At 39.9% G+C, this 60,948-nt stretch overlaps 2 protein-coding genes across 2 annotated transcripts in view; one reads left to right on the plus strand and one right to left on the minus strand.

The window, feature by feature from the left end:
- Positions 1–1,233, plus strand: part of NDUFB4 (NADH:ubiquinone oxidoreductase subunit B4) — a 6,624-nt gene extending 5,391 nt beyond the window's left edge. The window contains exon 3 of the mRNA XM_081302129.1: positions 1,114–1,233. Coding sequence (XP_081158255.1) covers positions 1,114–1,176 — 63 coding nt within the window. The 3' untranslated portion in view covers positions 1,177–1,233. The remainder of the gene's footprint in view (positions 1–1,113) is intronic.
- Positions 1,234–17,628: 16,395 nt separating this feature from the next.
- On the minus strand, positions 17,629–58,734 carry HGD (homogentisate 1,2-dioxygenase; the record flags this gene model as incomplete). The annotated part of the gene is made up of 14 exons (XM_081301811.1): positions 58,638–58,734; positions 56,214–56,285; positions 55,272–55,360; positions 51,201–51,306; positions 35,295–35,354; positions 33,288–33,379; positions 32,128–32,162; positions 30,949–31,028; positions 30,272–30,371; positions 28,370–28,494; positions 26,451–26,555; positions 24,132–24,258; positions 20,380–20,561; positions 17,629–17,778 (listed from the first exon to the last, which is right to left on the minus strand). Exons 1-14 carry the CDS (start codon positions 58,638–58,640, stop codon positions 17,629–17,631), a joined length of 1,326 nt encoding a protein of 441 aa, XP_081157937.1. The 5' UTR covers positions 58,641–58,734.
- Between the last annotated feature and the right edge of the window lie 2,214 nt (positions 58,735–60,948).

Genomic DNA, 60,948 nt, shown 5'->3' on the forward strand with positions numbered 1-60,948 from the left:
AATATAAGTGTACTTTGTTAAAAATCATGGTAGCCTCTAGGCATTTCAGATTTGATTTAATGACTACTCTATAATTTAAAGAAATAAAATGGCCAATTTAAATTTCTAAAACTTGACCTTAGCTCATGAAGTGGTTTTTAGATAACATAAGGACCTTACTGTGATTGTTAAGCAAAAGAATACTGAAATAACTTTTTTTAAATATTTTTTTTTAGTTGTAGATGGACACAATACCTTTATTTTATTTGTCAATTTTTATATGGTGCTGGGGATTGAACCCAGTGCCTCACACATGCTAGACAAGCACTCTACCACTGAGCCCCAACCCCAGCCCCCTGAAATAACTTTTTTAAAGTTAATTTTTTTTTCATTACAAGATATGTAGAAACTAAACTTTTGTGATTAACTTTAAGATACCTTTGCAAAATCTTCATTTAGTTTCTTTGTTCATTTGTCTTAAAAGAGAGATTTATTGGGTCAAGTATTAGCAGAATACATAAATCATGTAGCATGTTCCCCTTTGGCATGAATTCTCTTTATATTGGTCATATTTTGTGAATTAATGTTAAAACATGTTGATAATCCTAACAACAGAGAAGCATAGGCAGCCTGGGCTGGGAATCACTGCGCTGAGAGGCCTGTGTGTATGATTGCAGAGAAAGCTAAGCTTACCTCTGGCACTAGACTACTTACTCCTGGCTCTGGACCCTGAGCCACAGCCCCCAGGCCTTGTGATGCCATCTGGACTGGAGCCCATTCAATCTACCATTGTTTTAAGTTGGCCAGCCCATTCTCTATCAGAGTTCATGTCTTTTGATTGTGTGATAAATTGGTCACTCTTTCCCACGAGGTGTTTGGTTTTGTTTTCAATATATGCTTTTTAGTGGGGTAATTTATTTCTAATTCCTGAAATGTGGGTAAGGAAATTTTTGAGTAGGAGCAATTTCTTGTTGTCTCTTTAATTCGTCAGCTTACTACTTCCTCCCACTCCTTGAACTTTAGATGATGGGACTGCAATTAAGTTTGGAGTATTTTATTCTAATTTTCAGAATTGTACCATGAGTCATTCCAGAATGCATTGTTTTTAATGTACTTTTTTTTCTGTCTATACAGGATAGGAAGGAAAAACTTATCCAGGAAGGAAAATTGGACCGAAAATTTAATATCTCCTATTAAGTCTGGGAATGATGACTAATATATTCTTGCTTAATAAATCTTCTAATAATCATTAAATAGTTTCTCTTTCTTGGCATTATTTTGATTCAGTGTTAAAACTTGCTTATACCCTAACAACAAAGAAGCAAAAGTATCCTGTTCTGGGAATCACTGCCATATCACTGTTACATGCTGAGAATACAACATGGTAGGACAGACTTAATATCTGTGCTTAAGGAGTACATACTCACAACTGTTCATTGAGCAGTTATTACTTGAATTAGCTTATGTGTTTGGTACCACTTAATACCTAACTCCTTGTCTGGTCCCAGTTATACTGCAAGGGAAAAGTAACAACAGTTTAAAAGATATTCAGGGAAAATGATATAGGTAAACTGATAAGGAAATAGCTCTGTTTGAATTTAGGAAAACGACATTTGACCTGGATTTAAGTTCATAAAACAAGAGCACAAAAGGGCAAAATATGTAGGAATATGGCTGGACTGGAGGCCTCAGTGGGGTGAGAAGATGGAGGGTGGAGGTCATGGTGAGGAACAAAAATACATTGGTCATTGGGCTTTGGAGGTCAGATCTGGGTTAGAAGACACAATTTAAATTTAGCAGTTGGAATTCTGGGCTTCTGTTTCCTCATCTACAGCATGGTGATAGTAATAATCACTACCTCAAAAGATCAGGAACATGAAAATAAAATAACAGTGCTAATAAAATAACAGCTACTCCCTGCTTTATAGTTCAGTCCTGAAACAGTATGATGACAATTTCATCCGTAAAGACAGTAAAATCAAGTACTGTAGATGAACGGTATACTTTGTAGGGATGATTTACGTGAGTATATTGGTTTTTAACTTTCAAAGCATATATACTCTATTCTCATTTGATTCTGGTATTAGCCTTTATTATACTAAAAAACAAAGCCAGAGAGGCTTGTATTCACGTAGCTTAGGATCTGAAAGAACAGGAGTGGGAGACTGGGAAGAGTGAAACATGGAAGGAGGGAAAGCCCATCAAATGTGTGCTGTTGACCTCTTCCCTCTGAGAAGAACAGGTTCCCACAAGGGACCTCTGAGGAGACCTGTAGAATGTAGAGTCCTTTCCTTCCAACATTTTGCCACTGAACCACATCCCAGTCTCTAAAATGGTTCTTCCAGGCATATGTGGAAGAGGAAGGAAGCTTAGGGCAGAAAGCAAGGTGATGGGCTGTGCATCTGAGATAAAGTATTGTCAGGTCACACCTGCAGGCAACTAATAGTGGCAGCCATAACAGGAGTCAAAAGACAGATCAAGTGGTTGTGAGGCAGGCACACAGGTATATGATTCTTTACTCCATTGACTATTTAGATCTGTTTGTGCATAAAATCCAATCTATAATATGTCCTCGAAGGTGATGGCTAGAAAGAATCTACAGAACAATGTAGGAGAAACAAGCTACAGTCCACACTATTGCTACTGGCCCCTCTCCCCCAACCATGTCCCTTTCTTGGTCATCACTTTAGCAGATCTAGATTGCTTGCCTGAAGAAGTCACCAAGACCTTCATTTCCAAAGACCAGAACCTTAGTTACTCATCATCAGGCCTTTGTTGTAGCAATCTCCTGTTTATAGTTTGTCTGGATGCAAATTTTGATTGTCTGATAAATTGGTCATGCATCAAGATACTCCAGTGAATCCCTTGGTCTCCAGACAGGAAGGAATCTTCCTGTCCCCATTGTGTAGCAGTTACTCTGGCTCCTTGTAATTAGTGTCACTGATACCAATATGGAAACGTATGGTCTTCTTTCCCAGACATAAGAAGCCTCCAGATAACCAGTAGGTAGTCATAGCTTCAGATTTTTTGCTTCCCTGGCACAACTGTGTTCTCCCCATGTTCCACCATGCTGGGACTTCTTAAGTAGCAAAACAAAATTCATGGAGAAGTGAAGCACACATTCCACAAGTTAGTCATTGGGATGGCAAAAGGAGCCAATCCTACTTTTCTTGGTTCTCAGACTCAGGCGTCCTAGCTGTTAGGGCATAGCACTGTATCTATGACCATTGCATCCACATGGCCAACTCTGCAGGATGTGCCCAAGCAGACACCTTAGCTTAGTCTTCAGTAGGTTTACCTGTACTCACTTGTGCTATGTCCACCTGCCATCATGACTCAGTGCTTCTGAAATGCAGATCATGGTGGAGAGCTTTTGTTGAATGGTTACTTGGTATGGTGGATGCTCAGCTGCTTTTAGAATGGTGAAGTGTTCTCTTCTGCAGAAGGCATGATCTTTCTTCAGAATCTTAGAAGCCTGCACGGCCACTATACTATTTGCAAGAGACTCTAAGCAACATCCAGCTATACCACAAATTCCTGGAGTGTTAGGCTCCATTTAAAACTGGTAGCTTGGCTGGGGGTATAGCTCCATGGTAGAGTGCTTGTCTGACATGTGTGAGGCCCTGGTTTTGATTGCCAGCACCACACACAGACACACACACACAAAAAAAACTGGTACCTTTATGAATCACCCCATAAGTAGGTCAGAGCAGTGTTTCCAAACGGGGTATGCATTGCCTCTGGGATCCAGAGACTGACAAAGAGGTACTTTTTTCTTAGTAAGAGTGTATGTTTTGTGGAAAAACTTGTCCTTGACTTTGGAGGTGGCTATCCTGGCATGCTGAAAACCACTGGATCCTCAAACATCCTGATTTGGAAGCTTCTAAACCTGTATAGACATTATCTCCCACTTTCTGCTATCTCATCCTATGATACTGAAAAAATGAGAAGCCTAATCTGTGAGTGAACTGAAGCTTTGTGGCAGAAATAATGGACAGTGTGAGAAACAGCAATTCATGGGGACCAGAGTGATAGACACATGGAGAAGCTGTGTGTAATGGGGGAATGTTGGAGTAAAAATCCAGGAATTTCTGCAAAATGGACCTTCAAACCATCTTGGATCTATAGCCAAATCATGTGATTCTCATTTCAATATCCATGGGATTCCTGTTTTTAATTTGCTCCTGACTATATCATTACATGTCTGCCCCTGCCTCCCCCAGCCCTCTTAATGGCCATTATTCTTAAATTGTTCTCCAGACTTCAAAGAATTATAATACTTTATTCTCATTTTACTAGAGGGCAAAAGTGGTAGGAATCCTACTTTGACTTTCAGTTTTCTCTTTTAGGTAACTGTGATGAATTTTTCTCTCTTAATGCAAATGTGTAAGTCTATTGTAAGAAAACTAGAAAGTAGTTAAGTAAGAGAAAAAAGTAAAAATCACTCCCAATTCCATCACACAGAGATAATATTTTGGTATGTATCTTTCTAAAGTGTTCTTTTTGCCCTCTCTGCTTATATATCCCCACCCCCAACCAAAAGAGATCCACTGTGCATAATGATTTGTAAGCTTCTGGTTCAGTGATTTGTCTTTAATGTTTCTCCATGGAATGACATGATTTTCCTGTAATTAATCTCTTTTTCCCTTTCTTTTCTTTTTTTCTTTTTCTTTTTTCTTTTGTTTTTGGCTCCAGGGATTGAACCTGGGGCACTTACCCATGGAGACACATCCCCAGCCCTTTTTATATTATATTTATATCAGGGTCTAACTAAGTTGCTTAGGGATTTGCTAAATTGCTGAGCCTCGCTTTGAACTTGAGATCCTTCTGCCTCAACCTCCCGAGCCACTGGGATTATAGGCATGCACTACAATGCCTGGCTCTTTCTTTCTTTCTTCTTTCTTTCTTTCTTTCTTTCTTTCTTTCTTTCTTTCTTTCTTTCTTTCTTTCTTTCTTTCTTTCTTTCTTTCTTTCTTCTTTCTTTCTTTAATTTTTTTAAAAAGAGAGAATTTATATATATATATATATATATATATATATATATATATATATATATATATATATATTTTAGTTTTTCGGCAGACACAACATCTTTGTTTGTATGTGGTGCTGAAGATCAAACCTGGGCTGCACGCATGCCAGGCAAGTGCGCTACCACTTGAGCTACATCCCCAGCCCCATCTTTTCTTTATTTTTAATGCTGGGTATTGAACCCAGGGCCTGGTACCTGTGCTACCACTGAAATTATAATGTACCACTTAGCCCTACAGCATTTATTTAGTGGTTGCTATTATTTAAGTATTTAAAGTCTTTGAGCCTCAGTTTCCTTATCTTTATAATAGATATACTAATTACATAGTATTATTTCAAGAGCTATTACTTATAAAAGACTTTAAAAGTGAAATATAGTCTCAATGAGTATTTACTATTATTATTTTTAAACCTGAATGATGAAATATATTTAAAATTGACCTTTTATTTATTATTGAGGCTTAACATTTTTCACATATTTTTGTCCATTTATATTTATTTTGATGATTGCTTGTTCAAATCTATTACCTATCTTTTCTGATGTGATATGTCTTTTTTCTTAATTATTTTAAGACTTAAATAAGATAAATTAAAGATATTAATCCTTGATCATACCAATATTCTTTTATCAGGAATTATCTAGTGTCCCTTAGTAATGAGAAAAAATATTTACACACAAAGTATCCTTGATGCCAAAATGTTGAAAGAAAGCAATACTCAGCAATTTTTGCATAGCATGAATTTTAAATTTTTTTTATATAGTTGTAGATGGAGAACATGGCTTGTTTTATTTGTTTCACTTTTATCTGGTGCTAAGGATCGAACCCAGTACCTCACACATCCTTGGCAAGTGCTCTGCCACTGAGGTACAGCCCCAGCCCCGCATAGCAGGAATTTTTAACACTAAGAATTATTGAGCAGTGTGTTCTTATGAGTCTAATCAATTTAAAAATATTTTTTATCAGTAAGAAAAAATGTCTCAAATGAGTAGTCTGATGAGAACACCAATTGCCACCTTGTCTGAGTTCCAAATGCTGCCATCTGTCTCACTGTCGCTGCTAGTACAGGGCACTGGAGCCCACACTGGTACTGCCGAGCATCCAGAAAATGACAAGTGTGTAATGAGGAAGGTAATCAGGAACCAGATCATAAGGCCCTTGTCACACAAAGAGCTCAGACTTCTGCATGATGGAAGTGAGAGCCACTGAAGGTATTAAAGCAGGACTAACCTAATTGGATTTGCATTCCTGGAAGAGCACTCTGGTTCCTGGGTGGAGGATGATCATAGAGCAAGGGAGGCTGCAGGAATACCAGTAATGAGGCTGTGAATTTTCAGTCAGACATGATTTTCAATTTTTGAGGCAGCCCTCATTGCAGAATAAAGCAGCCCCTGCCAATCCCAAGATGACTCATCTGGATGTGAACTTGTCTTGTCAAAAGCTTTATGAACGTCTAAGTATATTATCTCTATTAGTTTCCCTTTATGCACATGCATGAGGAGTCAGTCTTCTTAATAATTCCTTATCCTTGTATGACACCCTTCCCTTTTTCTGAAATAGTCTTGCTTCCCTGAAAGACTAGTTTGTTTGAATACTATGTCTTTTTATCTTTTAGCATGGATCCTGCCTGTAGAAAAAAAAAAAAGATCATATCTGTGCTCTTAAATCACTTGGATCCTGTCCCTGATTTGTTTTCCTTATTGCGTTTTTTCATTTCTAGAGGCACTGATACAGTCTTCACATAACTTTGGGGGAGGTACAGTGTACTTGTTATCTCTGTCTATGTTGTTCAGGATATCAACGAGGCATCTAAAGATATTAGAAATCTGTAAAAGAAGCTGTTTCCATCAAATTTTCATGATTATAAAACATGGACAGGACTTTAAATTGCTAAAAATATAATTCAATGATGTATTAAACTATTCTGGGCCTGGGGATGTGGCTCAGTGGTACAGAACTTGCCTAGCATGGGTGAGGTCCCAGGTTCAATTCCAAGCACCACAGAAAAACAAAAGAAAAAAATATTCTGAATTTTCGAATTTTCCACTGCCACTTGCTATCTTTGCGTGAACAAAAACAATTTTATCATGTTTCTATTTCTCTTTTGGCAGACCTATTGGTGCCTGTATCTATTCTTCCCCTCTTACTGCCTTGATTACTGCCATTTTTTTGGCTGAGATAGAGACTTCTCAATCTGCTGAGACTCACCATGGCCCGGGGAAACACCAAGACATATCATCTACCTGGAGACTTTTCATTTTGAATTACTAAGAAAGTGCAAGGTGAATCAATATCTCATGGCCAAACTTCAGACTCAGAGGATTAAAGAAAGCTCAACACCTGACCTCTGAATTTCCCTGGAGATGGATGGCTGGTAGAATTCTGAGAATTCTGGAGCAAACTGGCACTAGAGTTCAAGTTAATTTCTTTCCCCTGATCACAAGGAGTAACACCTTAGTTTTGAGTCAATTCTTTGCTTCTGTCACCAGTTGCTTTAAAATCATACATCTCTTATAATTAAGCTTTGGAAGAATTTGGGGGGCTGGGCGATGGAGGAAATTGGCTGAGGCTACTACAACACATGAGGGACTTGAGGGCTGTAATCTAGTATGAAATTGTTAAGGGGAAGACACTGGGCAAAGGAGCCTGTGTCTTACTGAATTCTTATAGGACAAAAATTGGCCTGCAAGCCTTTTGTGCATTGATCAACCACTTACTGAGCCCCTGTCATTTTCTAGAATACACCATTATGAAGAATATATAAATCATTCTTAGAGGAACTCACAGTTGAAAAAGACAATTATAGCAGCCAACACTTAATTGTCTTTTTAATGTGTCTATTTTTTAAATGTCTTTGTTAGTGTGTTGAGCTTTACATTATAGTGGGGTTCATTTTGACGTATTCATTAATATATATAGCATAATTTTCTCCCTTTCAATTCCCAGTACTGTCCTTTTCTCTCCCTCTCATCTCCTTTCTCTATTCTACTGGTCTACCTCATATTTATTTAATGTTTTTTAATTGGTATAATATGATTATACATAAAAAGGTAACTCATTGTGATATATTCTATGCACCTAGCATAATTTTGTCAATTTTATTCTGCACTTCCTCCCCTCTCCTATTGTTCCTCTATCCTCCTGGATCGTCTTCCTCTACTCCACTGTTCTCCTTTCTAAGTTCATGAGATCACCCTCTTTTTAATTGCTTATATGAGAGAAAACATTTAAGCTTTGACTTTCTGAATCTGGCTTATTTCATTTAGTATGAAGTTCTCTAGTTCTGTTTGCCAGCAAATGACATAATTTTGTTCTTCTTTATGGCTGAGTAGAACCCCATTGTGCATACATACCATATTTTTTATCCATTCATTTGTTGATGGATACCTAAACTAGTTCCATTACTTGGTGATTATGAACTGAACTACTATAAGCATTAGAATGCATTTCTCACTATCATATGCTCATTTCTGCTCTTTTGGATAAATACCAAGGAGAGGAGTGGAATAGCTGGGTCATATTGTGGTTCCACTCGTAATCTCTTGAGGCATTCCATGCTGCTTTCCAAAGTGGCTGTACTAAGTTGCAGTAGGTAGGAAACGTCTCTGGAAGTTCTTTGCACATTTAAGTACTTAAAAAACTTAATATTGCGAGTTTTATACAATCAAAACCACAAAGTTTTATAAAGAGGTTTTATTCATATTTTATATAGGATGTAAAAAGCATCAGGGTCTTATTATTATTCTGTGTGAGGTGGCTGGGGGGATGATGGGGTTTGTCAATTATGCTGAAGCCATCTCTTATAAACTAAATAGGCAACTCTCCCTCCAAAATCATGCTTTGCAGAAGGGGTAACCCATAAATGATTTGGTTCTTTCAGGTATTTGAGAGAAGACCCCAATACAGGCCATAAGAAGGATAAGCTGCCATTGGTCTGCAGATCCTAGGGATAGGTGATTTTCTGGAGACACTAGGCAAAGAAGCCTGTGTCTTGTTGAATTGTTATAGGACAAAAATTGACCTGCAAGCCTCCTTTGCATTGATCAAACACTTACTGAGCCCCTGTCTTTTCTAGCATTGAGGACACCAACATGAAGAAGATATATATCCCTCTTAGAGGAACTCACTCAAAAGACAATTGCAGCATCCAGCACGTAAGAAGCTCTGACATTTGGGCTGGAGTTTGTGGCTCAGCAGTAAAGCACTCACCTAGCATGTTCGAGGGTTAGATCCTCAGCACCATATAAAAATAAATAAATAAAATAAAGGTATTGTGTCCACCTACAACTAAAAAATAAATATTAAAAAAAGAAGCTCTGACATGTATACTAAGTTAAACTAAGGGATTTAAATATCTCCTAAAATACTTCAAAACAACCTTTGCATGTAGGTCCTACTATCTTCATTACATAGGCAAGATTTAGAGGGGTTAATAATGCCCATGTCCACAGAGCTGGTAAGGACATACATCTGGTCATCCTCCCTCCAAAGTGTGTCTTTCACTGTTGAGGGCCACAGCCGAGTCGGGATGATGCATGGCATTTTTGCCAGAAGTAGTGGTTGAGAGGTGACACTAGCGAGCCATTAAGATGATGACTTTTGAGTTCTGGCGGAGTTCCCGTTGAGTTCTGCTTGAGCTCTCGAGGGGATTCCCGGACAGTTCCCATTGGTTGGGGAAGTGCCGGAGGAGGGATATTTCCGGTTGCTGGTTCCTGGAGGAGCTGCGTGGCATTCGGGAGAATTCCCGGGGAGCGTGTGTGGAGTGTGCTGGTGGAGTTCAGAAATAAAGTTTGTTCCTGCTTCAGTGGCTCGTGATTTGTGCCCAGCCAGACTGTGGCATTTCACCACTCTTTGAAAGGGATAAAGATAGACATGGTGGGGAGTTGGGTTCAGAGAAAGGACACCAAATCCATCCCGGAGAGTATGAAACATGTCACCATTCAGAGCAGGGACTTTCACTTGCACTTTTAGGCTTTCTAGGACATGCCAAATGTTAAAGCTGAAGAATCTTTAAAGATATGCTAGGCTCGCAGCTTTCTACAGGAAAGGTTTGGATAGGAGAAATGACTTTTCCAATTATTGAAGAAATCCTGCTAATTTGAAGATTAGGATTTTTTTTGTGTGGTGGACAGGGGGTACCAGGATTAAACCTAGGAGTGCTTAAACACCGAGCCACATCCCCAGCCCCTTTTCTTATATTTTATTTAGAGACAAGTTCTTGCTAAGTTGCTTAGGGCCTCACTAAGTTGCTGAGGCTGGCTTTGAACTCTGCGATTCTTTTGTCTCAGCCTCCTGAGTTGGTTGCTGGGATTATAGGTGTGTGCCACCACACCTACCAAGAGTAGGATTTTTGGTTTTGGTTAGGAACCACTGCTCTGATTGCCTTTGTCACCTACTCGTGATTAGTACCTGACAATTGCCAATTTTCTGAGCTCATATAAACAGAAGACTGACAGGCCATTTTAATTGGCAAGATTTGGGAATAAATCAGGCAGATGTTTAAAGCATTTTATGTGTAAAGCAAGTATTGGCAGACTTACCTTTTCTTGAGATTGTGAAGGCATTCAAACCCAATGGCTCCTGTACTAGTGGCTGAAGTGCCATTAGATGGTATTTAAGGCAGGCACTAAATGTTGCCCACAGCCCAGTTGCACTAGGGGGCAGTGGGATATCCTCACCCATGTCCCCCACGGGCGTGGAATTTGGGTTTCCTTTGCGTGGAGTGAGCTAGCTGGCTGTGACATAAAGCTAAGAAAAGAAGGAGGTGAAAAAAACTACACTACACAGAATGTAATTTCAGAAAGCTGGGGTGGGATGGCTCTTTGACTTTAGGGGTTGAGCTTTTACACTGGGAAGAAGAGAGAGAGAGAGAGAGAGAGAGAGAGAGAGAGAGAGAGAGAGAGAGAACTTTTGCTTTATTATATATGGGGAAACCTCAAAGGTTTTCCATAGAATGTTCTTCTGCCAAATAAGGTAGGAGGTGGGCTGTCCCTGCCCAGTGGGTTACTCCCAGTTCTGGAGCTGTCCCATTAGTAGAGTAAGAGCAGACATCTCAGGCCTTGGGCAGTCTACACACGGGAATGCTGGGATCATTCTCAAGGGGAGACCTAAGTCCTCCATGGCTCAGTACCAAGTAAAGACCACTCAAGTAGCTTAACGAGTGGCACACCACAGGATGTGTGACTGAGAGATCAAAGAAAATATCCAGAAATGGCATATGAGACATAAGGTTCATCAAAAAATGCTTTTATTGGGTTGGGGCTGGGGCTCAGCTGTAGAGCACTCACCTAGCATGTGCGAGGCACTGGGTTCAATCCTCAGCACCACATAAAAATAAACAAATAAAATAAAGACATTGTGTCCAACTATATATATATATATATATATATATATATATATATATATATATATATATATATTCTTTTATAAGGAAGGTCCTGTGGTGATGAGCTGGATAAATAGTGCCTCCACTTTCCATGGTCTAGCTGGTACTTTGCCAGTGAACATTTCTCCATCCCTCATGATGCTTTGACCAATGGTGGTCGGCTAGACAAGCATTTATCCTCTCCACTGTACTCTGCTCTGCCCCAGTTACCACAAATGGCGGTTTTAGGGGTTAGGTGACAGAAGCAGTGACATCATCAGCTTATCTCACTTTGTCCCATTGTGTGATCAGCATTTTAAGAAATTCGGTTGCATGCAAGAAAGCAGCTTTTTACCCCAAATCCCAGTATGCATGAGAGAAAGCCAGTGTTCTTCAAGATAATTATCTGGAATGTGTTCTTAGTGGATCTATATCCTCTCATTAAGAGAAATGACATCATAAAATATACCTGCCCTTCAGATTTTAATTTTATGCATGTAATCCAAAATGAAGGCAGTAAATGTTCATGAATTTGTGATACAGCTCTGTTTGTACAGTTTTTCTCCCAGGGACTGCATAGCTTTGCATATGCTTAACTTTTACAAGGCATCACCATTAATAGTGCCATAGAGGTTTGAGTTGAAGATTCCAATATAAGTTTAGATTTTAAAAACCTATATTAGGCTATTAAGAGTCCCAAAGATCCCCATCATTAACCAGGATTGTTCAGGAAAAGCTCTGTACATAGTCAGACAAAAATGCTTTTTTTTCAAAGCCAGTTTAGAGTCTGTCTTTAGCTTCTACTTCAATTGATCCATTAATATACATTGTTGAGATTTTAAATTAAACTTCAATTAAACTTGCTTAAATTAAATTTTCTTTCTCTTAGGCCTAAAATGACTAGAAGGATAAAACATTTCCTTTTTTTTCCATACTTTAGATATCTATTATTACTATATTAGAAGGGTACACACCTTTCTCTTCTGCTAGATGCTAATTTATTTAGGGACAAGGACTCTGGCTCACTTACTCTGGGATCTCCTACAGTAGATGGCACCATAGCCTCCCTGAGCCAGGAGCTGAGGATTCACTGAGCCACAATGGTAACAATAAACAATAACAATAATAATAGCCGGCATTTTCCTGTGCTCCCCCTGTACTGAAAACAAGTGGGTGCCTTCAGCACATTAGATCATTTAGTCCTCACAAAATCCCTGTGAAATAAATAATTTTCTTTTTCCAAATCAGGAATGTAAGGCTTAGAGAGGTTGTAAATTGCTCAAGCTCACTTGACTATAAAAAAGTACAGTCGGAATTTCAGATTTATGTTATTTCTTTCTTTCTCTTTTTGTGCTACTGGGGATTGAACCCAGGGGCACTCAACCACTGAGCTGCATCCCCAGCTTTTTACAATATTTTTGAGACAGATTCTCACTAAGTTGCCAAAGCTGGCCTCAAACTTGTGATCCTCCTGCCTCAGCCTCCCTAGTTCCTGAGATTACAGTGATGTGCTGTGGTGCTCAGCCAGAGCATATATTCTTAATTACTATTCTTTCCAAAAATTGAAATTCAGGCATAAAGGTTATTATGTTATTAACTATCTAACAGTTGTATTTAAAACTAGTATTATAGAGGGAAAGGTGAAATACTGGAAAATGGTATTGACCAAATTATTTTTGTTATATCATGTGCATGTATGTATGAAACAATGAATCCCACTATTATGTATAATTAAAATGCACCAATACAAATATGGGAAAAATCATGAAGAAAAATATTTAGAATTGCTTCCCAGTGTAAAGACTCTTTAAATTCCTCTACTTAATTACAATAACAATAAAAACAACAAAGAAAAAAACCTTAGTGTATCAATATCAAGATTTTTAAAACTCACTCTGAATAATAGTGACTTGCTGTACAGTGCTTATTATATGATAGGCATTATTCGAAGCAACTTACCTATCTTAACTCATTTATCTAATACTGTAAAGTAGGTACTATCATTATCATTTTACATCTGAGGAAAGAGAAACTCAGAGGTTAAATGCTTGCTCAGGGTCACATAGCTAACAAGTTGTAGAACCTGGATTTGAACCTGGGCAGTTTGGATTTAGCATTTGTGCTCTTAACCACACACTATACTGGCTGACAAGAACGTAAATTTTGAACATACCTCAGATTTTGTGATATAATTATATAAATTGATTATATCAAGAAGGCTAACTGATCACTAAGCATAACAAAGAAGTTTAAATGTCAGCTCTCAAGCTATTATTTTTATTTAGTAGAAGACTATCTCCAGAAGTACTTAAAACTCAGTAGTGATAACTCATCACTCTGGACAGTCATAAAACAGAAAGTGCATGCTAACTTCTCACTTAATAGTTTACATCTAGGTCTTAGCTTCCATTTACACCCCTTTCCCCAACTCTCACTTTCTGATGGGGATAGTCACCTCAAAACACTGCCCAGGAGCCTGCTTTTCCAATCCTTCATCTCACTCTGCCATCCCATCCCATTTCATGTTTACTGAAAACTGGAGGAGCTTCAGGGATTTTTCTTTTTCTTTTCCCCTTTTTTTCCCCCTCCTTTTTGTAGACTCTAGGAAACCCTGAGTTGGACCAAGATCTGAGGTTGGAAAAGGATGTTTTTACTACTGATTTTAAATTTCTGAAACAGTGGTCCTTGGCCTTGCCTGTGCATGGAACTCAGCTGAGGAGTTTCAAAAAAGTTCTCACAGCTGGGCTTCCTCTCTAATGCTTCTGATTTAGTCAGTCTGTGGTGTACCCTGGGCACTGAGAGTTCAAGAAGCTGCTGGAAGCTCCAAAGCAGAGCTGAAGTTGAGACCCACTTTGTCTACTGACATTTAGCACAGGACAGCTCTTTGTTGTAGGAGACTGTCGTGTGCATTGGAGGGTGTTTCTCAGCATCCCCAACCTTTACTGGCCAGGAGTCCTTTCTCTAGTTGTGACAACCATACCTGCCTGGAGATTTTGCTAGATGTCTTGCTAGGTGGAGGATGGGGGAACAAAACCACATGCTTTGAAAACCACTGGTGCAGAGTCATTGCTAGTAGCCTGGGCTGTGAGACAAATCTCTCAGACAGGAAGAGAGAAGGGTGGCTGCTATCACACCCTTCTCTAATAGCAAAATATGCCAAGATGCTGCCGGGTACTGTCAGAAAACCCTCCTGTCATGGCAAGAAGCCTAATCAGGCTTTTTGTTCTTTAGGTTTTTATATTTCGAATCAAAGAGATGGTTTATTTCTTGAGGAACACCATAAAGGAAGGCATCATGGAGAACAGGGAATTAAGGAAATGATACAAATCTTCATAGATGATCTGAGGCACAACAGAAGGAAACTAAATCTTTTTTAAATTAGAGTGAACAGTCTGGCCTGGGTAAAATACTGTCTGTAGCTGGAGTGTTGCCGCCAGGAGCAAGGAAATAATGCACAAGGGCTTGGGTGCAAAGTGTGTGGACACCTGCAATTCTGGGTCCAGCCCAGGAAGGCCCTGCCACCAAACCCATAAAAGAGTGAGGTGAGAGTCAGAGTGGAGGTAATCTGCGCAGAGGAGTTGGGGTAGAATGAGCTCATGCTGGGGTTGGTGGAAACACAGGTTAGTGGGTTTCAGGGAAGAGCCCAGAAAGCACCATGAGACAGAGAAAGTGAGAGAAAGAAAGGAAGCAAATAGTGATGCATTAACAATAATTTGCCCCTGTGGGTGCCTGGAACTTACTCCCTTGGAGAGTCTCAGGGAGCCCAGGGCAGAACATAAGCCTCAGAAGTGTCAGGTGAGAGAGCTGCTGTATTTATCCACCAATTTCCATTTATCATTTGTCAGGGCCATTTATTCCTCAGCAGTTAGGCTGAGCTCTGGTTTTGTCCTCAGGTAGAGTTGCAGGTGTGGACCATTGAGAGCAGCCAGTTGGCAGTGGATGGTGATTGCTGATGGAATATGGCAGGGGCTGGGGGACACTGGCAGCTTCTGTGACAGTGGTCAAATTTAATTTTTAATAAAGACTTTATTATATTAAAGAATATTGGGAAAGCATACTAATATTTGTCACTCTCAAAGGGAAAGCATACTAATATTTGTCACTCTCAAAGTTTCCTCTACCTTATTTTTGAGACCACGAAGTACCACTACCAGAAACTCAGCAGTCATCTCAGCCCTGACTGAAATGATTCAACTCCTTTTCCTCACTCTTTACACCCCATACAACAAGCCCTTTCAGGTCCACTCCAGAACATTCTGGAAGTTTTCAGACCCTGTCTCTGTTGCTACTCCATTAGTTCAGGATGATGTTATTTTTCCCTGAACTATTAATAGCCTCCTCCTATGCTTCTCACGTCTACCCTTCTTTCAGCTCCTTGAACCCACAAAGCGCTTTGTTGGAATATTACTCCTCTTCCTCTTTCCACCCCACTCCACCCCCACTCTTCCAATGACTTGCTTCTTCCTATCCTTCAGATCTGGATAAATGTCACTTCTTCATTGAGGACCTAAGATCTCCTACCTGTTGTTCTATCTCAATCCCTGTTTATTTTCTTCTCAGCATGCTTTAACTGTAATTATTTTGTTTGTTGATTTTGTCTGTCTCCCTTTCTAAAATGTAATCTGTGTGAAAGCAAGCATCACATCTATCTCCTTCAGCCCTACATCCCTCATAGGATTGCCAAATTCAGGAAATAGATGATTCCAAGTTAAATTTGAAGTTCAGATAAACCATGAGTAATTTTTTAATAGAAAAATGTCCAGGAATTGCATGACATTCTTACACTAAAAGTGATTGGTGGTTTGTCTGAAATTCAAATTTATCTGGGCATCTAGCAGAAAGGGCAAGTCTAGTCTTTAGGTCCTGACCCATAGCTAATTCTCATTACACATCTTTGAATGAGAACTTGGTAGCAGCATATCAAAACTGCTACTATGGCAACAAAGTGGGAGAAATGTAATAAAACTACAGAACTGAAGCAGTGACGAACATCTGTTCCTATGTTTCTGATTTGTATGTCTGCTTAACCCCGGAGCATCTAATCAACTCAGACCCAAAGTCTTGGGCAGCTCAATAGTCTGGGTGGGATGGTGGGATGCTGACCACAGTAAGGGAACTATCAGGTACAGCATTGTTATTTATTTACTTTTTTTTTTTTTTTGGTACTAGGGATTGAACTCAGGGACACTCAACCACTGAGCCACATCCCCAGTCCTATTTTGTATTTTATTTAGAGACAGGGTCTGACTGAGTTGCTTAGCTTCTCACTTTTGCTGAGGCTGGCTTTGAACTCATGATCCTCCTACCTTGGCTTCCCAAGTGGCTGGGATTACAAGTGTAGGCCACTGTGCCAGGCCCTGCCTCATTTTTATCCTGGCTCTATGCCTCAATCTTGATTTCCTCTGACCCTGATCTCCCAGACTGTCCGCAACCCAAGGAGAGATACTGCTTCTTCCTTTTCAACCACTCATCTCTAGCACCTTGCTTTGGAGCTGGGAGTAAGGACTCAACACACAGGTACCAAATGGTTTAATAAATGAGTGAATAGTAGGTTGAACAACTATTCTAGCTTGACTAGGACTGAAGGGTGTCCTGGGATGCAGGGCTTTAGTTGCAAAATTTGGAGTAGTCATGGGCAAATCAGAACAGCAGATCACCCAAGAGAATGAAATCTCTCTTCTTGGGGACAGGGATTTTTGCTCAATATCATCATATTGGCTGTTACATGACCACAAGATTAGATAGACTATAATCCTGACTGCCCATCTATTTTAGGCTCACCTATGTAAGTTTGAAACTCTGCTGACCCCTTGGAATTCCCCATGCATGGAATAAATCCTAAGAATTTGACCTTGTGCTTCATCCTTCCTGGTCTTGTGGACCCTGATGGAGGCTTACAATTGTTCTCATAAAATGAAGGCCCTCTGGACAAATACATGGGCAGGAGTGTTAGCCTTGGTCCAGCCTCTTGGATTTACTTGGCTCACCAGTCCTGGCCAGTACTGATAAGCCTCATCAAGATTTAATTATAAGCATTCATCATTTCAACAGAATAGCAGCAAATTTATTGAGTAAGTAAGCTGATAGCCATAGAACTTTACAAATAGATTTCCACAAATGTTCTGACTTATTTGACTGTGAAAAAAAATGAGTTCTCATTCTAACCAACCCTCTTCCCTATTACTTCTAGAAGGCACAAGGTTTTCAGGGAAATGGCACAAATCCATTCTCATGTATGGTAACAATGCTCCAGGCTCAGTTGAATTCTGCTGGTTTCCTGGAATTGGGGGTGAAGTGGCTCTTGAGAGGTTCCCAGCATTTGTAGTAGTTCTCATCTAAACAATTGGAGATCTTCAGTCCCCACTTGGTGACCGCCAAATTTAGGGAAGATTCAAACATAAATGCCTGTAGGAAATGAGGATGGAGATAAGAAGGGACAAGGTAGACAATAAAGAACATTTCATTAATTGTCAAGAGAAGATGTAGGTTAGCAAAATCCTCAACCCATCAATTGGTGAGGAGAGGATCTGGTCCCAGCTGGTCCCAGCACTCAGAAGCTGATGAGACCTTGTGCAAGACCTTTAGCTACTCAGGGCCTCGAGTTTCATTCTATAAAGTGGAATTGGGCACTTAGGCCACACATTATTCTCATAGCATTATGGAGCTCATTTTACTAGATCCAAGAGCAGAGATGGGAGAGTCCTGAGATATTCTTCTTCTCGGGGGTCATCACTTACCTTGGCCATGTCCTTGTGAGAGAGGACAATGTCTCTGTTTTGCAAAGGAGGAAGCTAAGGCTCAGAGCTAGGAAGTGAGTTAATAAGTTGTGGCAAGGCTGAGATTTGAGCTTGCTCTTTCAAGTCTCTGACCAAGAAATTGGATGGGAAAAAGAAAAGGAGGAAGAAGAGGAGTGGAAAGGAAAAGGCAGGAATGACTATAGCACTTTTAAAATCATATCCCAGTAGGGTCTGAATGGTGTATCTCACACTGTTCTGGATATTTTTGTCAACAACAGAAAGAATATTTAAATATTCTGTGCAACTTAGATATTTCAACTTCATCAGTAGCTGATTTTCCTACCACAGTGGCCTTAAAAAATAAGAGCAAAACCAAAAACAAACGAACCAACCTATGATTCTTATATACTCACATTAAAAAATTTAAAGAATATAGCTTTTGTGTGTGGGGGAAAGGGGCTTCACACATGCTAGGCAAGAGGTCTATCGACTGAATGACATTCCCAGTCAAGATATTTAAAGAATATAGCAGACAAAAGAGAAATGATACAGTTTTCTTGTGATACTATTTGGAGCACCCATATTAATGTTTGTTGTCTCATTACATTAACCTTCTGTTTGCCTACATCAATGGAGATAAGTGTTCTTGCCTGACTTCCTATGGCAGACTCCATGTGAGCTCTGGATGACATTTATGGAGTGTTATGTAAGGTATAAAGCTCTATTCAGGTATAGCTGTTATGGCAATTAATATTGCTGTCTTTTGCTGACTGCTTCCTAGGTGCCTCCTAGAATACTAAAAGCCCCGTCCCAGCTAAGCTACAAAGACCATATTATATCAAGTTAATCATTCCAAACTAGAATAAGAATAAGGCGTCTACAATGCCCTTAGGTCTAAAATTATATAATGGGAATGAGTGAGGGAAACTCAAAGTTGGGTAAAGTGTTGGGTACTTCTCATCGGGTATTGTGGGCTCCCAGATACTCTGGGTCTCTCAACCTAATACCTCTACATGAACAGCTCTTTCCTACTACTAGTCTAGATCCAGACATTACCTGAAGTCTCGCTCGTTGTAAAAACTGCTTCCTGGTAACAATGACTATCCAAAGCCAATTTATGGGACCAACCAATGGTTACTGTGTGACAACTCAGGAGTAGCCTGTTCACTTTCAGGAGCCTTCAGAAACAATAGCTTAAATAAGATTGTCAAACCATGTGACAGAGATATAGGGGTCTTTTAAGAACCCTGCAGATACCCTTGCAAGGGACCTCAGCATAAACCAAATCCAAGCAGATGGGAGGTACTCTATTCCTTCCTCCTCCAAGCAGCTCCACCAACTCTGGCTTTGCAGTTAAGACCCAAAGCAAATTGCACTGGACAGATGGACAGCTAGGGCTCACTGCTTAGGTAATTTATGAGCTGGGCATGGAGTCAAGCAGGTCTGTGTTATAGATTTTAAACCAGGTAGCATTGGAGACATTTGTTTAAAAATGTAAAACAAATTTGCATATGATCTAGCATAAAATTACTTCTTGTGGTCGATTAACTCTACCTCCAAGAATGCAAGAATAAAATAAAATCAAGTACCGCAGCCAGCTGCAATTGTGTTCAGCCTCAGTGTTTACAGCCGGACACCAGAAGAATACAAAACAGTTTCTAAATCCCATCAGTTTTCATTCTATGCCAAAGCAGAGCCAAGGAAAAATGAGAAAACAGCTGAGATCTTGCTCACAAGCTTTGACCAGAGTAAGGCAAAGGCTTGCTGACCCTCCTTGGCTTGAGAAACAGGCTGAAGGTGACATCCTGCCTCCCCTGCTGTTGTGGCCCTGGAGGGATATTGCCCAAAGCAGAAGACTCAGAAACAGAGCGCAGGCACAGGGCTGCATATGGATATTAATAATATTTCCTTGCATTTGAGCAGTTCATAAGATTAACTCACAACCATCTGCTGGGCTGGATAGCATGGCTTTTCTACAGATGGGAAAAATGGAGCACAGAGAAGTAAAGTGACTTGTTCAAGGTCACACAAGAATTAAGGATAAGATTTGAATGCAGGTCTGACTCCAAGTCCAAAGGTCTTCCTACACCCTATACCATAAGTCTAGTATGTATATGAGTGTGTATATTTATATACACGGAAACTTGCACAATCAGACACACAACTCTTTCTAGTCCACCTCTGTGACTTTGGAGAAAAAAAGGCACTTTCCTCTCAACACAGTTGGGGAGCTCAGAGGCCACCAGAGCCCGGCATTTAATTTGCTTACCATGGTGCCATCAGCAATCCTCTCAGGAGCCAGCCTGGCCTTGCTGGTCTTCTCAAAGCAATCTGCATCAGGGCCGTGGGGGGTCATGGCACTGTGCAGGCTGCCTCCCCCTGGCAGGAATCCATCTTGCTTTGCCTCGTAGTGACCTCGGATGAGTCCCATGAATTCACTCATGCAGTTCCCTGAGAAGGTTGAAGCAGTATTATTTTTGTTATTTAAGGCAAGAATAATAAAACATCAAAACCTCTAAAATATTATTCCTGCAGAATGCCAAGAAGATAGAGGATCTGATAAATTTTATAGGATAAAAAAATATGGTTTGACAGAAAAACAACATTCTTGGTAGGCAAAGCTCAACTCCATGGTATGTAGATGAAAGTCTTGAGTTCCGGTATCTGAAAGAAACTAGACTAGATCTAAAGAAGGCAAGGCCCAGACAAGATAATGATAAAAATGGAAATCATAATAACAAGTGGATAGGTTCCCGTATTAAAGTCATCTTCTCTTCTAGATCAGAGCTCCTTCCCCAATAGCTGCAGCACAGCAGTACATAGTGTCACCACATTTCTGATTCCCAGTCTAGAAAGATGAAATGGTGTGTGTGTGTGTGTGTGTGTGTGTGTGTGTGTGTGTGTACTGGTGGACGGTGATGTAATGGAAAGAAGCTTAGATTTACAGTTCATTATTAAATGATAATCTGTGTGACAGAATCTTGATATCTACAAAACACAAACTATAAATGATATTCATCTTAACAAAGATTATCTTTCTGTATCTTAATTGAATATAATCTTATTCTTCTGTTCTTCTATAATACTAAATCTTAAAATTGGAAAGGATTCTTACTGCTACTCAACACAGAAGAATTTTCTATTTTTTTTTTTTTTAGTTGTTGATGGACCTGTATTCTATTTATTTATATGCGGTGCTGAAAATCAAACCCAGTGCCTCACAAATGGTAGGCAAGCACTCTGCCACTGAGCTACATCCCCAGCCCCAAATTTTCTATATCTTTACTGACAGATTCCTGGATTCTACCTGAATGCCTTCTAAGAATGGAAGTTCTCCATTCTACCAAGAAATCTATCATGTAACTTAACAACTCTGGGTGTAAGAAAGTTCTTTTCTATATTAAATGGAAATGTACTTTCATATAATTTAAATTCATTGGTCTTAGTTGTGCTTTCTGGAGTCACACACAATTTGACAGACATTACCATGCTTCCACTCTTTCAATCTTATGTTTCTATTGTAATAAAGGTTTTTATTAAAATAATAACACATTTAGAGCAAGAATTAAAGAAATATAACACCTGAGTGAACTTAAGTGTCTTTCCATCTCCATCTGCCATCTACCCATTCCTCCATTCATCGCCCATTTCCTACTTTACCCATCTGCCCATCTTTCCAATGTATATAATTAGACACTATGCTAAGTTCTGTGATACAGACAGGAATAAGAAATAACCTGTTTAATGCTACTTATAGTCTGTCCTATGAAGAGTGCTGAGAATGCAAACCATGCCAGAGTAGAGATATGGAAATCACAACACTTGCAAAGTCAAATATTTGTCTTATCCATGCCCTGCCCTTCTTTCTCATATGCAAAGTACAAATGAGAGCCCAAATACTTTTGTAATCCACTGAGCAGCTGCGCCCACCCTGCCCCCAAAGTAAAAGCTGCTGTGGGATCCTACAGAGTAAGTGAGAAAGTAACAACCCTTACTGAGGGGATGAGACCCAGGTCATACATAGTTCTACTTGGTTCTCCACAAAGCAGAAATAGAGGAAAAGAAGCGAATGGAAGCAGGAAACATCCACATTTTTAAAACAGTTCTGCTCTTAAATTTGCTGTCACGCTCCCCACTCTAGTATGTATCCTCAGGGTCACCTTCCCAGCTTAATTTTAAGAAGAGAGCAAGATGGAATTCAGCTTTGATCTGAATATGAATTTAGGTGGCAATGAGTTTGGCTATAACATTTCTACATCACTTTTGATATTTCAAAGGACAGTGGGAGGGTAGACCTTGCCTTTCTGATTAAAGCTAAATCTCGTTGACTAAAATGCATTGAAATGACTGGAGGCAATATTTCTAGAGAAATAATTCTCTGCTTCTCCTTTAAAGTCACATCAAAGTAGCAAAGATTCTGAGTATTGCTAAAGCAATAGTTTTTAATGTCTCTGGCAAAACTAATTTCTAACTTAGGGTTCCCAACCAACTCAGGATCACCATACATTTATGAGATCTATGCTGGGGCCAAATTTACTTAGGGAGTCATTAAAAATTTATAGGAGGTATTTCACAAGGCCATTTGTTTCACATGGTCTGAAGGAGAGATCAAGATGAAGGAGGGTTGATATTCTATAGCACAGTAGTGAACTTGACCATGTCATAACACTCTATTATCCCTCTGCATAGGTGGGGTGACAAACCTATGTTACTATTTCTCAACAAAAGGTCTGTAGACATTCTTCTACATTAGAGTACCTTGGCTTGCTGGCCTAAAATGCAGATTTGGAGGTTCTACCTTAAAGCCAATGAATTAAACTCCATGGGGTGGGCCTTGAGAATAAACTTAAAAAGAAAAAAAGAAAGTAATTTTTTATGATAACACTTGAATAGGGAGATGCCAACATCTGACTATGAAGTGGTTTCTTTCATCCTGAGGATCTTACTTCCCCAACCTCACAGATGCCTAAGTTACCCATTTTGTTTTCTAGAATGTTCTAACTGAGATCTATCCTAGAGTCTTTCTAGAGTTCTACATCCAAAAATGACAATCTCTGGGAAGCAGAATTATACATCAAATTTTAGATTTGATTTTTCAGCTAGTTGTTGTATAGTTAAAAATGTCAACTTCACTAAATATAGCCATGACCTAATGTCTTCTTGATGATGTATTCACTTGTTGAATAAATATTTATTAGATGTGTATTATGTGCCAGACATTAGGCCAGCAGCATCAGTGAGTGGTCATAAATGTCTTCTGGCATCAGAGATGGTCTGCAATTAAATCCTGACTCTTTCAGTAACTAGCTTGTGGGGGCTTGAGACTTACTTAATCCCTCTGTGTCTATTTCATATTCTGAAAAATAAAAGGAGGACAATTATAATACCTATCTCTTGCAGCTGTTATTTAAAATAAATGAGTTAATATTTTTAAAAGAATTTATGATAGGGGCTTAGGAACTGACCAATAATCATTAACCATTAGTCACAATAATATTAACAAAACAAAAATAGTAGATTTGTTAGCTCCAGTTCTAAGCAACAAATGCTCTGTAGAAACTCCTTCCAGAATAGAGTCTCTCCCCTAGTGTAGACAATCTGCTTTGTCCTGCTTAAGTAACTAGAAAAGGCACATTTTACTGGCTCTTGAACCACGCTTAAGTAATAAACTTCCTCAAATCAACAAACAACTAATTACATCACTGCTATTCCCCATCCTATAAAAGAAAAATCTGAAAATTATGGAAACTTCTTGTTTCCTGCTTTACCAACCTTTCTGCCTCTCTTCAGGTCCAGAAAAATGGGGATCAAGGCCCTAAATTGATGCATCCCTGCCATTCTGCAGGGATTATGCTTGAGCAGTTTGAAGCCTGGGTGCAGCATGGGACTGGGGAGGCAGGATCCTGAGCTCTGGGCAAGATGGGGTGTTCAGAAACAACCTGGGCACTATTCCCAGTGCTTGGTGCTCACTGCTTTGCTGTCTCTAGTCCCCAAATGTGGCTTGGTAAAAGAAAGACTTACTGTGGTAATAGGGAGGCCTGAAAGTCTTATCAGCAACCCCCCATCGAGGTGGGAAGATAACAAAATCAGCAATGGCCACTCCAGGGCGGACAGACTTGGCAGTCAACACTGTGAAAATGGATGGGTCCTGTAACACAAAAGGAAAGGCAGAATGCACGATGCCAGGAAGGGACTGAACAATGACAAATGCATGCGTCACCAGCACATGAAGCTGCTTTCAAGTTGACAGTCTAATTTCTGATCCAATGACAGAAGTCTGGACTTCTGCTTGAGGTGCACTAATCACTCATCTGACTGTCCCCTCGCTGTGCTTGAAGCAAAACGAATTCACACCAGCTAAGAGCATTCTGAGCTGCCTTTTCACCCTGCTGAGCCCACATTATCCACACCCTGCTACCCTACTAATCTGAGAGCCATTGTGTCTGCCTTCCAATCTTGGACCAGAGTGTCAAGGAGCTCCAAACAAAAGATATGCTCAGAGAAAGGTGGACACAGAAATAAAACAGCATTTAAGTTTTGGTGTTGATGGGCTTCTCTTTGGGGGGATCAGAGATTCCAGATGGTAATCATGGAAAGTCACTGGTTCATTGCTTTCTGATCAATTAACTCTCAGATCTAAAATACAACATTTATATCATCTATCTATCTATCTATCTATCTATCTATCTATCTATCTATAACTATATAGTGATAACTATATATCACCAACTTGTTGGTGATAGTGTAGAGGGGTTAGGTTGAGAGTCAAGATTATGCTTTTAAAGATCTTTAGACTCCTTCAGTGGAAAAGCTGAGATTCAATTTAATTGAAATTAACAATTGTGTTCAATTTCAGATGCCATGCCAACATCTAGGGAGTCCAAGATGATCGGGATCAATTCTCTGCCCCATTAGCTCTAACTGAGGGGAGAGGAAAGAGACTATCTCTACCCCAAAAAAGATCAGGAAAGGCCTGAAAAAGCAGGTGTCCTTTAAGCCTGGTGTTAAAAATGATCAGAAGAAAGGAAAGAAGGGAGGGAGGGAGGGAAGGAAGGAAGAAGGAAAGGAGGAGGGAAGAAAAGAAGGGGGCCTTTAATCACAGAAAAGAGAAACAACATCCAAGTGCACAGAGGTTTTGTTAAGAGGAGAGATAGTTAAAACCCAGGATGCATTGACAGAAGGAAGAGGGGCAAGAGGTGGTATTAAAAAATGAGTCCAGGACCAGATGGTGAAGAGCATCAAATACCACGCTTCAGAGCTCAGACTTAATCCTAAGCCATGGGGAGCTTGTGAAGGTTTTCTAATGCAGTGGTGGAATGATCAGATCTGAATTTTGGAAAAATAACTACAGCAGCAGCCCAGAGAAGTTTGAACCTGTGTAAATTCAAATGAAAAAAAAAAAAAAAAACCACAATCTTCATTGCTTGGAGAGTTAACATTGCTTCATCCATCATGGGAAATGGCTAAAACTATTAAAGGAAAGAAAACATAGTAAGGCTAAAATAAAGCTTTATCAGTGCCTCAATATGCTTCTTCATGTTGGTATGGGTTTGGCGCCCCAATTTTCTTTTTCCCTTTGGCTTTATTAAGAGTTACTCTTGTTCAGAAAGGTAGTTTTGTTCCTCCAGAGATAAGCTGAACTGGTTCAGAATAACCCTTCTTTCTCTGATTTTCTGGCTAATTATCCCTCCTGCTTGTGGGCTGTTAATCTATTATGAACTAGGCTGCAAAATGAATTTCCCCCAGGATCTCAGAACTAACACTTATCAAGTATCTGGAGCCTCAGGAGGGTCTACATTGTAGACTGGGGACCTGTCTGTGGCCTCCTAATTGACTGAAAAATATGACCAACTTCATATACTAGGATTTCTTTGGTGGAAGTTCAAGTACTGAATATTATGAGTGACTTTAAAAGAGGGCTGTCTGCTCTATCGCTGTCAATAACAGCCGGGAGTAGAGGTACCTGGGTGGCAGCCAGAGCAGTAGGGTAGATTCCTAAGATGTGAGGAGGACAGAGACTTCTTGAAATCCATAAATGTTCTTTTCTCCTGACTCTAACACTAATATTAGCAGTTGTGTGGGGGTTTTTTAAAAGTTTTTACCCACTTATGAGAATTATTGTGATTACACTGTAGAGAACTAGGCTGTGTTGAAGGATGATGTTGAGTTCTTGGTATCCTCATTAGCTACATTATTGACACCTTCACCAAAGGACAAATGACTCTCTCTAGGCCTTCCAAGGGTGACCTTGGAAATACTAAATCTGTGACTGCTACCAATCTGCTGTGGATCCCCTTCCACCCAAAGGTTGCCCCATCCCCAGGACCCCTTCAGACTTACTGCATGGTCAAAGGCCACTGAGTTGATGACCATGAAGTTCTCCAGGTTGTACTTGTAGGGTGTATAGTTCCCGTGCCACGCCACGACATTGAATGGGGAGACAAGCTAATCACAAGAAGGATAAAAAGATGATCTTAGTATCTAATGTTTTTGTAACTGTGATCTTACAGTATATATTGAGCACAACTCTCTTTTTATTTGATATTGTTTAAATCTAATTATACCATCCTTCGAGAGAAGTATATTCTTAATTACTCTGTGGTTGCTTCAAACACCCTTGACCAAGTCCTCAATTGGCTACTGACCCTATCTTTCTAGTTCATAAGCCGCAGCTGCCTTTTGATTACATGTGCAGCAGAAGCACAGTTACCAAGTGGTGTCTCTTCAATGATTTTTACCATAAATATAGCAATCTGTGGATGCTAGCAATTCTCAATCTTGGCTACCCTCTGTTTCCTGGTACAGTGGGCACTTCCTATGCAAATCTCAGGCTTTTGCAACCTAGCAGAGCTACCCATAAACATAATGCTTGAGTTGGTGAGTATAGGGGTGGGGAGCAGACCTCTAATATTTCTAGCCCCAAGGATTAGCAACTTCAGAGTGACCCCCAAGGTCCTTCCTGATCCTGTATGGGGTAGGAGGGGATCAGTGTTCTGTTATAGAATGGTGGTCTCCAGTGCTGCTTAGGGTCTATTCAGGAAAAAGGATCCAACTCAGAATGTTCTAAGGACTTCAGTGAACAGACTAGCACAGAGGTGTGGTTAGAGATAAGTAGAGGTGTGGAGGTATCTGAGCCTCACAGCAGTGGGAAGGCATTGTCATTCCTAGATGTGAGAAATAAGGGAGGGCAATACTGTGACAGAACTCCAGCAAGGGCTAGAGTCATGAAAAAGAGGTTTCCCAGAGGTTTGCTAGTATATATTTAACAACTGGCTTTCTGGGGGAAAAATCATTGATTTACAGCATTTGCTGATTTCTGGAGCACAAATACCCTCACCACGATCATTTTTGTGCAACTAATGTGACATTGCTGAAAACAGAGCTGTGAAGAGGTGTGCATATCAGCTCTTGTGAGTTAACATGAACAAGCTTCTCAGAGGTTTCAACACAAATAGTTCCTGAACCACTTCTGAGAACCCCCGATCCTAAGATGAGGGTGACAATGTATGTGCCTCAAGGGTTGATTTCCAGAGCCAAACTGGTTGGCCTCTGCTAGTTGGCATGACCTCTAGATGCTGTTCAAGGAAAATAACATACCTTGTCAAATACAAGCAATAAGTCAGATGGACAAAAAATAACGTTAGTAGAAGAGATCTTTGGGTTCTTTTTATTATATGATTAATTTACTTTAATATATACAATATATTAAGAACAACACATAGTAACATTACCAGTTCTATACAGTAATCATTTATAAAGTTATTTCTATTATTTTCTGGGCCTTTGCTTATGCCCTGGGTTTACCAAGCTGGTGGTATAAACCAAACCAAGTTAATTAACTGAGTTCTACTTGTTTTGTATTAAACATTATTGGTATTTGAAATAAGGTAGTCACTGCAGAACATAAATCTCAGCTGATCTTCTTGTTAACTCATTTTCCTTTTCAGAACACATTCTCTGCCTGCATATTTTGTTTTCCACAGCATTTATAGAGACCTACCTATTTCCAGGATTTTCATTGATTGGTGAGCAGAAAGAGCATAACCTTAGGAGTCAGAAGGATGTGAATTTGAATGCTGGTTTTGCTATTTACAGGGACATTTGTAAATTATTTCTCATCACCTGGTCTGTTTTCAGGTGTAGCACTTTCAGTGGTGTTTTAAAGATGAAAGGATATATGGAAGGTACCCAATACTGGTCTTGGCCATCAGTAGATACCTTTTCATTCCCTCTCCTGTCTGCCAACCCTCTTATTTTACCTGTTTGGCAGCAAACAGCTTGCCCTGGTATTTATTAATCACAGTGTAACCACCTGGTACTTGACGATCTTCATACCAGGCAACAGGTATCAAGAAATCACGAGGATTGGCCAAGCCATTGGCTCCTAAAACACAGTAACCCAAAGTCCTTTTAGACACTTGAAATCACATATGAAAGATGCTCACAAAGAGAAAGGCCTTCTTTCTGGTTAAGAGCCACTCAACAAATTGCTTTCATTGCTTAAAGACCCAGTCGATTCCTAATCTGCTACCTTTTCTGGAGGACCCAAGGAATTTGATCAATTGGAATTTTACAGTTATCACCTTTATCATCACCAACATCATATCCTAAAGTTTTGGAGTGACTATGTTTTACAAAATCATTTTATATGCATTATTGATCACTACAGGTGAGAGGAAAGGAGAAGAAAGGACTAGAAAAGAAGAAAAGGGAAAATCTGACCGAAAATCAAGTATTTGTCTTTCTGAGGAAACTCTGATGACTCTAGAACACATCTACAGTCCTTGATCTCAGATAGGAAGGACCACCACCATCATCCCAGGCAGGCCTCTGCTCCTTAGTCAGAACTCAAAATCCAGGACTGTAAAGTTGCTCTCCAGCCTGAAAATCCTATCTTCCATTCAGGGAAAAAGGCTTCAGGATGTGCCTGCTTAGCTCTGCCTCAGAGCCAGTATTCCCTCAGAGAAGGAAAATAAATCAAAAGACCAAATATGAAAAGCATAAGTGCAAAAACATAATTTAACTCTGAGAGGAAAGACCTGGGGAGTGTTTTATCATTTCCAGCTCCTGGGGTTAAATAAAATAAGCCCCCAGCTGGTTAGTAAATTATATATATTTTCCGGAGGGTACATGTTCCGGGGAACCTGGAGGCTATGCTGCCTGCGGAACAGCAGGAAGCCAGACCAAAGTGGGAAGAGTGGGTGGTGAGCAGGATGACAGACGGCCCACCAGGGCTCCAGCTGCTTCTCTGCTGCCTCCCACCTTCCTCTGAATATTTGGATCCCCCAGAGGAGTGACCAGAAGGCACATGCTGGCCTGTCCTTGTTTTGCTCTGAAAAGCTGTTGACAAGGAAAGCAACTGGGAGGTGTGGCCACAGATGGAACCGAGGGCCAGTTTCCCAGCTCTCCTTGCACTCCAAAGGGAGGCTTCCAGAACAACCCCTCCTAACACCTTCTCTTCTCTCCTGAATCTCCAGCCTCCAGCTTGCCAGAAGAATAAGGACTGGGGGACCTCGGTTCACTTTAGGAAGTTTTAATCTGCCTCATGGCAGCTGTTGTTTCTAGCTTTTTCATAGTACTGAGCGATTACCTTTTTTTACTGTTAAGCATGTGGATTTTGTGCAGTGTGCTCAGGAGAAAAGTGAGGTTCCTAGACTATGTGTCACTCAGTCCCCTCCCCCTTTCCATAGGAATGGCCACCTGGCCATTTTTATGGCTTTCCCCACTTTGTGTCTATACCTAACCTACTAATGTAAGAAAGTAATTATTCACAAAACTCATTCCCATTTGTATGCTTTTGCTTAAATTATTCCCTTTCCTCTTCTCCTCAACTTTCCATCAAGAATTAGTCAAATCTCATCTCTTTTGTGAAGCTGTTTCTGGTGACCCCACCCACAGTAACCCAAACTTCTACATGCTGTGCAGAAATGTATTACACACTGTCTTTATCTCCAACGGTTTATAATATTATTCTAGAAGGAAATTTATAATGTGTTGGCTTAGGTCATTTTCTGTTATGCATATATTTTATGGGAAGACACTTGGTCTAGCTGAAGAGGAAAGCTGAGATTTGAATGAGGTGGGGAGGGGGAAGGATATTTAGCTTTTGTGCAATTATCTGTGTCCTCAAGCAAGGCTGAGAGGCTAGAGTGAAGATTTACCAATGGGTCCCAGGTCAGGTAACTCAAAGTGGACACCATAGACTTCCAGGATGTAGCCCCTGGTCTCCTCAAAGACATCTATGCTGAACCGCATTCCTCTCTGGAATTGAAAGCAGACACAGGGGTGGCCTCTTAAATCATACTTGTAGTTATAGAGAAGCTGCCACAGAGCCACAGGCAGTCCCACATGCAAAAGCAAAGCTCTAGTTTGGTGAGTTATGTTTGAGAGGTGACCAGATCAAAGATGAATTAGAAAGAAAAGCTTCATTTCTAATCATGCCTGTGACTCAAGCCAATTCTAGTCTAATTTCTGCCTGGGTCCAGAAGTAAAAGTAGCCCAGATTTAGTCACATTAAAAAATAAATAAAAACAAGCAACAACAAAAATAACTTTCACTGCCTCCTACCTTCAATAGAACCTTATCCAGAGTGGGCATAAACACTTAGAAACATGAATGATGAATGCTCTTTGCTCCGTGGTTGTGTGCTATATTAAAGCAAAGCAGCACCCAAGCCTGCTTACCCTTCGGCACATGAAGCCTTCTGAGCAACTCAAACTCCCTCCCCCTTGCCCAGACATGACAGAGAAATTTTAGAGTTGGAAATAGAAGCAGCTGAAACATCTGATTGCTCCCAAATTAGGGAGAGGCAGGGAGGAGAAGGGGGAACATTACCAACCTGAATGATGCAGATCTCATTGGGCTGCACAAGCATCTTGCCAAACTCAGTGTAAATGAGAAGCTTCCCTTTCTGGGGAACTGATAAAAAAAGGGCATTGGTGAGCAACCCTCTTTGTGCAAGAACCATTTCATAAAGGCTTAAGGGCTGCATTTGCTTTTTATTTCACATAAAAAGAGCTTTACTCCATGTCTGGCTGGGGGGGAATGCATATTCCAATAACTTCAGTTAGTTATTTTACTATCTGGAAGAATGTGAATAATAATAATAATAGGGCTGGGGATGTGGCTCAAGCGGTAGCGTGCTCGCCTGGCATGCGTGCGACCCGGGTTCGATCCTCAGCACCACATACCAACAAAGATGTTGTGTCCGCCGAGAACTAAAAAATAAATATTAAAAATTCTCTCTCTCTCTCTCTCTCTCTCTCTCTCTCTCTCTCTCTCTCTCTCTCCTCTCTCACTCTCTCTAATAATAATAATAATAATAATGATTTTTCCCCCAGCTTCTAGGTGAGGAACTTGTAAATGTACAATTTTGTGAATCGACAAAAAAAGTGCATTGCATTTCTAATGTCTATACCAAAATGTTGGTTTCAAGATATTAACACTAAAACCACCAAATGGAATGGGAAGATCGGAAAAAAAATGATTAGACCTTACATTTTAGATGGTCTCATGAAAGTTTATATTTCTATTGCAGTTATCAATGACAGATGGGCTTTTCTTGGGTAAGTTTGAAGGTAAACAGAGTTATATTTTAAAAAAATTTTTTTAGTTGTATATGTTTATTTATTTATATGTGGGTGCTGAGAATTGAATCCAGTGTCTCACACGTGTTAGGCAAGTGATCTACCACTGAGCCACAACCCCAGCCCCCAGAGTTATCTTAATAAGTTAATCACATGCTGGTACCACTTATTTCTTCTCAGCTGCCTAGATCTCTCACATTAGAAAGGCCCAGAGAAGATGAGCAAAGGCAGAAACCAGGAAATAGGAGTTTTGAGGTATGCAAGGAATCTTTTCCAGACCACCAATGGCCTCTAGACTTCAGTCTATAAATTGCATTAAATTAAATAAAACAGATTTGAGAATGAAGGAAAATAATAGGTCGGAAATTAGAAAGCAGCTTGTGGCTAGAGATCAATGAACAGTGAAGGGGTCTGAAATTTTCAGAACTTACCAATCAAGAAGTCCCCATCTGAATTATAAAAGCATCTGAAACATACAGAGTATTTCCTGTCATCTTCAATTTTAACACTGTCTAGACAAGTGAATTCATTCTACAAATTATTGCTTTGTGCCTACTATGTACCAGGCTTAGCACTAGGTATATCATGGTGAGCAGAATGACCCAGTCTTTGCCCTCATGGAGCTTAGAACCTGGTAGGGAGTCAGACTGCAAACAAACAATTACAGAACTAAATCACTGCAAACTACAATAGCCCATGAAAGTCAAGTTCAGATAAATGAAAGAAAAGGGATCTGCACTAGTTTGGGGAGATAGCAAAAATTTCCCTGAAGGCGGGACTCTTGGCCTGGGAGCTGAAGGTATTATCCAGGCCAGGGGAGAGGACAATCCAGACAAAAGGACCAGCATGCACAGGTGCTCTGTGGCAAAAGGGCCCATGCAGGTTGAAAGAAGTGAATGAAGGCCAGTGTGGCTTGAGTGGAGGGGAATGTGGCTCAATATGAGGCTGGACTAAAAGGGAGGTTGTCAATGACTTGCTATAGGGCTGTGATCTTGGTCTTCATTTGGGGCTCAGAGAAGTTAAATGACTCATGCAAGACTGAAGTTGGGTTTTGGATGCAACATCTGGTTCTACGGGCAGGACAAAACAGCTGCACTAGTGTGCTTCCCAAAGAAAATGCAGGAATGCCATTTACCCTTTTTTTAAAATAATTATTTTAAAAACGCCAGTATATAAACTGCTTTTCACAGAAAGCTTGAAGCCAAGTCTATTAGCATGGCCTGCCACTGACAGGTGGCCTAATGACTGCCCCTGCTGTGACTTTGATCTCAAGAGCAGAACTTAGAAATTGAGAATTCTGGCCCAAACCCACCTAAAGATAAAATGCTTTTTGTACCACACCTTCATTCCAGGGTCTCACCTTCCTTTTTTTTCTGTTGACCCTCTTGTTTGTCACAAGAGTCAGTAAAAACAGAAAATGCTTATTTATTATTATTTTCAACAAATATATATTAATATTTCTCTGAGGGAAAAAAATAACAAAAATAACAATGTGCAGGTGTGACTTTGTAAAAGTGGATACTTGTCCTTCACCTTCTGGCAACAGCCCTTGGGGAATGGGGATGCCCAGCCCTAGCACTGAGTCCCTTACCTGTTCTCCATGGAAGTGTTGCACAGGAAAATATGGACAGCAAGCCCATTGTTAGACCTGATGTCTCCAGCTCCACACAAGGTGTGCAGACCCTGGGAGAGACCCATGGGAGACAGAGGTTGAATACTAGTTGTGCCCAAGAGACCAGCCTTCGCCCTGCCCCCCGCATCCCCCTACCCCTGCCAAGGTCATGAGGCAAGGTTTCAGAAGGCTCTCCCCTTGGGGACCAGAGAGACATTTGGGATCTGGGCTAACTCTGGGGAGCCTGGAATTTACACTTATGTATGGTTGTTTGTGGCTCACCCTACCTTTCAGCTGTGACCTGAATATGCCTATCTTAATGGCTACATCATATAGATTTATGAGGCAAGAGTTCACTAATTTTAATTAATTCAAAAGTGTGCTTAAGTTCAATCTGGAGGAGCAATTCCGTTCGAGGTGATATTAAATATCAAGGAGGCTTAGGGAAGATGGTGGCAGCTTCAGGTGTCGGTTAATGCCCCTCCAGTCCACCCTCATATGAGCAATCCTCTGCTTGTGAAGAGGTCAATCTAATCTCTCCAGAATAGGAAAAAGAAAAACATATTCTAACTGACTGTAATTCTCCCTGCTGTGTGACCAGATGATTGATACCCAGTGTAAGGAACACACAATCCTTCTCAGAAAGCTCCCAGCCCCAAAGCTATAGATGGTAGAGCCCAAAAGGAGAAGGTTCTGCTCCTCAGAGACCCATAATTCACACAGGAAGTGGGAATTTTTTAAATATATTTTAATTTGGATTGCAAGTTTGTGGTCTATTGAAGTGAGTCTATACAGGATTTTGAAGCATTTAATAAGAGTAAAGAATTTTTCAAGACAATTTAAACAATTTGGCCTTCTGGCTGAATACCTAGACAGTCCCTAGGTAAGCTATGTGCCAAGTTGATTGCAGAAAACTCCACTGGCCTTTTGGAGTCCACCTCCCTATGGCTCCCTCTGGGCACAGGTATTATTACAGTACTCCACCCCTGTAACTGCCAACAGAGCTGCCAATCAGCTATGTACTAACTAGAGCTGCCGTCCTGAGTTGATGCTCACTCATCCACTTCAGGGGTTCATGAACTTGGATGAGAAAAGTTTTCTATTTATTTTCTCTAATCTTTGAGTGAAATTCATTGTTCCCTTTAATTAATATGAATATAGGCAACAAACCACAGCAGTATTAGAGGTGCCTGTGTTCAATAATAGAAATCATGGATATTTTCATGTCATATACCACAGGCGTATCAAAGCATCATTTTTGCTCATATCACAATTATTTCCCATACAGCTCATTCCTTAGTACCCTAACAAGAAATCATATGTATGACTATAAATCAAACACAATTTGTTTTTTGAAATATTCTTTATCATTGTGTTTCAATATAATTGTCTTCTTTGTGATTTTATGTAATTTCTTTCGCACATTAAAATTATAGGTATCCCTGGGTGCAGTGGCATATTCTTGCTACCTAGGAGGCTAAAGAAGGAGGATTGTGAGTTTGAGGCCAGCCTGGGCAACTTAGAGAGAACCTGTCTCAAACTGAAAAACAAAAAGGGCTGGAGATGTAGTTCAGTGGTGAGGTTCTTGCCCAGCATGTACAAAGCTCTAGATTCAATCTCTAGCACTGCAAACAAAACAAACAAAACCCCCAAGGGTGTAAGCAGACTATCAAATGGACCCATGGAGCAAAAAGGATAAGTTCCTCTGTTCTAACTTCAAGAGAAGAAGCTCGAGGTAGGAACACATCCACTGCCCATTGGCCTTTCTGAGATGTAAAAGCTCACTAGTGCCCTTTGGTGAACCATGGACTCATGTTGTGCCTATAAGGAAGACATCCCTTTGCTAGCCCCCTATGGCAGACACAGGTGGGTTTGTCTATGCTGCCTCCAAATAAGGCTGCTTCTGTTTGACATTCAGCCTGTGAATGGTGAGGTCATTCACTGCAGAAGAGAGGAGGGCTGTGGGAAGGTGTAGCATCGACTTACGCTCACAAAGTCCACTTTCTTCTGAGAGGGTTTTGGAATCTCAAATGGTTTCCATCTAAGCTGGAAAAGAAATATGCACACAGGAAAAGGATTTCACAAAGGGAAAACCATAGGCTTTCTAAATACAATACATAGCATCAGTTACAAGGAAAAAAGAGGTCAGCTGCTCCCTCTCTGAGGTTTGGACTACTTTTGATTTTGTTATTTTAAAATTAATGTTAATCCATCATTTCTTTAGAGGGGGTCTACTGGTGTATGTGTGCATATCATGTGCACATGTGTGTATGTGTGTGAGTTGAAACCTATAAGAATAAAAACTGTCTTTGTTCCTTAGAACTTTCAATTATAGAAATAAAGAGAAATCATTGCTTTCTCACATAGAAGCTGTTTGTTTCTTTTAGCATTTTGCTCAGGCACATCAGCAAGTTTTGACTGATGCCGCATTTCCTGCTATTTATAATCAGCTCCTTTTCCTGGCATGCCAGCTTCTCTGTGTGGGCTCCTGACACTGCAGGGGAAGGTTCTACTTCTACTTCCAGCCCTTCGAGTTTTGAATTATTTCCTTAAGAGAAAGAAAAAGCACCCAGCTGAGATTGGATTTGGTAAATGCAATACTGGGTTCAGTTTCTTCACCAAACCCTGCCTTTGTCCCTAGGCTGCCTGATGGTTCAGTTTAAATCATAACAATCTTTAATTTAATAATAAACTGATCTAAGGAAGTGGGGAGAAGAATCAGCAGGTTCAGACCTCGCTTGGATTGTCAGCCCAGCACTTATTAATCAAATAAATGGCAACCTGACCCAGCCAGGCTGGCAGCTGATATACCCAGCCACCCCAGGGCATAACTCAGGAGTGACCTACACCCCAGGGCTGGCTCCACTGGCTACCGTTCCTGATGAAGGCAGGCTGGAAAGGGCCTCCCTCAGGTCCTTTTGTATGGGCTCAGGGCTCAGCTCATTTTTATGTCTGATCGGCAGCCAGATGGGAAAGAAAGTAGCAAATACAAGAGATGGCACTGGGGTTATTCTGCCTCTCTGACACACACAGTCAGGCAACAACCTTCATTTCTTAAAAGCAAAGCAGATTGATCACATTCTAAGACAACTTAAAAAGACCTGAGCTGGGCATGGTGGCACATGCCTGTAATCCCAGCAGCTCAGGAGGCTGAGGCAGGAGGATTGCAAGTTCAAAGCCAGTCTCAGCAACTTAGTGGGGCCCTAAGCAACTCAACGAGATCTATCTCTAAATAAAATACAAAAAAAGGGCTGGAGATGTGGCTCAGTGGTTAAGAGCCCCTGGGTTCAATCCTCGGTACCAAAAAGTAAAATAAAATAAAATGACATGAAAGGTGGATTTGAAAAAGATCATTCAAATCGTGCTTCCAAGAAGGAAGAAAATACTTTAGGACTGATTCCATTAAGGATGATTTCTCTTGGGGGAAGAGAGGGGTACTTGAAAGCAAGGATGTAGGAAAGGCACTGTTGACGTTTTTGTGCTGCATTTATTGCAGGGGCTGTGCTTCATAGGATGTTTAGTATCAACTCTGACCTCTACCCACTAGATGCCAGTAGCTTCCCTCCAAGTTGTAAAAATCAAAAATATCCTCAGACATTGTCAAATATCCCTTGGGGGACAAATATCCCTTGGTTAAGAACTATGGAAACAGAAGGACATTCCCCTGACCTTAGGAAGAGCCACAACTGAGCACTGTTGGATGCTGTGTGTGTGTGTGCTGGGATTGAACCCACGTGTGCATGCTCAGCATGTGCTCTGCCACTGACACAGCCCCAACCCTGAGCACTGCTGGAGTTTTGAGAGGAGGTTCTGGTCTGCTACTAACTATACCTGCTGCTTCCGTCTAAGTAGCAGTGCAGTGTTTGCATACCAAAGAAAATTGTCAGAAAAAGACTCATCATCTTAGATTTCCCAATGGAAGAGATTTAAGTATCAGATCAATGGTTGTCTGGGCAACCCTTTAGCTCTAACCAGAGATTCCCAACCTGATTTTTCAACCCGACCCATGGAAATTACCTGGAGAGGTTTTGAAACCAAGACCAAATTAAATCAGGATCTTCGAAGGTGGGCCCTGGAATCAGTATTTTATAAAAGCTCTCCTAATGTGCAAATACACTTTAGAATCACCACACCCAACTTGGAGATTCTGATATTATTGCATTGCTGAACCAAATATCATGCTTGGAAAAAACCACCCAGTCAACCAACCAAGCCACAAAACAGCCTGACAACCAACCAATCAATCAACTAACCTGTGGCATCCTGGGCCAAATGGCAGGGACAATGCCACTACCAACTAGCAGAGAAATTTAAATAACGCAAGCGTAAGGGTCTATAATCTAAGAAAAGAGAGAAGAAAGCAAAAAGGGAAAGAAAGAGAGGGAGAGCGAGAGATCCAGCTCTCAATAGCAAGGGAAGTGAGAGGACCTGAAGGGCAGATGAAAAGACACGCATGTGATGATGTAGGAAGCATGCCTTCCACAGGGCCCACAGCCCAATGAAGCAGTGGCCTTGATGAACCTTCTCTAATGCAAAAAAATTATTCCCTTCAAATGACAGATGGTGTGGGGAGAGGAATCATTTATCTCTTGGGTCCGATGGCAGCAGATTGTTCATAGTCTATATTCCTTGGGCCTATGATGAAGGATGATAAAGACCCCAAGGTGATTCTGATAAACTCAGTACCCAGAGAAGGAAGCCAGCTTTGGGTACTCCAGCAAGATTTTGGTCAAGAGCCTTGATGTGATATTTTGGTGAATGTGGGATTCGGGGAGAGGATGAACAGAAAGAGTCCATGGAGTGCAGGGTATAAACACCTCCTGCCAAAAACAGATGCTCAGCTTAATTGTACATATGCTGTGGAGCAGTACCTCTCTGATCCAAGGCCAGACCAAGGGGATGGTGCATGCGGCTGAACCAGGAGACTTGGTTTGGGGTACTGCCTCCAATCCCATTTACTCTGTGACCTCAGGCAGGTCATTTTCTCTCTTTGGATTGTGTTTTCTTACATGTAATAATGAGGTACTGGTAAGAACTATAGTTCCATAAGTCTCTTCAGAGAAGAGCTTTTATAAAAAGTGAATGCTTATTAGCTTATTCACTCCTTGTTGTGGACTAAATTGTGTCCTCTCCAAATTCCTATGTTGAACTTCTAATGTCTAAAGTGATTGTTTTGAAGATAGGAACTTTAGGAGGTAGATAAGGTTCAATGAAATCATAATTTGGGAGATTCTAATCCAATAAGATGTGTGGCCTTCTAAGAAGAAGAGATCTCACTCTCTTTCCATATGTACTCAGAGGAAAAGCCATGTGAAGATGTAGTGAGAAGGTAGTACAAGCTAAAGGGAAGAGGCCTTACCAGACACCAACCCTCCTAGCACCTTGATCTGGGACTTCCAGTCTCCAGAACTGTTAGAAATAAATTTCTATCACTTAAACCATCAGTCTAAGGCATTTTGTTACAGCAGTCCAATAAGATTAATATAACCCAAAAACTTTCTAGTTGTAGGTTTTAATGGTGTATTTTATTCATACTCTATGTTATCGCTAAATGGCTCTCCCATGCAGAATTTCATAATTAAACATTTCAAAAACAATGACATCAATTGTAATGCATGATGCAGTGTCTTGATTATGATAGGCATCAATAAATATTTATTGAATGATTGAATGAGTAAATAAATAAATGGCACTGAGAATGATGCTTATATTTCAAGGAATGAGAATAAAGCAAATTTGTGAGATCTTTCAGAGTAAATGACATTCAGGCAATAATTAGCAAATTGATAAATATTGTTAAAAACCCAAAGATGATTTCCAAAACATAAGTCAGTTCTTCATGCATGTGAAAAAGTATCACTTCTACATCCATTCTGATTTTCTGTCCAGTTCTATCAACTATTGAGTGAAGAGTGTTAAAGTTTCCAGCTATAATTGTGGATTTGTCTATTTCTCCTTTGAGTTCTGTCATGGATTTACATACTTTGCAATTGTACCCTACAAATCCTATTGGAAAATAAACTGTTACTTACTAAAAGTGGGGTGATAAAAATAATTTTAAAAGAATCTTCAAGAGTATCCAAAGTTATAATTAAAAATTCTTTAACATTATCCAAGGAGGAAGACAGATAATTGGTGGCAATATTTAATTTAATATATTTAAATTCATACTCAGAGATGAAAAGAAAATATGAAAGAATCAGTCTCAGTATTTCCAAAGTTAAAAGACTGGGAGTTGGGCTAGGTGATCTGAATATCCCTTTCAACACTGAGATTCTTTGATTTACTGAGATTCTATCCAAAATTGCCAAGAACTCAATTAAATTGGATGAATTGAAGGCTCTTAATGACATTAACTGGCTAGAAGTAGACATGCCATTAGAAGTCAGTACCAACTATCCAAGAATTTTGAATTAACTTGTGAGTTAGATAGTGATCCTCGTGTTCAAGCAATTATTAACAGCAGCTATGACTGAGAGAAGTCCAGGGTAATTGGTAGTGGTGAGTTTCAGTCCAGACAGGGAATATAAGGGTGAGTAAAATAAAACAGTGGCTCATTGAATTCCTCAATAAATCTAGCAATTTGAGGGGAAAAGTAGAGAGAATCAGGCTTCGATTCTCTCTTTCTTTGATTCATTGGACTTCTTTGATGGGCAAGAATACAGATAGGGAAGATCCAAGTCTCACTAATTTAGTTAGATTTTCTAAAGTCTTTCAAGAGGCTACCAAAAAAGATAAGCCATACTTTTTGACCTTATCTTTGAAAGTAAAACTAAGGGCTTTATATTCATTATTCAGTGCCATGGTTTAACTGCCAGATTATTCAGCTTCCCATTTCTATTATGAAATACCTGAGAGGAATAGCCTATAAAGAGAAAAGAAAGGTTTGTTTTGGCTCATGGTCTGAGATTTAGTAGCCCCACTTCTTTGGGTCCCTAGGGAAAGAGGCACATGGAGCATGTGGCGCAGAAAACTGCTCACTTCATGAGCAAGGAAGCAAAGGAGAGAAAGAAGAAGAGGCTAGGGTCCCACTATCTCCTCAAGGGCACACACTCACTGACCTGAGGACCCACAAAGGCCTTACCTCCTGGAGGTTCCATCAGCTCCCAATTGTGCCACCCTGGGAACCAAGTCTTTGATACATGGGGAGACAATCATTCAAACCATAGCAAATGCACTGAAAAGTTTATATGTTGAAAACATAATCCTCAAATTCATATGCCAGTGGTATTTGGAGGTGGAGCCTTGGAAAAATAGTTAGGATTAGATGAGGTCATGAAGGTGGGGACCCCAGGATGGTGTAAATAACTTTATAAGAGGAAGAGAAACCTAGGCTAGCATGTCTGCTGTGTCTCACCATGTCATGTCTTTCATCATGTTATGATGCAACAAGAAGGCCCTCACCAGATGCAGCACCATACTCTTGGACTTCCCAGCCTCTAGAACGCTGAATTAAATAAACCTTTATTCTTTTTTTAATTTTTATTTTTTTAGTGGTTGATAAATCTTTATTTTATTTATTTACATGTGGTGCTGAGAATTGAACCCAGTGCCTCACACATACCAGGCAAGTACACTACCGCTGAGCCACAGCCTCAGCCCCCATACTTCTATTCTTTATAACTTACTCCTTCTCATGTATTTTGTTATGTCAACAGAAAATGGACGAATAGGGCTGGGGATGTATAGCTCAGTGGTATAGCACTTACTTAGCCTGCATTAGTCCTGGGTTTCATCACCAGCTCCACAAAAGTGTGGAAATAAAGAAAAGAAAACAGACTAAGATACTCATCACCTTGCATAGATCATGGAAGACAGTAGTCAATATATGTTGGATGACTTCATCCTCACAACTTTCTGAAGCACTTATAATTATTATTCTCTCTTATTTTAGAAGTAAGAAAACTGATAACTTAGAGAAGATAAATTTTCTCTCCTAAGAACTGATGCTAAAACTCTTTTGGTCACTTCTTAATGTATACCCTAAGCACTTTGAGCTCAACCCGTCTTGATCTGTTTCACAAACTACTGATTTTCTTTCCTCCTAAACCCAGCTTGACCTCTGTGTTCTTGACCTCTAATGTTGGTCTTGGTCTTTCATTCTGACTCTTATTTGCTCCAGTGCTGAGTTGCCCTGGCCCAGTCTGATTCCTGAGACCCTACTCCTGATATGGCCCTTCAGGATTGGAATTCTTGTCCAAACCCTTCACATTAATTTGTTCAAACAATATTCATTGATTCTCTCCATGTGTCAGATCATATGCTAGGTGCTGAAAGTTTCTGCCCTTAGGGAAACAGTTCCAGAAAATCCTGGAAGTATGGAGAATTTCTGATAAGAAAATAAGGATACAGATAATGTAAGTGACTTTGGAAGAAACACGTAAACAGGAGTATTCCCTCAGGAATAAGTGCTGGAACGGGGCCTATTTAACACTCTTATATATGAAAAACAAGAGACACAAGCAATAAAATCATTGGTTTGTGGAGAGCTTCAATTTCTTTCCAAGGAGTAAAATGTAAGTTGATAAAGATGTGTTGTAAAAAAGATCTAGCAAGCTGTCCAAAAAGGGCTGAACAGGGCAATGTACACAGTAATGTTGGCAAACTCCAGTGGATGCATTTATGGAAATGCAATCTAGTCTATTTATAGGATGATGATATCTGAGCTACAGGAAGTATCAACAATTGCAATATTAAATGTTTGGAATACGGTACATGCTGGGTACTGCAGACAAGACAAAGATGATGGAGATATAAATTCTATTCTAAGATACCCTGAAAATATTGAAATTTTAGTTTTTTTAAAGTGATATTTAAAATGAGTCTTAAATTATGGGTGGGATTTTGGTGGGTGGATATTTGTAAACAAAAGGAAATCCAAGTAAATGTAATAGCATAAAGCACCAAGGAAAGAGAATTCAGGATATTTTCCTGGAAAAAAAGTGTGGTTTTAGTATGACTGAAAAGTAGGACACATGGCAGAAAGTAGAGGGTTTGAAAGCTCATGTCAGGGAACTGGTCTTGATCTTCTATCTTGGGAGCTTGTACTTGACTGTCTGGGCAGTGGAGGGGTGGACTGATGGTGGGGTTTAAAGATTTCAGAGATAGTAATTCAGTAAGCTGAATCTGGCAGCACAATGTGGGATGGGGTAAGGAAGCCCCATGGATCAATTAGGAGGCCATTATAAAGTTAGGCAAGAGCAAATGAAGCCTATACTAAGCAGAATCAGGAGAAGGAAGAAGAGAACCAAAGACAGGCTCTACAGCAATATTTCTTAAAGTGTGGTCCAAGGCCAATATGAGTGGAATCATCTGGAGGCACTCCTGTACACCATCTTAGATCTATTAGACTGGAATACCTGGAGAACAAGGCTTTGGATTCCACATTTTCAACAAGACTCTCTGGTTAACTCTTATGTATACTTTGGGAATCACCATGTTGTGGACTTGCCACTTAATTCCACATAGAAGGAAAAAATCAAAAGTTCTTAAAAATCCCTCTAAGGTGGGCTGGGGTGGTGGCTCAGTGGCAGAGTGCTTGCCTTGCACTTTTGAGGCACTGGGTTCAATTCCAGCACTACATAAAAATAAATAAACAAAATAAAGATATGTGTCCATTAAAAAAAAGACTCTAAAGATTCAAACCTGGGTATGTGAAAGAATGGTTGTCAGTAACAGGCTTAGAAAAGCCAGGGGGAGACAATAGTTTGGATGGGACTGTCACATCCTCCGTATAGGATCTTTTAAGTTAGAACATACACATGGCATCATCCAATGCAGTTTCTGAAATTGGAGGGAAGATTTGTAAAACATACTTCAGAGAGATGACATTTAATGTCATGGCTATGAATGACATTTATTCAATTTTTTATAAGAAGAAAACCTGGGAGATTAAAAAGATGTCAAGAGGGAGATAAAGTGGATGATAGGATGTAAATATTGACACTAGCTCTAGAATGGCTTCTGAATTCCAAAGTTGTGTGAATGAATCCTTGCAATGTGGCCTACAAGGTTATAGCAAGCTCTGGGCTGGAATTATGTTGGGTAAAGTTATGCCTTAATAATACTACCTGCTGAGGTATGTACCTATACATGTGTTGAGGGGGCCCCAGGGAGAGGTGAGAAGCAAAGTGAGCTAGAAATATCATCTGCTGTTAAGGAGTTCCTCCCCGCAGTTCATTCCAGTGGGGCGTTTCCCATCAACTATCCCTTTAGCTCTAAGGCAAAGAGAATCCAATAAAAGTGGTAACCAATGGCCAACATTTGGAAGGAAATGGGGAGAAAGTAGAGGAAGAGTATTATAGGCTTTATCGTATTTTTCTTAAATTCCATATGTTGAAATTCCAACCCAGTACCTCAGATGTGACTGCATTTATAGATATAATCTTTTTTTGTTCTTTTTAGATATATGTGACAGTATATTTTGACACAGATACATACATGGAGTATAACTTATATAGATAGAATCTCTATAGAAATAAGTTAAAATGAAATTATGTTCCTAGGATTGGCTTAACTGAATATTCTTATACATTCTTATACAAAGAAGAAATGTGGATACACACACAGGGAGAAGACAACTGTCTACAAGCCAAGGAAAGAGGCCTCAGATACTTCAATCTTGGGATGAAAGTAAGAATGTAAATCTTCGTTGGTTACGTCACCCAGCCTGTTTTTTGTTATGGAATCCCTAGAAAACTATTACAGAAGGGGAAGGGGAAATGTGTGTAATAAGAAGGGAAAGATAAGGGTGAAAAAGACAATTAGGAAGAGGAGCAGGGAAAAGAGATTAAGTACTTCCCCATTTTCCAGGCAGAAGATGGAGACAAGAGGGAGGTACAATCTTAGTTCAGGACCCTGGAGAGCACTCATTTTGCAGGCTTAGGAGTCAATGCAATGCTATAAAGGTCAGAGATTCAGGAAAGAGGGAGGTAAGCTGTTCATGCTTTGGGATGCTGCAGAGACAAGAGCTGGTATTAGCCATGGATGATTTATAATGGTTGACGATCAACTATAATAAATTATGGATGATTAGAAATCATGGATCATGGATGATTCATAATAATGGAAATAATCTAAATATATGGCAATAGAAGAATTGTTTTATAAACACATTGAATTATAATACAGCATTAAAAATTTATCTGCCCTCACCAGGCATGGTGGTGCATGCCTGTAATCCCAGCAGCTCAAGAAGCTAAGGCAAGAGGATGGCGAGTTCAAAGCCATCCTCAGCAATGGCAAGGTGCTAGGCAACTCAGTGAGACCCTGTCTCTAAATAAAATTGGGAATGTGACTCAGTGGTTGAGTGCCCCTGGGTTCAATTTCCGGTACCCATCCCCTCAAAATTATCTGCCCTCAAGGAGTTTACAAAGGCACAAAATATAATATTTAAGTTTAAATAAATAGAATGCAAATCTGTATTACATCATGACCACAATAAAAGTAAATGTATGCGTGTGTGTATGTGTATTTATCTGATTTTTAAAAAATTAATAGCATTCACAGCCTCCTCCTCTTCCCATCCAGATTCTCTGTGAAAAATTCTGATTTCCCCATTTTCACTGCAATCCCTTGAACTCCAGCGTCACCGCAGAGATCAGTGCTTTGTGTGTGTCTCTCCTAGGAAGAGAATGGGAGAATCTACACAGCAAGTGCCATTTTATAGAGGAGGAAGGTAGGAGGAAGAGGAAAGCTGAGAAGCAGTGGTAACATGGCACCAGAAGCTTGGGGAAGGGAAGAGGTGAAGAGAACTCTGGGCAAGAGAGGGTAGCTGTCTGGGGAAAATTGGGGAAAGGAGATTTTTTTAAAAAGTTTTGTCTCTGCTGAGGGTGTTGCTCAGTGGTAGAGTGCTGAGGGCCATTACCAAGTAGGAAATTTCCTTGCCAGCGTACCCCATGTTAATTTCGCTGTTGACATTGCATGTTAGGTGACCCTGCCCAAGGACGAGGGTGGATCCAGGATTAGGGTGTATCCTGCAGTTTGAGGAAGTATCCCAGTCCTTGGGTTTAGGGCGTTCCCAGTTTAAGACCTTGGATTTTAGGGAAGTTCGATGTTGAGGATTATTGCTGCTGGAATTAGGGCGTTCCTGCTGCCTAAGCTCCTGTTGAACTCTCGTGAGATTCAGAGAGCATTTTGGGAAAGATAGCCTCGTGGAGTAGGTGATTTGGGTAGCAGCAGAACTGGGATTGCCCCAGAACGTGTGTGGAGGCCGGTGTGAGTTCGGGAATAAAGAATTGCTGTTTGAATCTACAAAGCTGTGTGGTGGCTCGTGATTCTGTGCCCAGCCAAGACTGCGGCAGTAGAGCACTTGCTTAAATATATGAGGCTCCGAGTTTGATACCCAGCACCAGAAAAAAAAAGTAGGGGCTGGGCTAGCTGCTAATAGAGTCTTGGGCAAGAGCTTCAAGATGTAGGAAAACCCAAGACATTTGGATGGGGAGGGGCTTTCAGAATGGCAAAACCTGAATAGTTTGACAAATTAGACAGCAAATAACTCTGTAAGGATATATTGTTTTGAAACATTTTTTGATAAGTTGCATAAACTGTGGACAGAAGGAATTCTATGATATGGCCTTTACTTAGCTTTGAGGTAATTCTAATATGGTAATTGGAACCAAAAGGTAATTTCCTCAGTTGATGTTTTAACTGGGCCAAGAGTCTGACTTCCCCCAAATCAAAAGTTCAGGATGTAGTAACAAGAAGTTTTAAAAAACTCTGAGTTCTACACTGGAATGCTGATTCAAGAATGCTAATTGAAATCTGTAAAACTGTGGTTGAATTGGATGCAGGCTTATTCATTAAATTCTGAGATTTCACAAACTAGAGGAAGACATGTGATAAAATTAGACATACTTCTTATGTGAGATATTAATGTACTGAGTTTGTGTCCATGGGCTGAATTTAAATGTACTTAGGAGTTTGCATGAATTCTTGCATGACTGATTAAATATATACTAAAGGAAATGAAAATTTGGGGGGGAATAGTCTCCATCTTCCTAGGAGTGACGGTGATGATCACTATCAAGGGTGACGGTGATGATCATCTATCCCATGATGCTCTCTGTGGCACTGAATGTTAGACTAGAGGAAACATTAGGCAGTTTTCAGGTCTTCACATTTCCAGAGATGGCCAACGTGGGTAGTTAGTGAAGCTGTTGAAGTAAAGGCTTTGATTAATAGTTGAAGGCATACTTATATAGGCTGCAGCTGGGAAGTACTGTCAGGCACCTAAAAATAATTTTCTCAGACTTTCTGGGTGAGAGTCTGGAGCACATATTTGGAAGAGGTTATGAGAGGGAAAAGTGATGAATGCAGAATGTTGTGGTTAATTAATGAGGCATAAAATTGGAAAGAGATATTAACTTGTCAAGGAGAAGATGAAAAGACAAAAGGATAGATTTTGCCAAGAACAGCCAGGGTGTGTGTATCAGAGAAGGGGAAGCAGATGGCAGGTGACACAGGTCACAGGTAGGGAGGATGGTAAAGAGCTACCTTGTTGGAGCTGATGTTCATGGAGGCACTGTGAGGTTCTGAAGCATGTCTCTCCCAGTGAGTGAACACAGGGCTGTGAACGAGTAGGGGATATATTGGAGAATAATCACCATCTAAAAAGTGTTCAAAGAATTCAAAACAGGAGAAAAGGAACAAATTGAAGGGCAAATGCAAAGCAATGTTAGAATGGAAAACCACAGAAGCCCGTGGGAAACAAATACAGACTGAGCAGATAGGAATTTTTGATACAGCTCTTTTGATGACTCTGTGAACTCAGAGTACAGTGCCCTGAACTTCTCTGTCAAAATGTATGTTAACTGTGAAAGAATGAATTAACATCTGCAACTGATACACCCATCACTCTCACCTCTGATGTGAGACTTCCACTTTTTTACTTTATTAATTCCTATATCATTTGAGGTTTTTATAAACATATGTTACTTGTGTAATAAGATGAAACTAGAAAAATTCTATTGGAACAGGGTTAGTTTTGAGAAAAGAACAAAAGTTTGAAATGTCCTAAATTTAATGATAAAAGCCAGAGGGTGGAGGGCAAAAGAAGTCAGGAAAGTTAACCAGCTAACAACTTGGGGCAAAACCAGGAAAAAAAAAAAGAAAGAACTCTCGGTCTATTCCCTAAAGACCTAACAAGAGCATGCTACAGGGACACTGCTATATCGATGTTCATAGCAGCACAATTCACGATAGCAAGATTGTGGAACCAACCTAGAAGCCCTTCAATAGATGAATGGATTAAAAAAATGTGGCATTTATACACAATGGAGTATTACTCTGCAATAAGAAATGACAAAATCATAGAATTTGGAGGGAAATGGATGGCATTAGAGCAGATTATGCTAAGTGAAGCTAGCCAATCCTTAAAAAACAAATGTCAAATGTCTTCTTTGATATAAGGGGAGTAACCAAGGACAGGGTAGAGACGAAGAGCTGGAGAAGAAGATTAACATTAAACAGGGATGATAGGCGGGAGGGAAAGGGAGAGTTAAGGGAAATTGCATGGAATTGGAAGGTGAGCCTCAGGGTTATACACAATTACATATAAGAGGAAAGGAGGAGTAGGAGAAAAATTATATAAGTGGAAGAAACGATTTATAGTAGAGGGGATGGAGAGAGAGAAGGGGAGGGGAGGGGAGGGGAGGGGAGGGGGGACAGTGGAGAATGGGATAGACAGCAGAATACATCAGTCACTAGAAAGGCAATTTGTAAATCAATGGAAATGTAACTGATGTGACACAGCAATCTGTATATGGGGTAAAAATGGGAGTTCATAACCCACTTGAATCAATCTGTGAAATATGGTATATTAAGAACTATGTAATGTTTTGAACAACCAACAATAAAATAATTTAAAAAAAAAAGAAAGAAAGAAAGAAAGAAAAAGAAAAAAGGAAGATAATGTTGAAATCTTGAGTGAAATCCAAACATAATGAGCAACAGGGTCACCACACTTTGTTTGCTTATAACTTTTGGGACTGTTAACTCCAACCAATCTAGACACAACAGTTATTCTCTTCATGACTTCCCTCCTACCCAAAAAGCTTTCCTGCTCAAGATTATCCCACTCCTCCAATCTATAGCCAGTGTAATTCACAGTGCTTGCCTACCCCAAAGTTTTTTTTTTAACCAAGAAAAAACTACCCCCCAAATTTAAAAATATTCTTAGCTCTGATCTGCTACACAACCTTGCTACTGATAGTTGTGGCAGCCTGTCCCAAGATCCAGTCCTTTCCTTTTCTGGGTAGCATCTGTGAATGGCTCAATAAATGCTTGGTCCCTTGGTCCCTAGAGTTTGGATTTCACGGCTTCCATCGATATGTTATCTATACCTCAAAATAACTATTAAGAAGATATAAAATGGACTTACAAATTGAATTATACAAAAGAATTATATTAACAGGGACTTTAAAAATAAAATTATATTTTAAAAGTATGCTCCACTGTTGCCCACAAAACCACAAACAAATACATCTATGAGGATGTATTATGGTCTGGAGGCCTCGACAACTGCTGTGATCAAGGTGAACAGGTAGGGGGCGCTGGAACTCCAAGGCCCAATCTTGTTTACCACTAGTGATTTGTTATCTTAAAGACCACATGATTTAAATTCCTGAAATCTGCCCATGGAATTTTCTGGAAATCCTTCATTTAGTCTAGCACAATGGTCCTTAAATTTAGTATATGTAAAAATTACCTTACCAGGCAGCACACACAGAACTATGCATCCTATACTTTATGGGTGATTAAAAAGATTTTCAGTTATAATTTTGTGCCTAACTTTTGTCTTACTTGCTGATTTTACAACCATATGTAATATGAACTTTGGCTCTGAAAGAGTGAGCAGTCAGAAACATAAAAGAATCATCTGTGCCACCCAAAGAAAGAACTAGAAAACTTACTGGGATCCAAATAGCTTATCAATCTTCCCCAAGTGGTATATAATAAATGTTTAGTGGGCGTTAAGCCTGATCAGAAATCCCACAAAAGCACAGAGAAGAGATTAATAGTTGTTACCACACCCTGACAGGATTTTCATCTATTCTTCTGAAGGCAGCTCTAAGAGGTTACCTGAGAGACTTCATCTGCACAATAAGACAAACTTTATTCAGACTTGAGGAAGAGGGGAAGTCAGGGTTTCCCGGGGTTAGTTGTGCAAATTGTGGTCCTGTCCACACACACACACACACACACACACACACACACAAGGGATGTGTCCAGCTGATGGAGAAGGGGCAGGAGCTTTCTGAGACCTTGTGTTGGCAGAGTCTGTGTGTGGGGTGGGGGTTGGAGCAGGGGCTGCCTGTTCCCCAACATGCTCAAAGGCAATATACAGGCCAGTGGGGGGCTGGGAGGATGTTTTCTGTACACATTAAACTTCAAAAAGGTTAAAGGTCAGGTATTTAGACAAAATATACCTGTTTCATGATGGCTAACATTTTAATATTGATAATATTTTAAGATAGATAATTTTAAGGTGGATAATATTTAAGATGATAACTCATATTTTCTGGAACCCGAATGCTAGTTTCCTTTTCTGTCCCTCCTGGAGAGGGGTAGGCCACATGTCAGCTGTACTTAACTCTTTGAGATTTCTATAATTAAGGTAAGAAATGGAGCAAGGCAGGAAACCAAAGGTGACCATGAATTATTCCAGCTTTTGTTCTACAAAAAGTCTAAGTGCTTAGGGGAAGTAGATTTGCAGAGATTTGCAGGTTTAGATGAAATGTCTTGGTGAACAAAGGAGAAGCAAGTGATTTACTTGGCTGAGGAGAGGAGAGACAGGGAAGATGGGGACTTCAGAATAAAAAAAAATAGCATAAATAGCATCAAATTAAAAACAAGTTTATCTGAATTTTATAAATTCTGAGATTTATATTCTGCCACTGCCTTTAAGCGAATGTATCAAAAGGGCTGTCTCAGGGTCATGGTTCTTGACAACTACACGCCAGGCACTTTGTTCACACCTATTCTCTCTAGTAATCCTCACAACAACACTGCAAAGCAGATGCTGCTATCACATTTTATAAGTGAAAAAACAGGGATCAAGGACACAATTGGTCAGTAGAAGGACGAGGAGTGCAAAGCCACGTTTGCTTTTTTTCCTGCACTGTAGAACAGTTATCAGTGACATGTACCTAAACTCAAAGACAAAGGAATACTCTGAGGTTTTCAGAAGGTTCAAAACAAAAGAGCTCAGTCCTGTATAGTATTGAGTCTATCTCATTCCATGAGTAGATATCTCATTGATATGCTCAGCAGAGTATGTAGATAATACTGACCCCCAGAGGAAAAGCCCACTCATCACTGAACCAAAAGGAGGGATTCATGGGCAAAGACTAGAAGTTCCTAAGTCTGAGGAGAATGTGAAAGCAATCTGTCACAAGACTTAAAGAATCCTGCTCAGACAATAAGACCCTTATGCCTGTGCCAGAGTTCAGAGGCCTTTCTTCAAGAATGTCAGTATTTAAGATATTTTGTGTATTCAATGGTAAATTTAGGCTAAAACAAAAAGCCTGTGGGCATGAAGGCATTTTGACCAGCCTATATAATTTCCATCCATCCAATTCACCCAGGCACTCCCCCCAGGTCTATACCACTCCTGTGCCTATCTACATGCCATTAGGCTAGAAACCAACTCTCTCTCTCTCTCTCTCTCTCTCTCTCTCTCTCTCTCTCTCTCTCTCTCTCTCACACACACACACACACACACACACACCAATCAATTCCCAAATTCTCTCCCAAGTTTGAGCCCCAAACAGACAAGCTAGCATTTATTTTAAAAAGCTGCCTTACTTTTCCAAAGACTCTGTTCCTGACTTAAAGATTTCTATTCAAGGTATTGATTATATGAGTAATCTCTGATTCACAGGACCAGGTTACCTGGTTAGGATCAGGACCAACTTCATCCCAGTTGTGAGTGACATGGCCTTGGTCAATGGATTCAAAGGGCTTGTGAGAAACTGAAGGTAGAATCCTGTACAGCCAGCTAGGGAGAAATAAGAACACAAAGCCTCAGGGTAATGTTCTGAGTAACACAGAGACTGGCTCAGGAAGTGCCATCAAGAAGACCATCAAATCAACAACCTTCTATGGCTTTAATGTGAGAAGTAATGACAGCATTACTTCTTTTTTATATGCATATTTTTAATTGTGGATTGGCATAATACCTTTATTAAGTAATTAATTTATATTTATGTGGTGCTGAGGATCAAACCCAGTGCCTCCCATGTGCTAGGCAAGCGCTCTACCACTGAGCTACAGCCCCAGCCCAGCATTACTTCTTACTAACCATTTGCTGCCTGGAGCTTTGGCCCCTTCTCTATTTTACACTATATCATTCTTGGGATTGAGCTCCAGCTCCTAGATATTCCCACGCTGCCAAAAAATGAAGGACTCTCTTTCCCTCCCACCAGCTGTAAGAAGTACCTTGAGGGATATCAGTGCAGGGAAATCCATAGAAAAACCTTAGCTTTTTATACCACAAGGTGCTAATCCTTGCTCTCAAAGGCCAGGGCAGTGAATTCTATGTAGACTGAGAGAATATGGGTGTTATCTTTGTTATATAAATCTGTCTTTTTCTTTTAAAAATTATAGAAGTGATACATGGCGATGGTAAAAATAATTCAAGTAATTTAAAAAGTTGTGAAAGGCTAATGGTACCTTCTCTTCTACTTTCTTCATAGCTATTTCTTAGAGGCATCAGAGCTTAATGGGTTTCTTACATATTCTCTTAGATAATTCAAATGCATACATAAGGAAAATTGTCAAATCATTTTACCACTTTACTCTCATATCAGGAATATGTTGGAGAGGCTGATCATCCCCATCTTCCCTAAGATTATTTTTCATCCTGAATGAGTAAACATTAGGGTTAGAATTAGGCTGAATATAAAGGTTTTTACATATTAGGTGTAGGAATTATTTTTATAAAAATTAGCAGAAGTTATTATAGAAAATAAAATAATAAGAAATGATATTATAATAAAAGAGGAGAGTAATTAATTATTTTTATGTGGAGCTGTACCAATTTTGTGGTTCCTAAGGCCAACAGATCCTTTAAAGATCAAGAAAGATATATTATTAGATATGGAGGCATGAATTGGCAGTTCTTATATACTTCCTCAGTAAATGAGCTTTAATCTTCTATTAAATCTTTCTATTATAAAGTATCATTAATATTAGTCTTGTGGTGAAAAAAATAGTCTCTTATTTTATATTTCCTTTATTATGAGTAAGGTTGAGAATCTGTTCATTTATTAGCACTTTGTAATTTTTCTATGAATTATCTGTTCAAGTCCTGTACTGTTTTCAGTAGGGTTATTTGTCTTTTTGACATTAATCTGAAGAGGTTTTTAAATCAATACTTCTGTACTCCACAAATGTTAGAAACATGTCCATGTTTTATTTCAGTATACTTATAGTTTGTTGGTTTTTTTTGTTTTCTTTCTTTTTTCCCCTTCATTTCTACTCTCTGTATGTGTCAAGGCCTGGGCTAATGTTCTGTCCACCAGGAGCAGATCTCAGGCTTCAGGAATGAAAGAAGAGTCTGATGAAAGAAATCTGAACAACACCAGGAGGAGAACCTTCCAGAAGTTGAGTGGGACACTGAAACTCACTTCAAGGGACCCAAGTCTTTCCAAAGACCATTACCCTAATGGGGTACAGAAGGAGGCAGGACCCTACTTCCTACAGTGGAAGAAGAGATCTGCTTAATGGCCTTTGATCCTTTAAGCCCAAGGAAAGTCTGCTTCAGGGCATGGAGGTAATTAATCTAGCCTGGCCCAATACTGAACCATCCAGGAGATAATTGGCTAACTTTGTTCTTCCATCTGATTCCTCCAACTCTTGAGGATGTGACCTCAGACCTTGGACCCACTAAACCTCTCCAACACCCAGTGGTATATGGGGTTGAAGGAATGTGTGTGTATATTGGAACCAGCTGTGTGATTCAGGGCAAGTTACTAAACTTCCCAGACCCTATGTTCCTCATCCTTATCTCCTAGGATTGTTGTGAGGACTAAAAGAATTCATGTGTCTGAAATGCCTGGCACGTATTAGGTGATCCTTTATTAGATGCTTTTGAACATTTTCACAAAATTCTTGAGGATACCCTTAGAGAGTTCTAAATAGATAGGTGAGCCATGCCTAGTGCCCCTTATTTATTTATTTATTTATTTATTTATTTATTTATTTATTTATTTATTTATTTATTTATAGTAGAGTCTTTAAAACTCCCCAGGCACCTCCACATTGCCCTGGACAGAGATTTAATTCTGATGCAGGGAATTTTGCCAGCTTCTAAATGAAATGCCAACAACTCCTTTTCAGCCTCCTGGAACACAACTCAGCTCTTGCTGGCTGAAGATATTGCTGAATAATGGGGGCAGGCAGCAGTATCTGGAGACCAGGTGGCCTGTTAGTGGATGGGCCATAAAGTCAAGAACATAATCAGGAGGCCAGGTTGTCATAAATTAGAATGGATAGAAATTGTCTGTGTGCTTACCTTTATCCTATCCATTTGGGTTTGCAGAAGGAGAAATAATTAAATGCAATAGAATTTACCTCTGATTTTTAATATATATAAGAAACTATCTTCCCCTGTTCTTCTACGCACACATCTATCAAGAGAAACCAATATTGATACACACTTACTGCCTCCTAATACTGACCTTATACTATAGCACCTGCCATATCTTGTGCTTCAGCTCTCTAAAATACTCTGGAAATACTTCTAGAAATATTTCTAGAAATACTCTGGGATGGAAACAGAAGCTCTTCTATGGTGTCAATAATGATGATGATTTTAATAATAACTCATATTAATTCAGCACTAACCATGTGCCAGGAAATATGCTAAGCACTTTACACATATTCTTTCCACAACATCCTCACTAAAACTCTAAAATAGGTACTGTAATTATCTCTGTTTTACAAATGAAGATCTAGAGGTTCTGAGAAGGTAGAAGATTTTCCCATGGTCACCCAACTGAAGAAGAAGGAGTGTGGATTTAAAGTTAGAGGGCCTGATTCCAGAGTGGGTAAGACTAACCACCAATGGAAACAATAGTTATCACTGGTGTGGTCCTTTGTGTTTTTGTATTCACCATTTCACTGACTTCTCAGGAGGACCCTGCAGAGATAAACCCACCTCCTCCTTCTAAGCAGTATGATATCACCTGTCCTCTTCCCCAGATCTCCAAGGTCAGCAGCAACCCTCTTCACAGATGCTTTAACCAGAAAGTCCAATGATTAGATACTACTTATTTAAATCATGACACTTACAGCCTCCTCAATCTACCTCATCTATGGCAACCAGCCTGCCCCAGAGGAGTTAATCAAGAGAGGAAGATCATTGACTTGGCTTCTAGGAATAGAGCAAGCAAGAATGTGACCTTCTGTGCTAATGAATATGCTGCTTTCTAGGAAAGTCAAATTCCAAAGAGCAAAACCTTACTAATTCAAAGCAGAAGGGGCCACAATACACAAATTTTTCAACTACTCAGGTTTTGCTTATCCAACATTTTCATGCAAAGAATGTAATGTTTTTGGTCAGTTGAGAAAGACACTGCTCTGAATCTTCTATAATTGTGATTTAATCATATGCAAAATCAAAAAATAAGTAAATAAAAAAACAAAACCCAACTGAACAATCCTTCGAAGAAGACCAAAGTATTAGACATATTTTATTTTAAAAGAAGAAAAACACACTTCCTTCTGAGTACTGGTGAGAATTTGTAAGTGGAACTGGACTTGGGTTTTCTATGTAGTTTGTTCCCTCACTATCTCCCGTCAGTCACTTGATTCCAACTGGGAACAAGGCCCATTCCCCTCTACCTGTAACCCAGCATCGCCTAAAAGAAGAAGGATCCATGACCCTGGTAGGGGAGGTGGCACAAGGTCATGGTCATAGTTCCCACTGTCTGCAGATCAGAATTCATCTCATTCTCATACCTTCTCTTATTGGTGCTCCGGGGACAAGTGAAAGCTGATCCTGAGAGCTGCTCAGCGTACAGATTGTAGGGGCAGACTTGAGGATTATTCTAAAACCAAAAGAGGCAATAAACAATGTCATTCAAATCCAAAAAGCATCCCCCTAAACCTTTCCACCAACCAATTCAGTGGGGGAATCCTTCCTGAATGGGGAGACTCTGGGCCACTGCACATGACCACCCCAAGTCATTAATATTTCTTTTAATACCTTTTTATGTAAATGTCCCCCTGATTATAAAAGTAATATATGCTTATTGTAGAAAATTTATTAAATATGAAATCTGAAATCACCCATTATCTCACCAATCAGAAATAACCAATGTTAATCTGTAAGTGTATTTCTTTTCATTCTTATCCTCCAAAAATGAGGATCTTCTGATACCTGTAAATGTAATAATCAGGACTTGCTTTTATTTTTTTTAAGGAAATAATATATCAAAAGCATTTGTGTGTGTGTGTGCGCGCCATGAAATATTCTCCAAAAAGTTTTGAGAGAATTTTGTTTACTGTAGTTTTGCAATTATAACCAACACTGGTACAAACGTCTTTGTACATATATTTCTAAAATAACTTATTTTCTCATCATTGTCATATCTTCTGCTGTTCAAAGGAACTAGAAGAAAAGACCCCTACCCCTGGATGTTGGGGTTTCTCCTGGAAATCCTACAGCTAATTTTACTAATTTGAGTTGGGTACTTTGCCATAGGTAATCACCACCAGTCCCCAGTTGAATTTTTGTATTGCCATTGTTCTATATTCCATTTTTCCTAATAACTTGTGAAGCTCCCAAACAGTTTAATCTGCTAGATTAGAAGAACTTTGTTGGGTGGAGGCCTTTTGGCCTGAGGGCTGGTCATCCAAGCCCATGAGTTAGTATTCTCTAAGAATTTTATTCACTCATACCTGTCCTTCAGGCAGGGAACCTGGACAGCGAGGGTCCTCTGAAGCACATTCATTCCCAAATCCAGAAATGTACTGCATGTAACAAAGACATAAATGCCACCATTATTGGGATATAAAGAACATTTTTCCCAACACTGACTGACTACAAAGGTAAGAATTTCTGCATGGTCACATGTTTGAGTATGATGTTCCAGACACAATATCTTTGCTATGTCTTGACATGAAAATCATTTAGGAAAGACTATGTATTTTGTATAAATTTTAAAGACTTCTATTTAATCAATACCCTTAGTGGTACTTGGTTAATTATGGGCTTATTTTTGTTTATCTCATCTCAAGAATAAGCTCTTTAATTCTAGTTCCATCTGGAAGTTCTTGAGAGGAAAATGGTTCAAGTCCAGATTAGAAGGATCTTGCTGGGCCTAGATTGCAATCTCCCTAAGCTTGGGAATCCATTCTCCCTCCATATCCTAGAAAAAAAAAAAAGAAACTGGGAAAATGTATGTGCATCTAAAATCACAGCAAAATCTTTGCCAGAAAGCTCTCTCCAAACTAGCCTTGCTGCAGGCAGAAACCTACGTTATCTGGCTCATCTATGCAGTACATGTATATTTATACTTATATCTGTGAGGATATGTGAAAATGAAGTTGAAAGGTAGGGGTGGCTTTCAGGAGATGTCTTAGCCCATAATCTTTTCACAATGGCACAATGGTGCCTATTGTGATTGACATCTCTTAACTTTATACCCAGAAGGGAAAAGTTTAAGAGATTTCTCAATAAGGCAGATCATGGGGGATCCCTTGAAATTTACCTTCCCCCACCCCATGGTAAATACTGCCTTATTGGTCATAGTTAGTAAATGTCAATAAATATTGATTCCCAAAGCCATAGAGAGTGAAACTAAACCAAGTTTACTAGAATGACTGAAGTCACAAGCCTCTTGTAAAATGAGTCCACAGCTGACATGGCACATGCTATTCTACCAGCTGTAAGAACCATGGTGGCTCTATACAGGAAAGTAACAGCTCTACCTTGCCCTTTGGATGTACTACAATTCCATTATCCTCCTAAAACAGCTTTTGTTTCTATGGAACTTTATTTTCAAAATGCCTGCAGCATTTATGGTCCTCTGGGCAATCTGATGAAGAAACAACAGATTTGTAGCATTTTGGCTCATTACTGCCACCATCCAAGACCTGAGATTGACTCTTGCAGTATTTAACACACCTGTGAGTTTTGTCACAGGTCTGTCACTGGTTTCCTTGTTCTGTTATAAATTTCACAAAAGCTGGGACGATGGCAGTCTTGTTCTCTATGTACCCTGTGCCCTGAACCATGGAAGGTATTCAGTAGCTGTCTGTGGATTGATTTAGTTTTTCATTTATAGCCAGCTTCTACTATGAGTGCATGTAGGGTCTGCTAAGTGGGGTTAGAGCCTCCTTTGCTCTAACTTAAACACCAATTGATTTTAGTTCAGGATAAGCAGAGTGCAGCCTCACTGGGTGAGTGAAATGCCACCATCTGAGCACATTTCTTTAGAAGATATAAGAAGGATGGATGTGGGTGGAGGGTAGGCCCTCCAGAGTTCTTGGCAGCTCGGGGAAGGATGAGCTAGATGTAACACGCCTGGATGTGTGAGCGATGATCAGGCCAACAGTGTCTATATTTAGAAGGAATATTGAATGTGAAATGTTATGACCTAGAAAGCAATGAAAGTGAAATTATTCTTTTGCTTTCAGATACAGTTTTTGGGGTGGGGGTGCTGAAGATTGAACCCGGCATCACATATGTCAAGCATGTGCTCTACCACTGAATTATGTCTCCAGCCTCCGCAAATTTTTTGTATATTTGAAAATTCATCATCACACAAAAACCCCACCAAGTTATAATCAGATTTGTTCCCAGCAGCACTGTGCTGTTTGGAATGGTATTTTGGAGGAAAGTGGCAGAGATCATCCAACATTTTCATTCTCTACAGTGAGGCTGGCCAGAGACTCCCACCTAGAAGACCCTTACCCTAATTAAGCAGAAACCCCTACTATATTTGTAATATATAAGTTCCTCTTCAGAACACTTTCTATCAGCAAAAACTTCTGTATGCAGAAGGGTATAGGGGTCGGTAGTTTTCTCATTTTTGGCAAATGCACGGTTTACAGGAAAAAAAAAAAAGCTCGTGAAACCTGTCTGCAGGATAGAACAAAACACGCTCATTATATGAACCTCCCAGCACCCCCCACTACTGGGTATAAAGTTCTAAGAATTTCTGTACACATTGTTCAGAAGAAGAATTCTTAGGCAAGAGCCACCTCTGATGAACCCTGCAGTCAATAAACCTGTTTCCTGAAAATTCCTCAGGTGTCCAGCCTCTTTGTCTACTTCAATAGAATACAGTTTTCTTTTCTCAAAATGAACCCCATGCTCACCATCAACAAGGATTGAATTTGAGTTGCTGAGAATCGGTAATGACCCCAAATTATCTTCAATTCTGTGAAATGGAATTTTTGCCCAGCTTGTAACTGAAGCCACTGAGTATGACAGTGCCTTCTCTTTGTTCAGCTGCTACATTGTTTCTCTCTGCAAGGAGAAAGGAAGGTTCCAGAGCTGCCCAGTACAGCTGAGCTTTCTGGCAGGCATGAGTGGATTTACTTATTAACCTTTCCCATTCTTTGCAACTGTTGGCCTCAGAACAGAGGTTATATGTGTGTTCGGAACAAGGAAAAAGAGAGTTAGTGTATGTGATTCTGAAGCATTTGATTCAGGCTGTGCTTTAGAAAATAGAAAAGAAAGCAGAAAGAATAGCTGGTGGTTTGGAAGGGAGCCCCCCCTGTGCTGAGACAGGTGTGAGTTCTGAATCCCTTTCTCCAGCTTAGCTGCAGTGCATTGGCTCAAGAGGAGGTGGAAATTGCTGAGTCACTATTGACTCCTTTGGTTTTCTTAATCCTCTGAGAGCAAAGTTACCGATGAGTTTATTAGAGCTTTAAAATGCCATCTCCCTCACTGCTGAAAGCTTCTGAATTGGGGAAACTGCACTTTGCAGCTGCTTTCTCAAGGCTCTGAGCTCAAGGACAGAATCTGAACTCTGCTTTTATCAGCCCTGAAAATCCAAGCATTCAACTCCAGCTGGTTCAGTGATTATGTAAAAATTACCTTATAGGAAAATGTAGCAAAATAAAAATCTGACATTAAGCAAATGTGTTTGTATGTTTGCTTCATTTCAGATTTCAGAATAATTTGATTCAACATAAAAATATGATTTTCTTTCCAAGAGAATTTTATGCACATTTTCTAACTAAAGAATAAATTACTAAGCTCCATGTGACTTCAGTACCTTCAGTTCTTTGGCAGCTCACTAGTATACAGCTTTTTAATTTTCACCTGGTCCCCAGGATATGATTTACTTGTCAGAATAATTTTATGAGGTGCTTTCTTCTGAGTCAGATTCTAAGTACTACCTAATGGGACTAGCAAATGGTATACCTCACTTCCTTTTACTGGTCATGAAGTAAAGTGAGAGAAATCAGGGTAAAGACGGAACTACTATTACCCTTTTTACCTATGCAAAGAAGGAATCTGGTATTTCTGGCTAACATTAATTGTTAGGTCAACTTGCAGATATTGCTGTAGGTTGAGTAATGGACCTGAAATGTCTTAATCTCTGGAATTTAAGAGTATTACATTATGTAGTGAAAGAGAATTTTGCAGATATGACTAAGTAAAGGATCTTGGAATGGGGCAAATTCCTGTTTATTTGGGTGCACCCTAAATGTAATCATAAATATCATTTTGAAACAGAGAAAGGGGGAGATTTGATTGCAAAAGAGGAAAAGATGATCTAAGTAGAGATCTGAGCAATGAACTTTGAAGAGAGAGGAAGTGGCCACAAACCAAGGTATGGAAGCTGGAAGCTGATGGGACCAGGGAAACAGATTCTTGTGTAGAGTTTCCAAAAGAAAACTTCCAAGTTGACACCTTGACTTTAGTCCAGTGCAACTAATTTCAGACTTTTTAAGGCAGGAATATAGGGTTAAAGTTTAAGCTGGTTGTGCATGCCTGTAATCCCAGTGGCTCAAGAGGCTGAAGCAGGAGGATTGCAAATTCTAAGCCAGCCTCAGCAATGTAGTGAAGCCCTAAGTAACTTAGTGAGACCCATCTCCAAATTAAAAAATAAAACTAAAAAGGGCTGGAGATATGACTCAGTAAGTAGTTAAGTGCCTCCAGAGGTAGGCAATCAATCTCTGGTTTAAAAAAAAAAATTAAACTGGTGTTAGGAAGGGACTATATGCTTTATGCTTAAGATGAATAGGAAAAAGCCTCCCAACTACATTGGTTGTTTAAAATAAATAACAAGAAAATATCAAACTCATGCAAGCAGATCTGACCACAAGCCCTTGACTGAAAGTAACCAGGAACCTCATTTAAATGCATTTCCATATTAAAGACATGCTCAGGAGGGAGACCTAGCACAATTTTAGACACAATTTTGACCATGTGCCAAATGGTGCAGTCACAGTAAGAGATTGCAATATAATCATGAATATTGTTATGTAACCTACAAATATGCAAATTCCTGATCCACAACTATATAAATGTTGTTTGCCTTTTGACTTTCTTGCCATTCTATCTATGGAATAGTCACTGCTGCCTGGCTACTCTGCTTATGAGGCTGCCACCTTTCTATATTAATCAATGCAATAAATGATCCTTTCTAACCCTCTCTTTATTAGCCATGTTTGA

Source organism: Spermophilus citellus, assembly GCF_964194105.1.
Source record: "Spermophilus citellus genome assembly, chromosome: 7".
Classification (NCBI taxonomy): Eukaryota; Metazoa; Chordata; class Mammalia; order Rodentia; family Sciuridae; genus Spermophilus; species Spermophilus citellus.